Here is a 70873-nt window from a genome sequence, read left to right on the forward strand (position 1 = left end):
TGTGCATGGAACATGCTGGGGAACCTTGAAAATATGATTTTCATTGGAGTTCAATTTTTTATTTCCAAATTGATTTCCACTGTGGGAGGGAAAGTGTTTTCCTAACCCTTTCCCCACTCAGAAAACGGTTTTTCCCCACTTAAGTTCACTTCATAATTAACTTCATCCCCAAACTCTCTTTTTTTTTTTTTTTTTTAATATTTTCCTAGATGCAATCAAATGGATGAATTCACTTCTTCAATAAATTCATTTTTTTTCAAAGAATTCTGAAAATCAATTCCTCGCAATCATAGAAACCACTATTGTCCGAATTATTAACTCAAATCCTGACCTAAGTAAAATCAAGTAGAGAAAATTTTCAAAACGTGATCAACTTTTGATAAAATTCTGATTCCGACACACTATTCATTTCATTCTCTAAACGTGATTTTTTCAAGTGACTATTTCATAGATATAAAGTAGCTCGTTGGCTATAAAAGTGATGATCTCGCACGTTAACTAATTTTTAGCAAGACCATCACTTTTATACCTAACAGGATTGTCAACTTTTAAAAAAAAAATTTGATCTAACTACTTTATAGTTGTGAAACTTGAAAAACCTACGATATCAATGTTCACATCTTGAGAATTAAAATGAACAGTTAACAAGAATCAAAATTTCGTCATATTCAGTTCATGAAATGGTAATTTACCCAATCCAGTAAGTCCCGAATTGATTGGAAAACTATCGTCCAAATAAAAACAAGCCAACTTGCAATGAAAAAGGTGATTTATAGACTCCAATTACTTCATTCATGCAACATGGATTGATATGGACTAATTTATGCTAGATAAAATTGTCAATAGTGAAAAAGTTACTATAGATTCCTTCCCAAGCAGAGAAGATTACTTTAGAAATAGGGTGAGTTACTAAAACATGCGTAGAAGTCATCTTATTCACCCGGGACAATACACATTTCAAATTATTTACAAAATCAGTAAATAATCACTTTTGATAAATAAGTTTGTTTCATAAACGATTAAAGACTAAATACTGCAACTGCCTTGATATTAATTAGGTGAAAAACCAAATTTCCCCTGTTATCTTACCATTTAAAAAATAAATAATAATTACCATAACTGGAAAAAAAAAAGAGTGATATGTTAAATATTTTGGAATGTGTATTTACACCGATAAATTTGAGATCTCTCAAAGAATTGGGTAAAGTTTCCTTAGAAATAAGTGTAGATCCCCAAATAAAAATGGGTTTAAAAGCATTTAACCATGAATAAACTATTTATGTTCCATGTCCAAACCCATAGTCATGCTTCAAGGTAGAAATAGAAATATCAGGGCGACTGTTGAGCAGATTAGTTACATTTTACAATTATTTAGATTCCTTGTGAAGCGAAAATCGCAAGACTAGTCATCCCCATTTTGAATGAAATAATCATTCATCAATTGGTTCTTCTTATCCATCAAGAAGATAAAAAAAATAAAAAATAAAAAAAAAGTTAAAATTGAAAACTCGTCTTTGAGGACATTGTCACCACATTACTTAATCCTCCAAAATCAAACCCTATCTTCCATTGAGTAAAATAACAATGAACCTTCATAACACTTCTCCAAACATAGTAAGCGTAGATGTAAAACTTGTTTGATTCCTTCCTCTTGTTCTCTTGGGTGTGTATGCAATAACACTTCTCAGACACTCAAGTTAGAACTTTCATATAAAAAGTAGTGTCGAGTTTAGAAAAGGAGAATCACATACCTTTTAATGCCTCTATTCATGTATTTACGGGGTGAAACCTTAGAATCTTCATTGATTTCCTTCCTAAATTTCCTCCTTTATTATTTTAGTAGTTCCTTTTGATTAGGAAAGAACTTGCCCCTCATTTTGTGTTAGTATATCCCTTCTAGTTAGGGTTTCTCCTTTATCCTTTGAATTTATATTATTATCATTGTCGAATCCTTGATTCTCCAGGGATTTGATTGATTGGATCTTGCTTTGTTGTTCTCACCTTCCATCATCTGATTTTTAGAGTCACATCTATTTGTTGGTCATCAGTGTTACTAGTTAGATTATCCAAGTCTCCACGTATTCCGAATTTTTGTGGATTTAATGGGTAGGATCATGTTCATGCTCTCAGATGTTGGAAATCAGTATCTCTCTTTTATAATCCCAATGTGCCACGTGTCCCCGTCTAATGTATTACGAAAAATACCCTCTACAGCAACCATAAGTGCTACTAATATATATGTATCCCTCCTCTAAAAGCTAGCAGTATGGCTTTCAAATCTCCAAAGTCATTTATCTATTAAAAAAAAGGTCAAAAATCTTATATGAAAACTCTTTAGCAGAAAATATTTTTTCCCAAAATAGAATTTGGATTGATGAACTTTCTTTGAAAAGTATCCATTCCATTAAATTAAAGAACTTTATAAAACCTAAATTAGATTTATAAAAAAAAAAATCCATATATTTGTTTGAATTCAATTTATTTTTCTCATTTTGCAAGTTTCAACTTTACACTTGTCATTCTCGTGGACCCATCAGTCATAATATCAAAAAAAAAAAAATTTATGATAAATACAATTAAAAAAAAAATTATAATTGTATTTAATTTAATCCAGATACATGGCACTAATAGAATATGTGTATCTCGAGGGAGAGATTCAGATACACATCCATGTTGATTATCGAGAGTATAAGTAAGAGAAATTTGTTGCAAAGTTAGAGTAAAGAGTGTTGGTTTTAGGTAATTTTATATACAATCGTCCATGAAGTTTTTTTCAACACATAGACTGCCCAAGTGTACAAAGTGTTGCACTTGTCTGGTTGCCCAAGTCGGAAGAATTTTGAGCATGGAGGGCTTACATTTTTGGCTCCTTGCATGCCAATAATATTTGATGAGAACTAAAAGAGTACAGATTATGTTTGGTGTGAGAGAAAGTACACGAAGAGAGTGTTGAGAGTATTTGTAACCAACAAAATCAAACACATTCTAACTTCTTCAAGAATGGTTTGTGCCTATAAATTTTGCATCTTCTCCCTTTCCAAGTCAATATAATAAACAAGTAAGATATCAGTTTCTCCAAGCCATTTGTACATGAGAGATTTTATTAGTACACCAGCTAATACTTAACAAACCCCAAAGGGTTGGCTCAGTAGCAATTTCGAACCAATAACCGATGCAAGCCTATAAGTCATGAGTTTAATACCCAGTATGAGCATTAATTCCTTCAGGGGCCACCTGCGAGGGCGTACCCTCACTTATCTAGTGCATGTGATGTGTAGACGTTGCACATGCCCTAGGATTAGTCCTTGGACAAGACCATGGGAAAAGCCTAGATACAGGCCATGCCCGCTATCTACAAGGATACCCAGTTATCAAAAAAAAAACTTAACAAATGCTAATTAATTAATTAATTAAGAGGTTCAAATAAACACAAAAGCCATTTCCGAGGGAATTGAATAAATTTTAGCTTTAAAATACTTATAAGATACTCTAGATTTCAAGAACCCTCTATGTATATAGAGGTTCGAAATTGGGATCAAGGGACTACCAAAAAAATTTGGCAACCAACCATCTCTTTGGCGTTAAAAAGGGGTAGAAGAGAGAAAACAATAAAGTTGGAAGGGTTATTATTAAAACAAGGAGAGAAGAGGAAAGATAATAAAGTTGAAGGAGGTATAATTAAAAATAAGAGATAATTGAAGGGATTTTTTTAGCTAGAAGGTGAAGAGGAAAGACAATAAAATTAAGGGCATCTTTAGAAAAGAGAACACGAGAAAAAGGATAAAAGAATCCTTAAAATACATTTTTGTGTTGTATAAAAATAAAGACAAAAGAGTGGGATCCATTACTATGTTTTATGAAACAAATATAAATGAGATGAGGTTACATGGATTAAAGAACCATCTATTTGTATGAAGGGCATGTCCACGCGACACCCAAAAAACATGATCAGGTGTCACATGTTTATGGGACATACAATTCTAAGAACATTAAAACAAAAATAAAAAATTGATTTGTTTTCACTGTTGTATTTCAATTTAAATTTGGGAGTACAACAGTGTTCATTTCCAAAGTCTTGTTTCAAACTTAATCTAAACCCTAAATGTAGAGGGGTGTCATTAAAAATTGACCTGTGTGTCCGAGATTTAAAAATAGTTAATCTAGCTTCGGGTTTACGACAACATGACCGAGGAAAACCCTCTGGATCTGTGTTGGAGACAAACAAACCCTTACTACGTAAAAATTCGTGAACAAATGTTGTAGGATTCTAATCCTACTTCAGGAAGGATTCTAAGATGTAGTGGCGAACCAATAACCGTAGATTCTTTTCCTCGAGATACGAGTAAAAGCATCTACGGTTATATGAGCGCCACCCCATCATTTGTGTCAGCTTTTGTATCATTTCAGCATTTTCCTTTAGGATTCAAATCCTTCCTCAAGTCGGATTAGTATCCTTATGCGACTTGAAGAAGGAGAGATTCATATACACGTCCATGTGGACTATCGAGACTATAAGTAAGAGAACTTTGGTGCAAAGTTAAAGCGATCGAGAGAGAGAGAGAGAGAGAGAGAGAGAGAGATGATGAAGGGAAGTAGTGGTAATGGGTTTGTTAGGGCAGATAAGATAGATTTAAAGAAGTTGGATGATCAACTTGAAAAGTTTATGATACGAGCATGGACAATAGAGAAGAGTAAGGAAGAAAGGAAAGAGAGAGAGAGGGTCAATAAGAGAGAATGGGAAATTGATTCCACTAAGATTATTATTAAGGGTGTTATTGCTCGAGGCACCTTTGGCATTGTTCGTAGAGGTTTTTATGATGGCCTAGACGTCGCAGGTATATAAGACTAAGATACAGAAACCTCTGCTTTCAGAGTTCCCTTTCTTTATTTATGTTTTTCAAATTTTCTCCTACTTTTGGGTGGTTTACCTTAAAGATATTATGGGGTTTTTTTTTTTTTTTCAACCTTTATTGGCTTAGTTTTTAATTATTGTTGGATATCTTAGTATACCAATTAAATTTTTGAGTACCCATTTGGATTTTCTCAACATGTATGGATTAATTTAGGATACCCAATTGTGTTTTTTCCCCTATATTCATCTTTGATCTTATTGCTTGGTATGTCTACCATTATTTAAGGCCTTGTACTGTTTATATGGAATGGGTCAATGTTCTTGCCCTCTGCTTGAATTCTTATCTTTTCTTTGTACATTTTCTCCAAACAGTGTTCATTTTTCTGTTTTTATTAATTTTCATGAGTGGTTAATATATCTGGTCCTTAATGAATTTACTTTTTTGGAATCATGATTTACGACATTGGATCCGAGAACAAATTAATTGATGTTAGTACATGGTGTGAACTTGGTTAACTAACAATTATTATGTAGAGAATTAACAGTCTGTTATTTCAATTTTAAAGCGACATTTGTATTTTAGAGTTTGCTAACATCAAGTCTCCTTCCTTTTTATTTGGTTTTCAGTTAAACTGCTTGACTTGGGGGAAGAGGGCCAAAGGACAAATGCAAAAATTTCTTCACTTAGAACAGCTTTTTCTCAAGAAGTTTCTGTTTGGCATAAACTTGATCATCCTAATGTAGCTAAGGTAACTTTCTTATATTTTCTCGAATTTTTATTTCACCTTGAATGAATTCAAAAGGAATTTGAGCAGCATAAGTTCTTGGATGTAGCACTTTGTACAAGAAAACTGCTTAATCTTGACTTAATTGCATAGTATCTAGAGTATACAAATTTAGCGGGTTCTTCCTCCAACACTGCGCTGTTGTGGTAGTGTGCAGAGTTGAGGGAAGTGTCGAAAGAAATCACTTCAGTATTTTCCTTCACATGGTCAACTAGCATCAGATCCTCATCCCACCATCATTTGTTTCACTTTGTGAATTTGTACAATCTAGAACCTCTTCAGATGTTGCTTGAACACCGACTCTTAACATTTATGTTCTACCCCTTTTTTGCAGTTTATAGGGGCTACTATGGGCAATACAGAGCTGAGCATCCAAACCGAAAAGGGTCCCATCGGTATGCCAAGTAATGTTTGTTGTGTAGTCGTTGAATATCTTATTGGCGGTACCTTGAAATCCTACCTCATGAAGAATCGGCGAAAGAAGTTAGCTTTCAAAGTAGTTGTCCAACTGGCACTAGATCTCACACAAGGGTTAGACTCCTTTACGTTCCTCATTTGTTTTAGTCTGTCGTAATTTATCTTCTATAATGTGTCGATTTGGAATTTAAAAATGCAATTCTTCTGTATTTTTGTAGGTTGAGTTATCTTCACTCCAAAAAGATTGTCCACAGAGATGTCAAGACGGAGAACATGCTTCTTGATAAAACCTGCACTGTAAAAATTTCTGATTTCGGGGTTGCTCGTGTTGAGGCTCAAAACCCTAATGAGATGACAGGCGAGACTGGGACTCTTGGTTACATGGCTCCTGAGGTATATATGTATATTCAAATCTGTTTTCCTCCTCTTGAGTTTGCTTCACAACCAATAGCATTAGTATTGTTTTCTCTTAAAAGTTTTATGGTTGGCCCATTTCTTAAGAGAGCTGGTATTGGCAGCTCCTACTTTTACTTATTACACCCCAAATAAAAATAAATTGTGCACTAGAAATTGGTTTAGGATTTTATATGAGCCTAATCATAATCGTAAACAACTACTGAAATTGTTTGAGAGTGTTTTAACTTTTAATCTTTAATTGGGGTGATAAATAATTTAAGAAATCGGGGTGTAATAAGTAAAAGGTGGGATGCTAATAGCAGCTCTCTTTCTTAGGTGGTTGAGGCTTTTGGATTAAAGTATCTTCTTTTTCTCTTAAAACTCTAGCTTACTTGGGTGGTCGATTATGCAGGTCGTCAAGGGTAACCCATATAACAGGAAATGTGATGTGTACAGTTTTGGCATCTGTTTGTGGGAAATATATTGCTGTGATATGCCATATCCTGGTCTCAATGTCGCATATATGGCATCAGATGTCCGACAGGTACATTTTTTCATTGTCTCGTACTTTTTTTTTTTTTTTTGTTTACTACAAAACCAAGAGTGTATGTCAAAACTAAACTTTGGAAAAATTACAGAATTTGAGACCGGATATACCCCGATGTTGCCCGAGTTCTCTAGCAAATATAATGAAGCAATGTTGGGATGGAAACCCGGACAAGCGGCCAGAGATGGATGAGGTGGTGAGTATGTTGGAGGTCATCGACACGTCCAAGGGTGGTGGTATGATCCCTCTTGATCAGCGTCAGGGAGGTTGTTTTTGCTTCCGCAAGTGCCGAGGACCTTGAAAGAAGAATCATTCCTTCTTATAGAATAGGGGGAATGTGGATATGTATTTATGGGAATTGGGATTTTAGAGCAGCCAGATTTAGATATGATGGTGGATATAGATTTATAGGACCTTGGGAACATCTAATATCCTTTTTTTCTTTTTGTATGATGAAAAGGTTTCTTTTGTGTTTTTGTAAATTATTTTTTAAAGTTTCTTTGTTCACTTCTGAAGGCTAAATGCAAATAACATATTTTTTTATGGAAGACTTATAACATTTGTTCGACAATTATTCTATTCTTTTTTCTGATATCTAGGAAGAGTGAGAGAGCAAATCCATTTCTTCTCCAAATGCTCTGTAATGGATTTTCAAAGACTAACGGATGAATTTTTGGGAGAGTTTGGTTAGTAAGGGTCTGTTTGGCCGCAACACATGTTCAAAGGGTTTTCCTTGGCCATGTTGTCATAAACCCGAAGCTAGGTTAACTTTAATGCTAATTGGATAGATTTTCTTGAGTGACAAACAATGCCTAAACGATTTTGAAATCTCGGACTATATATACCTGTTTCGGCTATGTGGACGGTCGCACAGGTCTAAATGACACCCCTCTACAATTAAAGGTTTAGATTAAGTTTTGCCCAACACTAAAAGAATTGAAATCAAAAACTGAAGAAGCTAACAATTTAACATATACTCACAAGAGCTTCATGTTATAAAAAGGGAATACAATACCTTCCTTCCATCATATAATTTCTGGCTGCAATATAGATAACCCACGACGTCAAAATTCATTCAATATAAATATATAATTTATTTAAGTATAAAAACACTATAGACACCTTTACAGGCTGGAAGAACTCATCAATTACGTGTTGCGCTTTCGAATCTTCTGAAGTTATTCTAGACGAGACCTCAACTGTTGGATTTGAATGAGCATTTTCAAAACCACTAGTTGTTGTCAAAGCTTCCCGATTAGGCTGTCGCCTTCTTTGATGCCCCGTTGGCGTTCTCAATAATCTCCAAGTCAAAATTATCGCGCAATTGCAAGCCCCATAACAGTCCAAACAGAACGAGAATTCTGATACCATCGCATTTACTCAATTGTTAAGCAAGAATTTTACAAAATCTAAACTTTAAAAGGGTAGAAGATAATTCTTTTAGATCGAAATCAGAACAACATAGAACCAGACAATTCATAACCACCACAATGAATGTACTCTGATGACATAATAATGAAAAAAAAATTGTGTTCAGTCCAAAGTTGCTACTCTGCTCATCTGATCAGAATAAAATAGTTATTTAATCCCTTGTTTTTGTGTTGTTTTACATTTTCTTTCCCTTTCCTCATTACATGTTATTGTCTTCGAAAGGGGTAAGACAAACTCAGATGGCCTAACTCTACAATTACAACATAAATGCAAAGATTTCCATCAACCCAAGAGAAGTATAAAAAATAAATCAAGATCTCATAAATTTAAAATAAAAATTACAACATTACTTAACAACTTAAATTTTGTAATTATTCTTGAGAAATGTTTCGATTTTAAAAAGGTCATTATAAAAGTGCAATGATGTGTTGATGTTACATTATGATAGTGGGATCCATAATTCTTGTTACATAACATAAACAAACATGTTTTTTGAAAATTAAAAAATTGAAATGATATGGCTTTTAGATTTGATAGTTAAAATTTATATTTAAAAATGTTATTTTTTGGATGAGTAAATTTAAGATGATTATAGCAACAAATTGTTTTCAAATAAGTTTCTAAATAACATGGTTTTTAAATTCTAGTGCAGCTTTTTGAAAATGTTAGTGCGTCCATCAACGTGCAGATGTAATAGATTGAAAATTTTGACAAAAAAAATCACAAATATTAAGAGAGAAACAAAATCAACCAAAACGCCACAAATAGATCAAGCAAAACTAGATTTCTTCTTCTACGAATCAAAGCAACCAAAGCACACTTCAAATCGAACAACCTCAATCGAAATATCAGCAAAAGATCTAAAGTGATTATCTGACCAATCCAATTCAGAACAAAAACTTATAAAAATTCAAAGAAAAATAAATGTCGATTCTAAGATTTTTGTTTAAGATCTTACAGGTTTGCTAGACGAGTTCCTTATCGAAATCAAAGATGAATATGATTGAAATGAGCTTCACATTCTCCGAATAGAAGATGACGAGGGTTGAAACGAGCTTCACCATCTCATAATCGAATATGAATGGGGTTGAAATGAACTTCACCTTCTCAAAATCGAAGAAGAATAGGGCTGAAATCGATTTGAATTGAAAAAATCTTTGAAATCAATTCAAGAAATATAAGAGGGGAGAGATCGATGGGAGATATCATCGTTCCTGTTAGAATGAGAGCCCTGAGAGGTTTCTCTCAATTTTTTCCTAGATGTAGAGCAAATGAGAAGAAATTGATATAGAGAGAGAGAGAGAGAGAGAGAGAGAGAGAGAGTTTGTGTGTGTGTGTGTGTGTGTGTGTTTTTTTTCCACAAAATATGCAGATACAAGGAGATACAGGTTTTTAGCGAAATTTCGTTTTGTTTGGCGCAGGCAGCCGTGTCTATAGTGACGCTTATTTTGGCGGCCGCTAAAAATGTGTTGCTAAAAGCAATTATTTTTGTTGTGATGTCTTTGGAATTAAAATGAATAGTTAGCCAGAATCGAAATTTCATCATATTCAGCTCACGAAATGGTAATTTACCCAATCCAGTAAATCCCGAATCGATTGGAAAATTATCACCCAAATAAAAACAAGCCGGCTTGCAATGAAGAAGGTGATTTATGTTGAGGAAAATCTAGAGAACTTGACTCTAAATGCACAAATATTGAATATATACAAGTAAACAATTTACTTATATTATACCCTCAATAAAAGTATCACTCACAAGTTGAAGAAGAAAATAACACTCTATTAAGAAAAACACACTTTTACAAATACTCACACTTTTTACAACCTCTCAAGACCTCTTACTCACAACTTATTTCTCACAACTTGTTTTCTTACTACTTGATTACAAAATGAGAGGACTCACCCCTATTTATACTAGTGGCACCTCCTTAACTAATGGCTAGGATTGTGCCAACACATTCTTAATCTAGTGGTTACAATTTTGTCATCTAGAACTTTCTAAAAATATCTATTAGTCTAGAGTTTTCTACCAAAATATCTACAATTCTAGAATCTTCTATTTTTCTCTTATCTAAAAACATCTAGAGTTTTCTCTAAGAAGATTCTAGAAATTAGGCTCTAAATAGCCATTGGGCTTGGGCAATAAATGTGGGCTCTTCTCAATTTGGCCTGGTGTTGAATTTTAACACTCCCTCTCAACACCAGCTCTAACTCTTTGCACCATATTGAGTTGACGACGAAAGTTTTCAAACTTGCCAGTACTCAATCCTTTTGTGAGCAAGTCTGCAACTTGATCATCTGTTTTGATTTGTCTCATTTCTATATCTTCTTGAAGAACATTTTCTCTAACAAAATGATAATGCACTTCCACATGTTTAGTTCTTGCATGAAAAACTGGATTCTCTGCCAAACGAATTGCTGACTGGTTATCACAGTATAATGGAACCGCATAATTTATTAATTGATGTAGATCGTTCATCAGTTGTATCAGCCACATACTCTCTTGAGCTACTGTTGCTGTTGCTCGATATTCTGCTTCTGTTGTTGATAAAGACACAGTCGATTGTCTCTTGCTACACCAAGAAATCACTCCCGATCAAAAAGTAAACATATACCCAGTAGTTGATCGGCGAGTGTCGTGATCTCCTGCATAGTCAGCATCACAGTAGCCAACTAGCTTGCAATCTTCGCCTTTCTTGTACAAAAGACCATAATCAATTGTACCCTTCACGTATCTTAGTATTCGTCGGACTGCTTCCAAATGTGGCTTCTTTGGATTTTGCATATACCGACTCATCACACCAACTGCATAAGAAATGTCAGGTTGAGTCAAAGTCAAGTAGATAAGACTACCTACCAATTGTTGATACATCGTTGCATCTTTTCCTTCATGTGCACACATCTTAGCATTTGGTTCCATTGGTGTTAAGATTGGTTTGCTTTCGAGCATTCCGAACTTCTTCAATAAATCTCTAGAATATTTTTGCTGGCAGAGAAATATTCCTTCTTGTGTACGATCAACTTCTAAACCAAGGAAGTGCTTGAGTTGTCCAAGTTCTTTCATCTGGAAACGAACAGATATATTCTCCTTTGTTCGAAGGATTTCTGCCTCATCATCACCCGTTATGATTAAATCATCCACGTAAACAAGCACGATAGCTAACTTTCCTCCATTAGCTTTAACGAATAAACTGGAATCTGCAGGTGTTACTGAATAGCCACCTTGAGTAAGAAATTCAGAAATCTTACCGTACCACGCCCTTGGTGCTTGTTTTAATCCGTAGAGCGCCTTTCGCAGCTTACACACATACTCAGGATGATCTTGGTTTTGAAAACCTGTTGGCTGGATCATATAGATCTCTCGATCTAACTCCCCGTGTAAAAAGGCATTCTTCACATCCATCTGCCACAGGTTCCAATCTTTGGTGGCTGCAAGTGCTAATAGGACTCGTACAGTTGTAAGTTTCGCCACCGGACTAAACGTTTCATCATAGTCTAGCCCATATTGTTGAGAAAACCCTCGAGCCACCAGTCTAGCCTTATACCTCTCGATCGATCCATTTGGACGACGCTTTATCTTGTAAACCCATTTGCAAGATATGGGTTTCACATCTTTTGGCTTTGGTACTAGATCCCAGGTCTGATTTTGCTTTAACGCTGTGACTTCTTCTTCCATAGCTTTGATCCACTCAGAGTTTTGTGATGCTTCTTCAAATGTATCAGGTTCTTTAGCAGTTGCTTCTTCAGCTATGGCTGCATTAGCATATTTGGGATTTGGTTTGCGAATTCTGTTTGACCTTCTCAGTTGTGATTGTGGAGTTGATACTTCCGTTTCTTCATGATGATCTTCTTGTTGATACACACCAGTTTCCCAAGGATTCTGGGCCATCTCTTGATCTCCATCACTGTCATGTAGGTCTTCAGCTTCATCTGAACTTGGTTGAATGTTGACAGTGTGCTCCTCCATCTTTTGTTGTAGTTTGTCTTCGAATTCTCTTGAGTCTGGCAACACCTCTTTTCCTGAGAACCACCAAGAAGATGCTTCGTCGAATACCACATCTCGCGATGTATAACACCTTCCAGTTGTAGGATCACAGCATCTCCAACCCTTTCTCTGATTATCGTATCCAACAAAGATACATTTGACTGCTTTCTTATCGAACTTGCTACGTAAATGATCAGGAACAAATACATAGCATACACATCCGAATACTCGAAAGTAGCTAACTGTAGGCTTTATGTCCCACAGTTTCTCAAAGGGTGAAACAAACTCTAACCTTGGTTGAGGAAGTTTGTTAATCACATGGGCTGTTGTTCTCATAGCTTCGGCCCAAAATCTTCCCGGTACATTCTTTGCATGTAGCATACTCCGACAAGTTTCTGCAAGATGCCGATTCTTTCTTTCTGCTACACCATTCTGTTGTGGTGTATTGGCACATGTATATTGACGACGTATTTTGCATTCTCGTAGGTATAGAGAGAACTCGTCTGAGCTATATTCTCCTCCGTTGTCTGTGCGCAAGCAACGGATCTTCTTTCCTACTTCTCCTTCAACTATCTCTTTGAACTCTTTAAACTTTGAAAAAGTTTCAGATTTTTCTTTCATAAAGAAACCACACACATACCTAGAGAAGTCATCAATGAAGGTCACCATGTACCGCATTCCGCCGACTGATGGTTGCTTGACTGGCCCGAACACATCAGAGTGAACTAACTCTAATGGTTCCTTTGCTTTAAACTTTGATTTCTCGTATGGCAATTGATGTGCTTTACCATACTGGCATCCTGCACAGACCGTGTCTGTTCTCACGTCAAGCTGAGGAAGTCCCTTAAGCATCGACTTCTTTACCATCACACTTAACTTGGAATAGCTAACATGACTCAATCGCATGTGCCACAAATCTGCTGTCTCGTTCCTTCTTGTCTTGTCTACATATGCAGACTCTGCTGACATTACGTAAACTGACTCCAATCGTCGTCCCTCCATCGTTGGCTTTTCTGAGATTTTGAGGTCATGATATACCTTCACATCTTGGGGACCGAACAAGACACAGTAGCCTGATGATGTTAGTTGAGCTACGGATAACAAATTTTTCTTCATTCCTGGAACATGGTAGACATCTTGAAGTGGCACCTGGTTAGAATTATAACGAGGTGTGACTATCGTCTTACCGATGTGAGCTATCGGTAGCCTTGAGTTGTCAGCCGTCACCACCACACGACTTCCCTTGTACTCAGACAAGTTTTGCAACTTTTGTCTATCACCTGTCATGTGATTTGAGCACCCCGAGTCTACGATCCAGTCATTCTCGTAGTCAATCCGTTCAGATGTAGCTGTAAGAGCTACTTCTTCTTCTTCTTTACAAACGATGCTTCAACATCCCATTCATCTTCAATTTTCTCCTTAGAACTGGAAGTAGCAGCATTACTCTCAGCATGTTTTTTCTTAGACCAGCAGTCTTTCGCCATGTGGCCCTTCTTCCCGCAATTGTAGCAATCGCCTTCGAACCTTCTACTATTACCGTGATTCTTTGAAGCTCCCCCTGGACGAGAGTCTCCCTCTCTTTGATGACCTCTTATCTTGTCACCATTCATTTTAGATCCACCTCTGACGTACTGCTTGAAGCTTCCTTTACTTTTGCTTGTGTAGAGTGCTTCTTCCTTATCCTTCAACGAGACTCCTCCCATTTGCTTAGCCAAAGCTTCTTGACCAACAAGCAAATTTTCAAACTCAACAAGTGATGGTTGTGTCGACCATCCTTGTACTGCAACAACAGAGCCTCGATATTCGGGTCACAAACCATGGATAATTATTCTTTTTATCCTGGTTTCTCCAATAACAGCATTCGGATCTAACTCTGAAATTTCACGGCATATCGACTTCACCTTATGAAAGTATTGGGCGATCGTCATATCACGTTGCACCATTGATAGCAGCTCGTTCTCAAGAAGTTGTAGTTTTATATCGTTCTTCTTTGAAAAGAGTGTAACGAAAGTATCACATGCTTCTTTCGGTGTTTTGGCATCTCGAATGTGCTCTAACATTTCTTCTTCAATTGTGGTCTTTAAAGCAAACATCACCTTGCCTGCTTTAATCTTCCATTTCCTCAAGATGCCATTGGCATCTTCTGTTGTCGGTTGTGTAACTTCACTACCACCGACAATCTCCCAAAGGTCTTGACCTTGTAGGTAAGACTCCATGCATGTTGCCCACTTGTTGTAGTTTTGGTTGTTGAGCTTCTTGATTCCTCCAACTACTTGAAGGTCACCCATCGTACCGACAGAGCTTCGACTAAACGGAACAAACTTGACTAATGATCTTGTAGAGTAATAAACTCCTCACGACTCAAGATAACTCCACCAAAATCGATCCTTGGCAACCTCGCTCTGATACCAATTGTTGAGGAAAATCTAGAGAACTTGACTCTAAATGCACAAATATTGAATATAAACAAGTAAACAATTTACTTGTATTATACCCTCAATAAAAGTATCACTCACAAGTTGAAGAAGAAAATAACACTCTATTAAGAAAAACACACTTTTACAAATACTCACACTTTTTACAACCTCTCAAGACCTCTTACTCACAACTTATTTCTCACAACTTGTTTTCTTACTACTTGATTACAAAATGAGAGGACTCACCCCTATTTATACTAGTGGCACCTCCTTAACTAATGGCTAGGATTGTGCCAACACATTCTTAATCTAGTGGTTACAATTTTGTCATCTAGAACTTTCTAAAAATATCTATTAGTCTAGAGTTTTCTACCAAAATATCTACAATTCTAGAATCTTCTATTTTTCTCTTATCTAAAAACATCTAGAGTTTTCTCTAAGAAGATTCTAGAAATTAGGCTTTAAATAGCCATTGGGCTTGGGCAATAAATGTGGGCTCTTCTCAATTTGGCCTGGTGTTGAATTTTAACAATTTATAGACTCTAATTACTTCATTCATGCAACATGGATTAATAGTTATGCTAGATAAAATTGTCAATAGTGAAAAAGTTACCATAGATTCCTTCCCAAACAGAGTAGATCACTTTAGAAATAGGGTGAGTTACCAAAACATGCGTATAGAAGTCTTCTCATTCACCCGGGACAATACACATTTCAGATTATATACAAAATCAATAAATAAGCACTTTTGATAAATAAGTTTGTTTTGTAAACGATTAAAGACTAAATATTGCAAATGCCTTGATATTAATTTGGTGAAATGGCAAATTTCCCCTGTTATCTTACCATTTAATAAATAAATAAATAATTACCATAACTGAAGAAAAAGAAAAAGTGTGATTTGGTAAATATTTTGGAATGTGTATTTACACTCATAAATTTGAGATCTCTCGAAGTATTGGTAAAGTTTCCTTCCAAATAAGTGTAGATACCCAGATAAAATGGGTTTAAAAGGATTTAACCATGAATAAACTATTTCTGTTCCGTGTCCAAACTCATACACGCTTTAAGGTAGAAATGGAAATGTCACTGACAACTGTTGAAGAGATTAGTTATATAATTGATTTTACAATTATTTAAATTCCTTCTAAGGCCAAAATCACAAGACTAGTTATCCCCATTTTGAATGAAAGAATCATTCATCAATTGGTTCTTCTTATCCGTCAAGAAGATAAATAAATTAAAAATTAAAAATTAAAAATAAATTAAAATTGAAAACTCGTCTTTGAGGGCATTGTCGTCACATTACTTAATCCTCCAAAATCAAACCCTATCTTCCACTGAATATAATAACAATGAACCTTCATAACACTTCTCTAAACATAGCAACTGTAGATGCGAAACTTACACTACCCTCGAGATATTTATAGATTGTTTGATTCCCTCCTCTTGTTCTCCTGGGTGTGCTTGCAACAACACCTCTCTAACATTCAAGTCAGAACTTTAATACAAAAAGTAGTGTCGAGTTTAGAGAGGGAGAGTCACATACCTTTTAATGCCTCTATCTATGTATTTACAGGTGTGCACCTTAGAATCTTCCTTGATTTCCTTCCTAATTCCCTCCCTTAATATTTTAGTAGTTCCTTTTGATTAGGAATGTACTTACCCCTCATTTTGTGTTAGTACGTCCCTTCTGATTCTCTTTTATCCTTATGATTTATGTTATTATTACGGTCGAATCCTTGATTCTCCGGGGATTTGATTGATTGGATCATTTGTTATTCCAACCTTACATCATCTGATTTCTAAAGACACATCTATTTGTTGGTCCTCAGTGTTACCAATTAGATTATCCGAGTCTCCATGTATTTCGATTTTTCGTGGATTTAACGAGTAGGATAATGTTCATACTCTCGGATGTTGGAACTCGGTATCTTCCTTTTATAATCGCAATGTGCCACCTGTCCCCTTTTAATGTATTACGAAAAATACCCTCTACAACAACCATAAATGCTACTAATATATATGTATCCCTCTAAAAGCTAGTAGTTTCGCTTTCAAATCTCCCAAGTCATTTATCTAAAATGAATCAAAAGTCTAATGTGAAAACTCTTTAACAGAAAATATTTTTTCCCAAAATAGAATTTGGGTTGATGAGCATTCTTTGAAAAGTATCCATTCCATTAAATTAAAGAACTTTTTAAAACCAAAATTCGTTTTATAAAAAATTTCCATATATTTGTTTTAATTCAATTTATTTTTTCATTTTGCAAGTTTGACTTTACACTTGTCATTCTCGTGGACCCATCAGTCACAATATCTTTTTTTTTTTTTTATGATAAATACAATTAAAAAAATATTATAATAGTATTTTTGTAGGTATAAAATTTGTATTTAATTTAAGTCAGATACACGGCACTAATATAATATGTGTATCTCGATGTAGGATATTGTAATTGATCTAACAAAAATTCCAACCAAAAGTAGTGTGTATTTATTATTATATTAGATCAACTCATGTATTTCTTTTTCTTTTTCTTTTTCTTTTTCTTTTTTTTTTTTTTGATTTGTGTGCTTGTGTTGGTATGAGGTGAATCTGCGTTTTGTATGGTTGATTTCTTGTTCGTTCTCTTCAATTAATTTTGTTTCCCTCATAGTAGATTTTGTAGATTATGGATTGGAGATTTTTCCCACAAAAATTATCCTCTATTCTTTTGGAAAAAATTATGGTGGCTAGAGCTGTCTAATGGTTGGGTCGGACCAAATTACAAAATTTCTAAGTGCAAACTTGGTTTGGTGGTCTGGATATATTTAGACTTGTTTACGGCTAAGCCAAACCGCTAAGTTCATATATAAATATACTAGTGGATGCCCGTGCCTCCGACACATGTGTGACACGTGCACTTATTCCTTACCTGTTGAATATTCCTTACACATTAAAAATGTAATTAAATTAATAAAATATCAAATCAAATAATTAGCATTAAAAAACACAGCCCTCTAAATTCAATGGAAAAATAATAATATTTTGAAGAAAATAGACTTTAAAAAAAAAACTTTTTTATGGTCTTTAAGGAAGTTTAGGAGTTAGTTACCCTTTTCATTAATATTTCAAAACGGTGGCTGATGTTCAAAAAATTACCAGTTAAGATGGCCTAATGTTTACTTTTCAAAAAATAAAATAAAAATTTAACATATAATTATTAAATTCACATCTATGCTTAAGAAACAAATATCTCTGACAATTACAACAAAAAAAATGTAGATTTGAAAAAAAACACTGGTAATCACACTCACATATAAAAATCACGACCCCCTCTTCTCCAAATAAAAATAAAATGAAAGAGAGACCTTTCCTCCCTCCTCCATTTTTCATGTGGTCATTTTTTGAAAAAAAATAGTTTTGGATTTCAACAATGGAGAAGATGGTTCAAGAGAAATGGAGGTTAGGGTAAAAAAAATTTCTGCCCATAGACTGCCCAAGTGTACAAAGTGTTGCACTTTTGTGGTTGCCCAAGCCAGAAGAATTTTGAACATGGAGGGCATACATTTTTGACTCCTTGCATGCCGACAATATTTGAAGAAAACTAGAAGAGTACAAATTATGTTTGGTGTGATAGAAAAATACAAGAAGAGAGTATTGAGAGTATTTGTAACCAACAAAAGTAAACACATTCTATCTTCTTCAAGAATGGTTTGTGCCTATAAATTTTGCATCTTCTCTCTTTCCAAGTCAATCTAATAAACGAAAAAAATTATAGAGACAAGTACGATATCAATTTCTCAAAGTTGTTTGTACATGAGAGATTTTATTAGTACACCAACTAATGCTTAACAAACCCCAAAGGGTTGGCTCAGTAGTAATTTCGAACCAATAAGCAGTGAAAGTCTGTAGGACGTGAGTTTAATACTTAGTATGTGCATTACTCCCTCAGGGGCCACCTGTGAGGGTGCACCCTCACTTATTCGGTGTGTGTAATGTGTGGATGTTGCACGTGCCCCAAGACTAGTCCCTAGACAAGACCATGGTCTATAGATTGGGCAAAGCTCATATACGGGCCATGTTCGTTGTCTACAAGGATACCCGGTTGTCAAAAAAAAAAAAAATAATAACAAATGGTACTTAATTAATTATGAGATCCATATGGATACAAAAGCCATCTCTAAGGGAATTGAATAAATTTTACATTTAAAAGACTTATAAGAAACTCTAGATTTCAAGAACCCTTTATGTATATAGAGGTTCGGAATTGGGACCAAGAGTAAAAGGGGTAGAAGAGGGAAGACAGTAAAGTTAAGAGGGGTATTATTAAAATAAGGAGAGAAGAAGAAAAATAATAAAGTTGAAGGGACTATAATTAAAAACAAGGACTAGTTGAAGGGATTTTCTTGGATAAGGGGTGAAGAAGAAAGACAATAAAATTAGGGGCATCTTTAAAAAGGGGAACACTAGAAAAATGATAAAAGAATCCTCAAGATATATTTTTGTGTGTGGTGTAAAAATTAAGACAAAAGAGTGGGATCCATCATTATGTTTTATGAAACGGATATAAATGAGATAAATGGATGGCATGTCCACACGACACCCAAAAATAGGATCAGGTGTTATAAACATGTTTATAAAAGATACAATTCTAAGAACATTAAAAAAATATTAAAAATTGACTTGTTTTCACTGTTGTATTTCTAGTTAAATTTGGGAGTGCAGCACTGTTCATTTTCGAAGTCTTGTTTCAAACTTAATCTAAACCCTTAATTGTAGAGGGGTGTCATTTAAACCTGTGTGACCATCCACATGGCCGAAATAGGTATATATAGTCCGAGATTTAAAAATCGTTTAGGCATCGTTTGTCACTCAAGAAAATCTATCCAATTAGCATAAAAGTTTATCTAGCTTCAGGTTTACGACAACATGGCCAAGGAAAACCCTCCGGATATGTATTGCAAGCAAACAGACCCTTAATAAGGAAACTCTCTGAAAAATTCATGAACAAATGTTGTATGTCTTTCAGATAAAAATATGTTATTTGCATTTTGCCGTGAGAAACTAAACTGTGCTAGGTTTGTAATCTGATGGGTAAGGAAAGATAAATAATAATATCGAAAAAAAAAAAAAGATATTAGATGTTCCCAAGGTCCTACAAATCTATATCCACCATCATATCTAATCTGGCTGCTCTAAAATCCCAATTCCCATAAAACAAATCCACATTCCCCCCTATCGTCATCATCTACTCTATAAGAAGGAATGATTCTTTCAAGGTCCTCGGCACTTGCGGAAGGAAAAACAACCTCCCTGAGGCTGATCAAGAGGGATCATACCACCACCCTTGGACGTGTCAATGACCTCCAACATACTCACCACCTCATCCATCTCTGGCCGCTTGTCCGGGTTTCCATCCCAACATTGCTTCATTATATTTGCTAGAGAACTCGGGCAACATCGGGGTATATCCGGTCTCAGATTCTGTAATTTTTCCAAAGTTTAGTTTTGACACACACTCTTGGTCTTGTAGTAAAAGAATAAAAAAAACGTACGAGACAATGAAAAAATGTACCTGTCGGACATCTGATGCCATATATGCGACATTAAGACCAGGATACGGCATATCACAGCAATATATTTCCCACAAACAGATGCCAAAACTGTACACGTCACATTTCCTGTTATATGGGTTACCCTTGACAACCTGCATAATCGACCACCCAAGTAAACTAGAGTTTTAAGAGAAAAAGAAGATACTTTAATCCAAAAGCCTCAACCCATAAGGCTTCCTTAAGAAAGAGAGCTGCTATTAGCACCCCACCTTTTACTTATTACACCCCCATTTCTTAAATTATTTATCACCCCAATTAAAGATTAAAGTTAAAACACTCTCAAACAATTTCAGTAGTTGTTTACGATTATGATTAGGCTCATATAAAATCCTAAACAAAAACTAGAGAGCTTCTATTGGCACAACTTATTTTTATTTGGGGTGTAATAAGTAAAAGTTGGGGGTGCCAATACCAGCTCTCTTAAGAAATGGGCCAACTATAAAACTTTTAAGAGAAAACAATACTAATGCTATTGGTTGTGAAGCAAACTCAAGAGGAGGAAAACAGATTTGAATATATATATACCTCAGGAGCCATGTAACCAAGAGTCCCAGTCTCGCCTGTCATCTCATTAGGGTTTTGAGCCTCAACACGAGCAACCCCGAAATCAGAAATTTTTACAGTGCAGGTTTTATCGAGAAGCATGTTCTCCGTCTTGACATCTCTGTGGACAATCTTTTTGGAGTGAAGATAACTCAACCTACAAAAATACAGAAGAATTGCATTTTTAATTCCAAATCGACACATTATAGACGATAAATTACGACAGACAAACAAATGAGGAACGTAGAGGAGTCTAACCCTCGTGCAATATCTAGTGCCAGTTGGACAACTACTTTGAAAGCTAACTTCTTTCTCCGATTCTTTATGAGGTAGGATTTCAAGGTACCGCCAATAAGATATTCAATGACTACACAACAAACATTACTTGGCATACCGATGGGACCCTTTTCGGTTTGGATGCTCAGCTCTGTATTGCCCATAGTAGCCCCTATAAACTGCAAAAAAGGGGTTGAACATAAATGTTAAGAATCGGTGTTCAAGCAACATCTGAAGAGGTTCTAGATTATACAAATTCACAAAGTGAAACAAATGATGGTGGGATGAGGATCTGATGCTAGTTGACTATGTGAAGGAAAATACTGAAGTGACTTCCTTCGACACTTCCCTCAACTCTGCACACTACCAGAACAGCGCAGTGTCGGAGGAAGAACCCGCTAAATAAATTTGTACACTCTAGATACTATGCAATTAAGTCAAGATTAAGCAGTTTTCTTGTTCAATTAGATTACCGGAAAAGGAATAAATGCAAAAGAATCAAAGTGTATCATTAATAAATTATAACAAAGGAACACATTTTCTCTCACGACTCACGAGTGGCGAAGCTTTTTCCCTAGTTAGTGATTAAAGCTTCATGGAAACTTAGAAGCTTACCCCAAACAAAGACCCTCCAAAATAATTATCAAATATAGAGTAGAGGAAACCACAACTTGTTTCTCCTCTGGACATTGGATTTGTTGTTGACTTGCCCTAATATTTGTTAAAACGAACAACTACGCCTAACATAACTTTAAATATAACAAGAACCAATATTGTTCAAAGCTAGTCAATAAGCTCTGCGCTTGATCTAATATGCCTCTTCAGGGGATAAAAAGAAAATCCATAAATAAAAGTGCTACATCCAAGAACTTATGCTCCTCAAATTCCTTTTGAATTTCATTCAATGTGAAATAAAAATTTGAGAAAATATAAGAAAGTTACCTTAGTTACATTAGGATGATCAAGTTTATGCCAAACAGAAACTTCTTGAGAAAAAGCTGTTCTATGTGAATCAATTTTTGCATTTGTCCTTTGGCCCTCTTCCCCCAAGTCAAGCAGTTTAACTGAAAACCAAATAAAAAGGAAGGAGACTTGATGTTAGCATACTCTAAAATACGAATGTCGCTTTAAAATTGAAACAACAGATTTTTAATTCTCTATATAATAATTGTTAGTTAGCCAAGTTCACACCATGTACTAGCATCAATTAATTTGTTCTCGGATCCAATGTCGTAAATCATGATTCCATAAGAGTAAATTCATTAAGGACCAGATATATTAACCACTCCATGAAAATTAATAAAAACAGAAAAATAAAAGTTATTTGGAGAAAATGTACAAAGAAAAGATAAGAATTCAAACAAAGGGCAAGAACATTGACCCATTTCATATAAACAGTACAAACACCTTAAATAATGGTAGACATACCAAGCAATAAGATCAAAGATGAATACCTTTTTACAAACTCATACCAGATCATCATCTACTAAAAGACTAACTACCCGACTTGCAACCAAATCAACCGAGTACCCAAAATTAAATCATATATGTTGAGAAAATCCTAATGGGTACTAAAATATATAATTGGTATACTAAGATATCCAACGATAATTCAAAATTAAGAAATAAAGGTTGTAAAAAACAAAAAAACCATAAAAATATGGGTAATCTCTTAAACTAACCAAAAATAGAAAAAAAATATGGGAAAAAAGAAAAGAAAAGTGGATATCCAAAATAAAGTGCTGAATATAGGGGAAAAAACACAATTGGGTATCCTAAATTAATCCATACTAGTTGAGAAAATCGAAATGGGTACTCGAAAATTTAATTGGTATACTAAGATATCCAACAATAATTAAAAACTAAGCCAATAAAGGTTGAAAAAAAAACCCCATAAAAATGGGTAATATCTTTAAGGTAAACCACCCAAAAGTAGAAGAAAATATGAAAAACATAAATAAAGAAAGGGAACTCTGAAAGCAGAGGTTTCTGTATCTTAGTCTTATATACCTGCGACGTCTAGGCCATCATAAAAGCCTCTACGAACAATGCCAAAGGTTCCTCGAGCAATAACACCCTTAATAATAAGCTTAGTGGAATCAATTTCCCATTCTCTCTTATTGTCCCTCTCTCTCTCTTTCCTTTCTTCCTTACTCTTCTCTATTGTCCATGCTCGTATCATAAACTTTTCAAGTTGATCATCCAACTTCTTTAAATCTATCTTATCTGCCCTAACAAACCCATTACCACTACTTCCCTTCATCATCTCTCTCTCTCTCTCTCGATCGCTCTAACTTTGCACCAAAGTTCTCTTACTTATGGTCTCGATAGTCCACATGGACGTGTATATGAATCTCTCCCTCTTAAAGTCGCATAAGGATTCTAATCCAACTTGAGGAAGGATTTGAATCCTAAAGGAAAATTCTGAAATGATACAAAGCTGACCCAAATGATGGGGTGGCGCGCACATAACCGTAGATGTTTTTTACTCGTATCTCGAAGAAAAGAATCTACGGTTATGTGCACGCCACCACATTTAGAATCCTTCCTGAAGTAGGATTAGAATTCTACAACATTTGTTCACGAATTTTTCGGAGAGTTTACGTAGTAAGGGTTGTTTGGCTGCAACACATATCCAGAGGGTTTTCCTGGGCCATGTTGTCGTAAACCCGAAGTTACATTAACTTTTACGCTAATTGGATAGATTTTCTTGAGTGACAAACAATGCGTAAACGATTTTTAAATCTCGGACTATATATATACCTGTTTCGGCCATGTGGACGGTCACACAGGAACTGAACCAGAATCAACCCATTAACACCCCTACTCATAGTTATCTAAGAGGTTCACTTTACCCTTTCCATCAAATTGCTGTCAACCTAATAGTTAAATTTATTTTTATAAAGACTATTTTACCCTTTTTAAAACGCTATTTTTTTTAATAAACAAAAATATGATTGTGAAAAAATGAGTTTAATGAATGCTTTAACGGGAGCATTTTAATTTATTGTTTTGAAAGTTATTATTATTTTTAATAAAAATAATATAAGATAAGAGGGTAAAATAGTAAAATAACACATAATTTTAACGCAGTCAGTGAAATGGGAGATAAGTGCAATTATCAAAATGTTAGGGGATCAAACTGGAATTAAGCCAAATTATAGGGGGTCAAAGTGTAATTTACCCTTTTATTTATATTATATACTAATATAATTTTGGTTTAGATTCTCACCAAATTGGGCTAATCTGCAACCGATCCAAAAATCTATCGGATCATTGTATTTCAATCCAAATCCGATCCAGAGAACCAAATTCTCGATTCAAATTCGGTTTTTTATTTTTTATTTTTTCGGATCGAACATCGAATAAAATTTAGTTCATTAGAAACCCCCCCCCATCTACCATATTAGAGAGACTTATTAAAGAAAAATGTTGAACTGACTTTCTTGGACACTACATTCAACACTGTGCTGACGTGGAAGTGCATGGGGAACGGTTGATTTTTTACCATGTATCTCGGGGAAAAAATATGTGATTATCTATGCACTACCATGTCAGCACAGTGTTGAAGTTCATTAAAATATGATTAATGCTCGAGTATCCTATGTGGGGGACATCTTGATGTGGTGGCGCGCACATATCCATAGATGCGTTTTTTTTAGATACGAGTAAAACACATCTACGGACGTGTGCGTGTCACCTCATATCAAGTGTCCCTTCTGAGGTCACTCTGGCACGAGTCGTAAAATATTTCACACTAGCGTAGACTAGGGCTGTCAATGGGCTGAGCCGGGTTGGCGCCATGAAACAGGGCTACTTGCCTAAGTCAAGACCGACTGGGCCATGTCCTGGCCCGTGCATTTTACAATATGTTTTGCCTTTATATGTTAAAAAATCACTCATAAAGAGTTGAACACTGATCTACCTATTAGAAATTTCCTCAACAAAGTACTTTTTTACAATTAATTTTTGTATATATCTATTAAAAATATATATATTTTACATATTACTAGTAGGCTGCTCAATGGGCCTATTTCGCCTATCCATGACAGACCAGGTCTGCCTCGGATCAAAGCCCAATTTCTTGACAGCCCTATATAGACTAGTGGTGTAAATCACCCGGGCCCAAACAATATCTGATTGAAAGTTCTTAAGCCCAATCCATGTGGCTAAAGGGTATCGGGCTTTGGAGGGGTTCACACACTTTTTAATAAATTCTTTAAAAAAAAATCTTATAAATCTTAAAATTTTATTAAAAATAATATATTTCTTTTTCAAAAATGAGGACATCTAGGTCTTTTGGTGTGAGAGTTTATACATATTTTTACAAAGATAATCGTTGTTGAGTCAAATCTTTGACCAAATGAAACATTTTGCCACGTGGCATAATATTGAGCAAACTGATCAAAATTATATGGCCCACCCCAAGCAGTTCTTAGCCATTGGATTTTAGCAATTTTCCACGTAATCCGAGTCCAAGTCGTAGTGGATGATTGAAACCCTCTTCCCACATCTCAACACATGCCACGTAAGTCATAATCCAAGAAAATTTTAAAAAAGAGATTTTAGGCATCAATCCCTTGGATAATGGCTTACCTGGCATATGCTAAGATGTGGGAGGAGGGTTTCAATCCTCCACCTGAGTGCATAAGATCTGGATTCTAATTAATCCCAACAGATGAGACCAGATAGACACAATCGGAAGAAAACTCAAATATTAATTGTTTCGTTTAATCTTAAAAGATGATTGGGTGCATCACAATACACTTTAATACATTTATTCATAATTAATACCGTCAATCAAATAAATTTCAAATTAATCAAGAGAGTTGATATCTCTAATTAAAAATAAGTAAAAGTTACGCTTTGTCCAATTTATCTCGGGTCAAGCTGTTATGCCTTGGTATGCAAGGAAGATGATCAACTCTATCAAAGAGCTCTCAAAGTCATTTCAAGAGGTCAGATTCTCATTTATCTATAGAGAAACAAATAAGGCTGTAGATTTTTTGGCGTCGTGGTATAGATCCTTTCAAAGTTCAACTTTGTATCCTTCTGAATTTCCAACACAGCTTAAGTTCCATTGTAAATGAGGATGTCGTGGGCAAATCTATGTGAGATTGTAACTTTCTTTAGTCGGCTGGGGGTCCACTAAATACCCCCCATTACCTTCAAAAAAAAAAAATGTTGAGGTAATAACTTGAACTAAACTTTTGTAATGTCGATAAATAATTTAAGAAATTAGGTGTGATAAGTAAAAGTTGGGATGCCAATAGCAGCTCTTTTAATCAAATATTCTACTCCATTGTTAACTAGACTTTTTATAGGAAGTTTTACCAAAAACCATTAGAATTTTGCAAAAATTATTGAATCAATCTTGTTTTTTAATATATAATATTTTGTGTAGAACAAATATTATATATATATATTGAAAATTATTTTCAATTTCAAATATTTAAAAATGGTTTTAGAATAAAGTTTGGGAGTTTTAAAAATGTTGCTAAAAGCTGACCAACACAACAACAGTAACAATAATGGGTGGCTTTAAGTGTTGGTCAGCTTAGAAAAATCTATTTAAATAAAGGTAAAGGGCTTGTTTTAGGTTTCCATCCTCAAAGTTTGGTGTTGCATTTTTCGTTTTTATTTTATTTTTATTTTTATTTTATTTATTATTATTATTGTTTTGTGAAAGAATAATAGAAGATATTTTCTAAGGATTCCATGTAACCCTAGAAAAATTATATTGAGCTCTTTTATAATCAAACAATGTTTGAGGTTATTACAAATTAAAATGGCCCTTTTAGAAAAATGATAACATTTTTATCGATTAATGCTCAATATTATAAATAATTTTAAGTAATTAAAACATTATTTTAAAACTCGACTTGAATGTTCATCAAATTGATTAAAATTAAAATTTTAGCAAGTCGACTTATAAAATAAAATTATTTTGAATTTTTAAATAAATTTTAATAAATAAAGATATTTATTTTTTATATTTTCACAAAAGTATTAATAATCAAATAAATTGGGCAAGTTTTTTATTTGATTCGTATTTTTTAAGATTAAACCACTTTGTAGAGTTGATAAAAAGGAGTTTCGGGTATTTTTCTTAAAAAATCTTTATTAAGTGGAACTTAAATGGTCTGTATTCTGTTCTATGGGACTAAACGGTACATATTCTTAAAAAAGAGTCCTCCAGAGTCATTGTTCCAAAATTAAACAAGATATGGTGAGGAGAAAATACACAAACATGCGGGAGTGGTGGCATGTCAGTTGGAGGTTTGGTAGACCCAACTTAGGTATGAAAGAGGTCCAGAAAGTTCAGGCCCGACTATAAATATGAATCTGGCCTAGCCCAGACTGATGCCTAAACAAGCCTAATTTACCTCAATGACCTTGAGTTGAATGTGACATATATCTTCAAACTTTTGCCCCAAACCCTTGATTTTTTTTTTAAAACATATATTGTCTTCAACCTAAGGAATTGAAGAAGAGGTGACTCCAAAAACATGATGACTATTTGGGAAAGAAATCAGATTAAAAAATTTACACTAAAAGTTGATGTTGATTTATAGGGAAAAAATTAAGGTTTTAGCCAATAATTTGAAAATGAGGGTATTTAGGTCATTTTTATTATTCAAATAAATGGTTTTGAAAATGAATCAAGGCCGGGATGGCTTGCTAAGTCATCTAGTTATCGTTTGTGAACAAGAGGCGTGCATCATGTACCTCTTCTTCATTATGATTCATGGATTTGCTAAAATAAAACCAAACCATCTATCTCATTCATGGTTTTAAAACTTGTTTTGACGTCTCATCTCATCTCATCTGTGAATGAGACTAAGTCGTCTCAGACGAGTTTTTCGATACATTTGAGATGTCTCGTTTAACAATGAGAAAAATGAACATGGGTTTTAAATCTCGTTTGATGCATTGCCTTGTCGTCCGTCTTGTTGTTGGGTGATATCGAGACGACTCGGGCGATACGTCTTAATCTTGGACGAGTTTTGAAACCATGATCTCATTCAGGGGCAGAATTAGAATGCTACCCATGTGGGGGCAAAGTAAGAGTGGAAATTTTTTTGGAGGGCAACTAAGATTGTAATTTTTTTTTTTTTTTGTGGGGGCAACATAAGAGTGGAAACTTTTTTGTGGGGGCAACTAAGAGTGTAAAAGAATTTTGTGGGGGACAACTAAAAGTGTAAAAAAAAAAAATTACGAGGACAATAGCAAAAGATTTTTTTATCCGTTGCTATTATCTGTCACAATAGTTCATTACTCCCTAGTTGGTTTGAAAATTCTTAAGGGAGCAAATGCCCCCATTGCCCCCACTCTAAATCCGCCCCTGATCTCATCTGAGATGACTCGTTCATAAATGAGAAAAGAATCCCAAGATTCGAACCCGTGAAGTCCAATTTTTTTGTTTACAAAAAATTGTGCTAATATGATGAATTACTGGCATGATACCATGTGTGTATCAAAACTAATTGTAAAATCCAAATACTACATCGCTTAACCCATGCTCTCGATCAATTTAATCAATCACTCTAATTTTTCGATACATCTGACATCATGCCATTATTAATATGTTTAACACATTTTTTTTCCAAATATTAAATTTCTATTCAAATCAAAACCATGCCAAGGATGGCATGTTAATTGCCAAAAACGAAGGGAGCATAAACCGAAAGTCTGGGCTATTTCTCAAAAGAGTTGTGTTGGAGCCTTGTTAGCAATTTAAAATATAACAAAAATTTGATACGTGAAAAATTCAAGTTCTATTTGATTTTGGATTGCAAAAATCCAATTCGGTAAAAATTCAATAAATGGAAACTATGCTGCATATGCTTCATACGTATATCCGTCACATTTCAAAAATTCGATAATATGATGGTGATATTAATAGTGACGATGATGATGAAATTGGTGATGTTAATGGTAATTGTGAAGGTGATGATATGATGATAATAATGATTGTGGTGATAATGAAGGCATTGAGGTTATTATTCCATTGATTTATAAAAGAAGACCAAAGTCAAGAGACAAATCATCAATTTGAAAAATTAAGTTGTAATCTCAAATAAATGTAGAGAACTATGTCATTATATTTTAAAAGATAAAAGGGACATTTTTTCACCTGAAGAGTTGGATTCCTCCAAAATTTTGAAGCATGACCGCTTCAAAGTCGATTTGTATTACATGTCACAATTTACAAATTTACACTTTACAACATATAACAAGGTACAGTGGCATTTTTTTTTTTTTTTTGACAGAATTTTATAAAAAATCATAAAAAAGAAAAAGAAAAAAACACATGTTGCATCTATGGTTTCGTACATACAGCCATGTCAGCAATGTGTGAATCAATGTCAATTTTAATGTCTCTCTAACATTTTCCTACTCAAAATTGTTATAAAATAAAAAGAAAAGAAAAAGAAAAAGAAATGGGTAAGATTAGTGGGCCCCAAATAGTGTTAGGTCTTGGGTTCACTTGAGTATGGATCATAGGGCCCAAAATTGGGAAGTGAATTACACGTGGCTTCTTTAGGAGCGCTTGACATCAAGCCTTTTTTCAACAAAAGGTATTGATGGGAAGTGAGTGTTTTAGTGGTGGTGGGATTCATGTGACCGTCCCCCACTACAATACCCTTTTGGGAACAAAGACAACAAAATTATCATTTGCGCTGTGTTGTTGTCAACACGAGAATGATCTCTTCCCTAAATTTCTACCATTGATTTTCTTTGAGATTCACTTCAAGGACCATCCAACAGTGTTAAAGAACCTAGGGATATCATCCTCAGGATGACAGCATAATTTTCTTTTTTTAAAATATTTTCTATCATTTCTAAAGACGAGCAAAATATTGGTTTCTCTTATTTACTTTTCAACAGTAGTGATGATTCTAAATTTCCAACACCGAAGAAAGAAAAAGTGAGAAGAAATTAAGGAATAAAAAAAGAAAGCTAAGATTGTGATGGGAGTGAACCATGTGGCATGAGACATTGATCTTATCTTTCTTTTCTTTTATTTTCGGTTGGTTCTCTATTTTGTTAGTGATGAAAGATATTTTTTTTTTTTGTACAAAATCAGTGTTCTCTTTTTGGCTTTTGTTGTCAAATAAAGTTGAGAGGTTAATGTCCTCTCTCTCTCTTATACGTATGGTTTTTTAAACTTATTTGAGATCGAGACGTATTGCCTGAGTTAATTTGGTATTGGAGTTGAATGAGACCAACTCACGAAGTCATTTTTTAACTGAGATTTAGGACTCACGTTCATTTTTTTGATTTGTCTCACGAGACGTCTCAAACGTATCAAAAAACTCGTCCAAGGCGACTTGGTATTGAACCTGGACAAGATGAGACGCGAAACTGAGTTTTAAAACCATGCTTATACATGTTTGATAATTTTTTAATTTAAGTTCAAGGGATATTTAAGAAAAAATGATCGACTTTTGATGAATTTACGATTTTGGCTCACTGTTCATTTTAATTATCAAAACATGAACGATAACAAATTCGGAGGTTTTTAAAGTGACTATTTCACAGGTTTGAAGTGATACTTTAAACTTGCGAAATAGGCACTTTAAAACCGTCGAATTTGTTACCATTCTGAATTTTTTTTTAACGAAAATGTGATCATTCACGTTTTGGTATATTAAAATGAACAGTTAACCGAAATCGTAAATAACTCATTTTCAGCTCACGAATTGGTAATTCACTCTATTTGTTTTATCTCTTTTATTTTATTTTGCAAAAGGTAATTTTGAATAAAAAAGTTTAATAACCCACAATCTAAGCACACCCATTGTTTATTCCAGTTTGTAATTTTTACATTTAATTTTTTTTTTTAAATATTTATAATTTCCTTTATTTATCTAATAATTAAAATGAATGGACTCCATTGATCATCTGCTATGGGACAAGTTACATTATTTCATTTCTTTCTTTCTCAGACATACTGATTGTTTAGTTGACAATGGACCCTCAATGCATTAGAGGTAAAAAGTTCTCTCTTTTTCTTTTCTTTTTTTTCCTTTTTTTTCCACAAAAGATTTTTGTCACTTATGTTGCAATAATTGCTTCTGTTGGTTTCTAACATAATTTGATCCTTGAAACAATGTGTATCTTTCTATATGTTTATGAATGAGTGAGAGAAATTGATTAAGTCAAAATTATTGCCAGTCTACTTTGCTTATTCTTGTTACACTAATCATCAAAATTTCGCGGATAATTCTCTTATCAGCATTTAATTTCTATGTCTATATAAGTTTTGGGTTTTCGTTTCAACATGGTAATTTAATTATCAAAACAAGAAATTCCACGATCAATTAATATGATTTTTCATCGGTTCTTATCTTGAATAATGGTAGCTCTAGCAATACAAATATGTAAAATATCCTAATTTAATTCCTCATTTCATCCTTTATTGTTGTATTTTATATGGATTTAATCACATTGTTATATAATATGAATACCATTTAGAAATTAATTTAGATTTTACCCTCCAATACTACTTGTAGCAGTTTTTGGTGTTCAATTTTATATCATTCATGGCAGCTTTTCTTTTCTTTTTCATTTAGTGCGAGAACATGTAGGATTCTACCACCTTTTCTATGATAATAATCAAATGAACTTACAGCTCTTGCTTTTCCAAAATTTTAATATTGCAAACTAACTTTTTTTTAAATTAAATATCTTGGCAAGTAAGATTACAAACAAGTAAACATTAAAAGATGTACAATTAAGATTCCCAATTATTTTTTAGCTCGCGCTTCATGTCAACTTCCTACGTGCCTGTAAATTATAATTAGAAGTGTCTTTAAGTATTCATCATCTATAAATTTATCTCTAATATTGAGACATGAATCTTATTTTTCATTATAAGTATTGGTTTTGAGAAATTTGAGTGATGTGGGTTTGTTCTTTTCGTGGTAGTTACGCTATAGGAAAGAAAAGGGAGCAAACTCGCTCGTCTCTCTTAATAAGAACAGGTTTATCTTATTTAAATCTTTTGTTTCTTCTTTGAATCTTTATTCACTTTCTTGCCAACAATTGAATTGAGATCTTAAATTTCATAGAGCGCGAAGTATGTTATGATCTGTTTTTGTGCTACTTTTATATCACTTTTGAAGTAGATGACAGGGAAGCTCATGTTTATTTATGTTTTCTCTGTCAATGTCATTGTTGCATAAATCATTCTACTTTGTTGCTTTGTGAATGGGGTGTTCAGTATTCATTGTCTTTAGACCTATAAACCCATTATTGTTTACATGTGTTCTCAACTATCGTAAGTGCCCGTCCTTGATCTCATCATGTTCATTGTTCCTTCAATTGGTTTTAATGATTATAAATTGGGGGAAAAAGAAAATGAATCCATACTAGGCAAAGCTAGCATTTTAGGGGTGTTTCTCCATTGTTTAATCAATAGAGTTCATTTTGTCCAGCACCATTAGATTGACAAATTTGCTTCATTTTTTTTTTTTTTTCCATGTTGGTTTTCCAAATGAATCATATTGGGAAGTTTACTATTAATTTCAATTTTTTTGTTCCTAGTTAGAATCCATCCGTTTGGATTGGTTGAAGCCATACCCAATGTACCTCCAAGCAGCTTTAAAGCTATAAGTTCTCGACATTGTTCACGTTCAACACATTCCCTACATTGAGGCTTCTTTTAGCTTCGTACTTATGCCTCCGTAAACAATTCTGCCCCATCAAAGACGCGCTAACAATGATGAACGATTCCAACTCTGTAAGACCCAAACCATGGAGTTTCTATGCAATTGCCGCCAACCCAAGCCCATCTCAAACAGGAGGAGCAGATAACGAAGTTCCATGGATGAACTTCGGGACTTCTTTGAATGCTATCTCATTCGGTTTCGTTGCGACAGCAATTTTAATTTCCATGTTTCTTATCATGGCGATTTTTGAACATTTGTTAAGGCCAAGGCCTTCTTTCTCTCAAGATGCCAATGAAGGGTCTTTGGAATTGGGCACAATGCAGGATCAATTGCATATACTTGAGAAACTCGAAAATTCGCAATCTGTAAGTTTCCCCCTTGCCTTCATCCCTGTTAGTTTAATTTTAATTTTTTTTTTTTAATTTTTCCTTATTTTTTTTATTCTCAAAAAAATTGTAAATAAAATCCTTTTTTGGGTGGGATGACAGGTGTCGACATCGGATTTCTCGGGTTTGTCAGTCTTGATGCCAGGGCAGCATTATCCCACCTTCATTGCTCAACCTGCTCCTCTGCCCTGCACAAGAGAAGGGTTATATTATTGGCATTCAAATAATCTTGGTTTTGTTTATCCTTAGCCATCAATATATATTTACACAAAAATACCATTGTCAATTAAATGTGGTCTCTAATGGAAACTCAATTTCACTAGTTTTTTTTTTGTAATATTTTTTTTCTCTTTATTTAGCTAGATTTATAGAGATATATAAGTGCTTCTTTTTCCTACACCCCAATGATAGATAGCTATATGGTAGTCAACCAATAAACAATTAATCCTAATCTAGTTCGTCGTCAAGTGATCACTCTGCAATTGACAAGATAGCCTATTCGGGAAGTTTAGCACGAGTTCTATGAAATTCGACCTGTTTAATTACAAAATAAACAAAAGAATAAAGAATAAAATAGAGAAGAAGACGGCTGATTTGAAGGACTTGGGTCTTCTTTTTTTCTTTTTTTAATGGTTAGGCAAGTGAGATTAATAGTTAGTAATCAGTAGGTGAAGGCAGGTTTTGAACCCAAGTCATGGTATCAATACTCTCAAACTTTAACCAACTTTGGAAGGTAGTACCTTCTAATTACTCGTGCCATATAGACCAGGTCGAGGTGGTCCAACCCTTTAATCTAAAGAATTATATTAGTTTTTCTGATTGATTTTTGCAAATGATAGTACAAGATTATCTATAGATGAATCCTAAACAAACGCAATTCAAATCCAAATCGAATTCTTAATTTCTACATTGAGCAATTAATTCTACCATTATATAACCCAAGCTTTGATATTATTGTACTTCCTACTACTAATATTTAGGCATATAACAACTCATTTGAGCCTGTAAAACTAAGGAAGGAGATCCAAACCAATATAAAATAAGCCATGGAGACCCTTTGATGTATCATAATAAGTCCTTTCGTAGGGCTTATTTGTGAACAAAATGTTTTATAATTGATCTGTCTTTTTTTATTAAATTGAATTGGGCATTTTAGTTAGAAAATGGTGCTAAAAAAGGTGCCAACTTGCCAACTTTGGTTAAATCTTGTGCTTGTTGATATCACGACCTATGTTTAAAGCCCACCTTCACCTACTAATTCTTGATCATTAATTTTGCTTGTCTAGCAAAAACAAGTTCATGGTTATGTTTGATCTAAGAAGACAAGAAGCAGCTTCCAAACTTTTAAAACTATTTATGTCTCTTTTTCTACAACTATTTGGCATTTGTGGCGAGAAAGAAACAAACACATCTTTGAGGTGATACATCGAGAAATCCAAGGTGATATCGTGCTACTTTTCCATGAAGAACATTGATTTTGTTATCAATTGGTGCACTTCAATCTGTAAACTCCAACGTTCAATAAAATCATGCAAATGGACTATTCATCTACCAAATTTTGCCAAGGTTAATGTGATGGTGTTTAAGGGATGGTAAGGTTGAGTATGGTTGGATCATGAGGAAGTCTGAAGGAGATTTCCATCAAATCTTTTTGTTCTCAATGCTTTGCGAATGATATCATCGGGATTGAAATTAAAGCAATCCTCGAGACAGTTGAAACAACGATTGTCAATAATATTGACATGGGCATCTTTGCCAAGGTCGAACGTGCCAAGGTCGAACGAGCACTTGATTTGATTCCTATTGTATTTGACTTTTTATCAAAAAGGATTAGTGTTGTACATTTGAAAGATGCAATTGTGGGCATTATTTAAAGGATGAGGTCCTATAATCTGCCTCAATGCTTGACTTTATATTAAAAAGAGAGAGATAAATTTGCTGAATCCATGAATTAATTGATGACTTATCTATCAATTGCAAAATATTCAACCTCAAAATTTTATTTTCTGTAACATTTAAATCTCAAGAACAATATAGGATTTTTTAGGGGGTTGAAGATGATAGATTTTGGTAAGAAATCCAAAAACGTAGCATTGTATATGTCCCAAAAAAATTCTGATTTTTTCTGAAACTGTCATAAGTTATCCGAATTGAAGGCCCACCAAGTAATTATCAAATCCGAACTTTGTTACTATGGTTAAAATACATATATGTTGTTGATGCGAAAAGTTAAGTCCGTACTCTTTAGGATTGTAACAATTTGACTCGATTTGACCCAATCTGACTCTATAGGCAAGAGAAAATTCAATCACATTTTGAACCTCCTAGGTGTTAGTTCCATGATTTTTAAAATCGTTTGAGACCGATATAATTTCCCCGAGTCATCTTGGTATTGTCATGAGTGAACGAGATCTACTATGTGATTCTTGCTTTGCACCGACTCATCTAAGATACAACATGATTTGTCTAAGATTTTCAAAATCTTTGAGACGAAATAACCGAGTTAACTTGGTTAGACAAAAAATTCAAACAAGTTCTACGTACCTTGTTTTCTTTAAATTCAAATTTTTTCCCAACATTACAAGATCTTCAGCACTTCATGTAGTCAAAAGCAAATCCATCTATTTTACTGTGATTTGAGAATTTAAAATCCACCAAATGTTGCAAAATTTAACTTTCTATTGGAAATTATTTGACCATTTTTTTGTTAAAAAAAATTCTTATTTTTGATTAATTTCAATGCATGTTTGATTTATATATTGCAAATGTGAATCTATCAAATAGATTCTACTACTGTTAAATAAAGGGTTAGAATTCCGTTACTCCCAAGAATGACTCATGGAAAAAACACATGATCCCAACAATTTAAATACAAAATCCAATGGTTGAGATTTTTTTCTTGGGTTAAGTATCTTTGAGATATGTGTAATCAAGATACGCATAAATCTCAAGTGTTGGATTTTGTATCCATACGGATGGGATCATGTGTTTTCTTATGAGTCAATGGAATCCAATCCATCAATAAATGTTTTGTCCGATATTATCATTCTTCACAATTTTCAAAAATATCCTTAAAATAAATTTATTATTTTGTCTTTTGGTGCAAAAAGCAAGGATATTCATTATTTTTAATATTGTTAATTAAACAAAAATAATAATCTAAATAAAGAATTCACAATTCCTATTTATCATGAACTAATAGAGAATTGTCCATTTTGATCCAAATTTGTTAAGAGATGATTTCTAAGGATGTCAATTGAGTCTGGTTGCCCTTGCTAGCTCGACTTGTCCGACAAAAAAAAAGGTCAGGGCCTTGATATTGAGCTTGCGAAGGTAGGGTTCGGTTCTAAAATATTCAAACCGTCATTATAGTTTATAGATGTATTTATAATTTGTATTATTTTATGCAAATTCTATCTTGTCCATAACCATTTGCAGTTAAATAAGACCTCAAATTAATATTTAATTAGGTAATCTTCACACAAATATATATAGGGTAGTGTTAGAAAGTCAACATTGGGAATCAAAATTTGTCCTATAAGACTTAAAAGTCTTTTATTGAGATGATTTTTTTGTGAGAATGATCTTTATGATGAGGAGATTATCTTCACAAAAAAAAAATCAGCCAAATTTGAAAGTTCTAGCACCACCAAAGTGGTTTACAAATTAACTATAAAAAATTGACGATCCACAATTCTAAACCACTTTTGATGGGGTTAGATATTTACATATTGGGTTGATTTTTTGTGAGGATGATCTCCTCACCATAGAGATCATCTTCATATAAAATCAACCTGTTTCAAAACTTCTAACCCATGTGGGACAAAGGTGTTGGGTCCCTAACATTGAGAGCCAAAATTTATCTTATATAGGTTAAAAAAATTTAGATTGGGCTGTTTTTTGGGAGGATGATCTATATTGTGAGGAGATCATCCTCATAAAAAATCAGCCTATTTTGAAACTTTTAACCCCATCAAAAGTGACTCACAAATTAACAATAAAAATCAACGATCTGCGATTCTTCAACTTGTAAACCACTTTTGATGTTAGAAGTTTTAGATTGGGCTGATTTTTGGAAAGAATGTTCTCCTCACCTTGGAGATCATGCTCACAAAAAATCAGCCAAATCCAAAAAATTTAACCCATATGGGACAAATTTTAACCCCTAACATTGGTTGCTGAGCGGGACCCATATATATGTATATTAGAAAGTTATTTTTTTATTAGAAATGTTGTAGCTTGTATCCTAAAGTTGGATCTCGACATCTTCACCCGCCCCGAACTAGAACCTTGAAATGGGGTGGAAGTGCCTTGCTCTGAGTACTCTTATATTCGATTTTTAATTTTTCACAAAATAGAATACTTCTACCTACTTCTTTGTTGTTAAAGAGGTGTTCAACTCTGCTCACTAAACTATTGTTGAACAACCGACCTCTCTTTGATTGTTGCATACACACATTTCTTTGTTGTAGGGGATCCTGGGATTTGTATAAGCGATAACAATTATCTATCAAAAACTTAAAAAAAGGACTTCTTGTAACCCAAGCTCCTTTTCCAAGGGAGTTACCTAATATGATCAAAAAGAGTCACACACACACCTTATACATGTTTCTTAAGCTGAGGATATCTTCGAAGAATGGAGGATTTTGTCATATTTCTATTTGATTGTCTTGTGTTTCTCAAAAGTGGTTTAATTATTTTTATTCGACCTAGCCCTACCAAAGGTTGTTATGATTGGACTAAGGCTTAGTCAATTTAATCTGATAGGGGTTGTGGGGGGGAATTCTCAAACATGGACACGTGGCTCGAATGATGCTCGAAAGTATGGACACGAGAAGTATAGACTCCTCGAATGCACGGACACCCAGCTCGAACCTGCATCACCAATCCATCAAGTAGCACGGATGGCGTACTCTGTGGATACCAAGTGCCAGTGTAGGTCGGCAAGATGAGTCTGATAGATGTGCCATTGATTGACAGCTCTGACAACCCATACCATGTCATATCAGCTCTGATTATTCCAGGATTGACAGAGCAGTTGCAACTACTCCTGCAACTGACGTGTCAGAGAGTGACCTAACTACCTTGAGAGTAAGCTAACTGCCCTGAGTCACTTCAAATAATGGCACTGAAAACGATCAAGTTGGATGCTTATAAAAGGAAGAGGACCATGAGTAAAAAAGGGGTTCTTTTTCTTCTTCTCTCTGAGCTAGATTAAGATTTATAGACTTAACTTTCATAATGTCTAACTTGATCGTCGGAGTGGGCTAATTCGTAGGTCCGCCTGAGCAAAGATAGGAAGAAAAAATGTAGAGCAAAATCCAGCATCTACAGGGATATAGGACTGGTTTAAGATTGAGCCCATCTTTTTAGGATCACGTTTAGTTTTAGCGAAGCACAACTCGAACCTACCCATTGTCAACGCCAATAATAAATAATTATATCGAAGAATCTTCTATCCTTAGCATGGTTTTAAATCTCGTCCAAGACTAAGATGACTCGTCCTATACATCTTGGTATCATCCACGAACAAGATGGATGGACAAGTCAAACGTATCGGATGAGATTTACAACCACAGTTCATTTTTTCTCATTGTTAAATGAGACGACTCAGACATATCGAAAAACTCATCCAAGATGACTCTATCTAGTTCATGGACGATATGAGATGTCAAAACAAGTTTTAAAAAAACTCACAATTTTTGAACAAGTATTGTTTTCTCTTCCTCCATTCTTTTTACTTTCTAAAAACAGAAAATAGACAACACCAATAAGGTTAATTTCAATTCAACCCCTCCTATTAAAAAGCTCAAAACATGTGTATGTTTCGCCACCAAAATAATAATAATTGTTTGCATCTCGATAATTTTAAGCCCCTTCAATCAAAGCAACTTACCAAAGCATGTGGTCTTGAATGTATTTTTCTTAGAAATCTGTGAAACCTTCAAACATTTTCACTAGGTTGATGGAACTAGATTTAATTATTCCTTTCTTTTAAAAGGTTGGATGAAAGAAAAAAATAAATTAATAAAAAGATCAAATAAATTACTAAAAATAACAACAACAACAAAAAATGATGCTTAAGAATGTACAAAAATAATCAATTTATAATATACTCACATTGCTGTATTCAAAGGACCTTCCAATTTAACTTCAAAAGAGAGATCTCCATCAGATTGAAAACAAAAGTAAGAAAAAATACAAAACAAAATCTAGAGTTCATCAATAATTATTTTTGAGTTCAACGGTTTTATTTTGAAATCAACAATAATATTGATGGCATTGACAATAATAACAAAATGGTCATTCTGTGATGGTTTTCAATTGTGTCGAGCTTGACAATATTATCATCAAGCTTAGTAAATTATTGTCGAGGTTTACAATAATAATGAAATGGGGTATTTTTATTTTATTTTATGATTTTCAATAGTTTTGAGCTTGACAATATTATTAGAGAGTTACTATTGTCACACCAACTCTTACTAATGCCACACCAACTGTGTGCAATTCTTTAATTATTTAAGTGGGAATTGGTGTGGCATTAATAAATGTTGATGTGGCAATAGCAGCTCTATATTATTATTGTGCTAAGTAAACTATTGTCAACTTTGATGATTTTTTTTTTCTTATTGAAATTAGTGTGGAACTCAACAATAATTAAAAATTACATTCAATTATTGACATGTTCATTAATGAATTTGATATTGATAAGACTTAACGGTTTTCGTTTTTTGAGTAAAATGTATGCAAAAATCGTCTAAAAACTTGAGAAAACGAAATGTGTAGTTGATTTCAAACCAAATGATCCATCATTGATCGATTTTCATCTAAAAACGATCTCAAAATTTAAAATTTTAAGTTTCGCTCACCTCTTTAATATGTTTAAAAAAATCCTAGAAAATCAAGTCTTCTTCTTCCTCAACTCCTTTCCATTGGAATTGATGCTCAGAAACTTGATTGGGATGCTAGACTATAGGGTTTTTTTTTTTTTTGGGTTGAAAATGGTGAGTTCGGCGGTTTGGGCATTTTGGGTACTTCGATCCAGTGAAATGTGGGTGATGGGATTCAGGGACCATTAAGAAATAAAAAAGTTTACAAAATGGACTATTAAAAATATCCTCAAACCTTTAGGGACTATTTGAAAAGAAATCACTCCCCAAGGACTCTTTAACTAATTTTCTCGGGAGTCGGTTCCTTATTTTTTCTCTCTCTCAACTCTCAAGTCTCGAGTCTAGAGTCTCATTTCAGTATCCCTATTCGGACTAAACTCTCTCTCTCTGTGTCTCATTATCTTCTCATCAGCTAAATCAGAGAGTGTCCAAAGAAACTCAAAAACCCTAAAAGTAAGTTTCTGTATTTTTATTTCACCCATGATCCAACACCAACTCTATGTGAAAAACCCTAAACGTAACCTGAATTGCATTTCAAATGTTCGACGAAATGATTGATCGAAATTTTTTTGAATCATGAAAAGATTGCAGGACGAGGAATCTGGTCATCGAGATGTTTGTTAGAAGGGTTTTCAGTAGGGCACTCTTCTCTGCAGCTAGATCGGAATCTTCAACCGCTTCTGCTTCTGCTTCAACTAAAACAATGTACAATCCTTTGGAGGAGTTCTTCGAGGTGGAAAAAAGTGCAGACGATGACAAACCTGTCGCCTATGGTAAATTTATCGCTAAATTATTTATAGATTATAAACTTAGGATTATTTTTAATTCCAGTTACGGATGCGTTGTTGTTCGACAATATCATTATAATTGATGAATTAGTTAGTTAAGAACAATGTTGAAGTACCTATATTGGATTCGAATATATTTTTTGGCCTTTATCGTATATTATAAGTTCTACCCTTTGTGATTGAAATTCCTTTTTATAGCAAATATAATGTTTTTTCTTGTCAATGAGTTATACAATATATGTCTTAAGATATATTATCACACTATCTAGTATTATGTATTCCTATTTTTATAGATAAAAATTTGTTACTTTGTTCGAAATTATATTTGTCATAATGTCAAATCCATAAATTGTATTTATCTCGGTTTTCCATATTCAACATTGAATATCTGTATTGCATGCTGGTTTCTATAATCCCATCTATGCAACATTAGTGAAGAAAACATATCACTATCTATGGTTAAGTTTAACCCTCCCCCTCCACATGTTATGAAGATCTCTGATGACGTGAGTTTGGGTTTGGGATCTCAATTAGAAATGCCTTCTGTGCTTTGTGATCTCTTGAACTAGAAAAGACCTTTGTGGTGTGGATGCAACGAACAGAAATTCCTTGTCATCTATTCTTACTTTCTTGAACTTTAATTCAAATCCGTAAGTTTCCTTCCTATATAGCATCAGAAATATAGTTATGGCTGAAGAAAGCAGAATTCATGCATGTAGTCAAATGCTGTTGCCGTTGAGATCATTCATCAAACACCTTGCCTGCCATAGAGAAATGGGACTCGAGTTTTCTCAAAAATGTCAGACACCATTCCACTTAGTGCTCTTTATGTCTGATGTGTTTGCAAGGAAGACTTGTACTAATTGCAGTTGTCAATGCACTTCCTTAGGCTCGTCTCAAGAAAGTGCATTGGCAACTCCAATTATACTCCTATGTTGTGGGAAGGAATATATGATGTAGCAGCATTGTACCATACCAGTTTTGGTTGAAACAGTTGTTGCTCATGTTCCGAAAGTTCTATCTTTGACTTTGTGCAACAAATGGAAGGGTATTCACTACGGTTAGTTTATGTTTTTCTGTGCAAGTCTGGTGGGCAATTGGTAAATCACGTGCTTATCCATTGTTCTTTTCCCAATGAGATTTGTGTCCAGTTTCTTTCTTTATTCAAAATTTCATGGTGTCTTCTTCTCTCTATTCTTGGTCTCTTTGAGAGTTGGCAGGTCAAAACTCTCACTCCTTAAAAAAGAATCCTATGGTTCCTTACCCTTGTTCGCAGTTGCTGGGGAATTTGGTTGGAGTGGAATTTAGGGCATTTGAAGGGATGGAGCACTCCTTGCGGAAAGTGTTGTTCTCAATTCAGCGGCTCTTATTCTTTTAAAACAAGTTTTTTTTATTTTTTTTTATCAGTAAGCTGGACTTGAACCCACGACCTCAAAGTTGTTTTGCAATGTGTCAAACCAACTGAGCTATGGATCTAAGTCCCTTCTTTTAAAGCAAGTTGTTTATCAAGTTCAGAGGAAATTTCTTTGAGGACTTCTTCGTTAGTTGGGATTTATTATGCTCATCGTGACCTTTTTTTTTTTTTTCTTCCCCATTCTTCGGATAAGCTCTTGTATATATTTTGTTGTTTTTGTTCAGTGGCTTTCTCTCTTTTCTTTTCTCTGGATTAATATAATATTTTTTTTGCTTTGACTATCAAAATCGTCCTCTGAATGTGCAATAAGGACACATATCACTTTGTTCCAGGAATACATTGTTCTAATGAATTTTGAACCTATAAATGCATTTGGACTATCGGCATTGTCGTTTCTTTTCAGTCACATTCTGCTTCAGATTTGATTGTACTCCAAAGATGGAATTGTGATCTTTATGATTTTTTTACAGCAACTTATCGTTGTCCTGAAATCATCTTCTTGCTGTACTTAATTACAATAATTTAACTGCCTCATGGATGAACTAGGTTTGCACCATGGTTTGTAGGCTTGTCTGTAACTTGAATGTTGCTCGCTACTTAGGTTGGTGTTGGGGTTGATTATCAACCCCAACTCCTACAAAACTGATGTCAATTTGAGGTTGTCTAACTTGGAAGGCAAGACTTTACAGAACATTAATTCTGGACTTTGTGTGTTATCTTTTTTGTTTGGGGGCTAATTTTCTAATAATGTACCGGCCATATAGGCATCTATTTATGTGAATGGTCAGTAAGCTCAACCACATTATATTGTCATTAGGTTGAAGTCATGGACCAAAAAAATCTCCCCTTACCATGCCAGGTGAGCCATTCCTTCTTTGTCCGGCCCCACATATCGCCACATGGGTAAGAGTAGTGGTTGCCGCCCTCCTTTGGTGGGAAGTTTGTTTATAAGCTTTTTGTGTGACTGTCTGTCCAGAGCAGTTTTCAACCCTAATATCTCATATATGATAGCTTTTATTATTGGTCTATGGGACCTTTTTGTCCCCCCCTACAGGAAGGAAATGTATTATTTAGTGACTGTCTACCAAGGTTGGCATGCCATGTTGTATTATCTCCTGCAACATTTTTCCATGTATTTGGATAATGTTAGGGTATATAGAAGTTTCTGTAACTTAAAATCTAAGTTATACAAGGTGTTGAATGTTAGTGTAAAGTAGAGGAATGTGGTTGCAAAGAAATTTTCTTTTGAGTATTGAGGATTTTATTTGTCAGGTCTACTCCCATGCTTTTCCCCCCTTTAGAAGAAGAACAGAGATGTTGGGCTTGAATTTGCAATGGATGTTTTTCAGTCAATATTTTCTACAATTCCATAGTCCTTTCCTCACCCTCTGTTTTCTCAGCATCTTTTATTTGGCGGCCATAAGGTTCATTCCATTTTTTACTTTTTTTAATTTGGTCTGCAGCCTTGAAATAAGATTCTAACCTCCAATGATATAACTTGTAGTGGTGAATGAGTAAACCATTTACTCTTGCATTGTAATTTTGTTGGTGAAATTAGGGTGCAGTTCTTATCCTTATTCCATGCTCCATGGTGTCGTCCCAAATCAGTTTCATCTTTCTTTTTTTTCTTTTTTTTCTTTTTTTTCTTTTTTTTCGAATTTGGCAGATTGGAACTCTTTCTTCTAAAGAAAGAATCCTCTAGAGTTTGGTCCCCTTTGCCATTTGTTAGGGCATGTGGTAAGAAATAAACAACAGAATGTTTACTAAAAGTATTGTAGGCATTTTTTTCTCGTGTAGTTTTCAAAGAGTTGAAATGTTTTTTTTGAAGATCTTTTGTTTTGATGGGGGGCAAGTTGGTGCTAGTGAGCGGACACATGATTCTTTTGTAGGTTGAGGCAGGTTTTCTTGACCTCTTCTCTTTATTTTAGCCATAAAATTTCACTTGTCATAAAAAGAGAGAATATTCCTAGAGAAATTGTTTAGTTTAAATTGTCTTGAATTATTTGTAATGCCGTGTCTTGTTCAGGTCGAGGTTGGAAGGCTTCTGAACTGCGTCTTAAGTCTTGGGATGATCTTCACAAGCTGTGGTATGTGCTCTTGAAAGAGAAAAACATGCTTATGACCCAACGCCAAATGCTTAATGCACAGAATCTACGATTTCCTAACCCCGAACGTCTCCCCAAGGTATGTTGTACCTTATTTGGGATAAGACTTTGTTGTTATTGATGTTGTTGGTTCACTTTTACTTATGCCTTATTTGAATCTGCTTGAAGAATTTTAACCTTAAGAATGGTATTTGTGTTGCAAACATAACTGGTCCTTTCATTCATGTGATACATGCAATGAATTGATAATGGTTTTTTGAGTGAGATCTGATCAATCCTAAGATGAAATTAGGAGGTTTCAGAATTTTATGTTTGACTTTGACTTCTCAAATCATTGGTGTAAGATAAGTAATGAAATGACCCATTGTTGCTAGTTGCTACTCATATTTCTATTAAATCCTATGAAGAAGTTTTTTTTTAGATCGATAACGAAATTTATGGATAAAGTGATCGAGATGACCAATTAAAACTACAGGGACAGAATTAAGGAAAAGAAATGCTACAAACTGAATCCCATCTAGTCTCAAAATCATTAAAAAAACACTCCTCTAAACTCATGAAACACCCTACACCAGAAAAAGAGACGAGAGAGCACCATCATAGCCACATCTGAGGCCTCCACAATCTTGGTCCTCAAAACACCTGCTAGTCCTCTCCAACCAAATGCTCCGACAAATTGCAAACAGAGCCAATCTCCAAAGCACTTTCTTGGTGTCAAAGAAAGCACTACCCACTCCTGCCAATACTGGAAAAGAGATAAAACCGTAACAGGTAAGGGGCATCCCTCCAGTCCAAACCTAACAAAGAAGAAGCACCGGATTTTCCTCGAATCACAATGGAGGAGCAAATGATCAATGTATTCCTCACTCTCTTAAGCACAACAAACAAATATTAGGCCCTTGCACTCCACGTCTCATCAACTGACCCATGGTCAGAGTTTTTCTCAACGTAGCTCACCAGATGAAAAATGCCATCCTAGGAAGAAGTCAATATGAACAAATCTCTAGTCACCCACTTGATTGTGTATGCAAACTGGTATGTCTTGAAGCTTCTGCTACGCTACGGTTACTGGCTTTGATGAACTCTTGTTTAATATTCATGGTTTAGCTGTTGTGAGCTTTATCTGTCCTAGAATCATAGCCTTGAGCAAACAAACTCCATCAATGGTGTCAACTCATGGTCAAACCTGCGAAAGATGAATTTGTTTGTACTGAGTTTCTCTAATAGGATTCCGTAAGGCCTAAAGGATTAACATTTGTCAATGAATTATTTAACAACTTCAAAGGAAATAGTGTTAAAAAATGAATTCTATGCAAAGTTCATAAAATTTCATAAATAATCTATCAAGTATGTTGGTGGCTAGTTTGATTGATAGATGGTCTCCTCCTATTAATAACCAAGAGAGGTAGTAACATAAAGCCTCTGCAAATAGCAGTGATTCGCTTGATAGAAAGAGAATGCATTAGTATCTGTATTTGATCCAAGCTGCATAAATTAATAGTTGGATAATAGCTCATCTGTTCTTAAAAGCATTTCTAACTACTACAACAAGGTTGAATAGATCTTAATCAATTTTCCTAAAAATAAATAAATGCTCCTTGTTTTTGTTCATGAAGTTTTCTGAATTCTAATGTGAGTGCACAAAGTTACTAATCAAGCATTCATAGTTGCTACCCTTGGATCTTCTTATAGGTGGAATGTGACATATAGTCTATTTTCATCTCCTTAATGCACATTTTTGTAACAGTTAAAATGTTGAAATTTAGCCCTCGAGTGACAGCTAACAGCTTTCATATGTTGGGTAATAGCTACAAATTTTCTTCCTTGATTTAATTGGATTTTTTTACTCAAAATGCAGGTAAGGAAGTCAATGTGTCGAATCAAGCATGTATTAACAGAGAGAGCAATCGAAGAGCCTGATTCCAGGAGGAGCGCTGAGATGAAGAAGATGATAAACGCTTTATGATTACTTCCAACTTTTCCAACTGTTCTGACATGCATCATCTTGCGTAATGGTTCTCATTAAGTTGAACTCTTGAGATGACAATCCTGTTTTTTATTTAATCCCTCTACAACTATCATTACTGGTATAGAGAGGAACACTTTATTTAATAGTTTTCTTCCTGGATTGCTCCACTAATTAGATTTAGATTGTTATGAACCCAGGTTACGTGGCAGCAACTAGAAGAGATCTTCACAGTAGGATTGTTGAGATTTATTAGGGAGTCATTTAAGTTTTTGAGCAAAACGACTGTTAGTAGTAAGGAAAATGTTTCTCAAATTTTTATAAGAGTCGTGAGGACTGAGGTTATTGAAATGAGTCCAACTAGTCTTACTAGCATGGTAAGATTTTAGCTCTTACTAAGGGTGTTGAGCTCACTTTGTGGCATCCAAAACATGATCCGATGGGATAGGGTTGTAGAGGACAAAATTCTATGAATTTTGAAAAAAAAATATTTACTCTTTACCGTTAAATTTTATTTAAATTTGGTGGTTTTGTGGAAGTTTGGCAACCGTTTTCAAAAGCTTGGATCAAGCCCCCCAAAAAATTGGTGGTTTTGCTTTGTGTGTGTGTGTGTGTGTGTGTGTTTTTTTTCTTTTTAAGACTAAAGTGCTGTTTGTTAAACTGAAAAAAATAAGTGCTGAATAGCATTAAGCGCTGAAACTTATTAGCGCTGAATTTAAGTGCTGAAAAAGTTGTTTGTTTAGATGCTGAATCATATTTGTTACACATTATTGAAATTGATAAATTGTCTTTGTTACCCTTACAATCATATTATACATTGTTTACATGTTTCAAATACTTATTTATTATCAAACACAATAAAATATATTATTTCTTATAAAATTAAAATACAATTTATTTTTAAATAATAAATAATACTCAAATCTTTAATTTATAAATAATAATTTCTATTTATAAAAACCCACAAATTTCAAATTAAAAATAATAATGTCATACAAGTTACCAAAATTTGAAATCAACTTTAAAAGAACTTAATTTTGGATGAATAATTTTCAATGGAAATGAAGGATATGTAATTATAAGCACCCTATGAATTAATAAGGGCAACCCGCACTATAGCCATTTTTTATTTTATTTTATATTGGTTAAAGTTTTTGGAATGAGCCAATTTTTAGTGAGGATAATCTATATGGTCTAGAGATCATCCTCACCAAAAATCAGTCTATTTTGAAACTTCTAACTCATTAAAAATAGTTTTCAAAAAAAAAAAAAATGGACAATTTACGGTTCTTGAACTTGTTTTGATAGGGTTAGAAGTTGCAAGATGTGCTGATTTTTTGTGAGGATGATCTCCTCATTGTAGAGATCATCCTCACCAAAAATCAACTCATTCCAAAACTTTTAACCCATATAAGATAAAATAATTTAACTATGGTGTGGGTTTATTAATTTGTGGGGTGTTTATATACTTATCCATGGGATATAAGAGGTAATATCCTTTTAAGAATAAGGGCATACTTGTCCGTGTTGAAAAAAGCGAAGTGCTTACCGCTTCAGCACTTTTTTTCAGCATCAAAATAGTGCTGAATTTTTTTCACTTATTTTCAGCAATAAGCACGAGTAAACAAACGCGCTATTTTGACAAAAGTGCTAAATTTAATTTTTTTCAGCAATAAGCACTGAAAAATAGCGCAAACAAACACAGCCTAAGTTTTCTATGAATTCTACATGACTGGGGTGTTGGATTGCAAATTTGCTAAATTATTTGAGCTCAAGGACTTTGGTAAGACATTAAAATCTTACTAAGTTAGTGAGAGAGATGTTTTTCTATTGAGATTTCTTTGTGTATGCCTATTTTCTTTCTCCATGAATCTCTTGTTCTTCACACCAACTCTCATGTGTTTGAATAAGCATTCTGTCAAACAAAACGCATCACTAAAATGGTTTTGGAATGTCATCAAATGCTACATCTCTGCTCAATACCCATCTTCATCTCTTGCCTATCAAAAAATAAAACAAACAAACAAACTTAATAAATTAAATACTTTTGTCATTAGTACTATCAAACAAATTAATTTATGTCGTTAAAAAACACTATTACTAATGCACGTGTTTCTTACTTATAATATTCCTAAATATTTAATATAAATATTTGTCAGTCCAATCATATTTCTTTTTTTAACAGATTTATAAAAAAAGAAGGGCATGATCAGATTTATAAAGTTTACTAGAATTTCAACAACAAAAAAGGGATTTATAAAGCATTTAATGTAACAGTGCGCACAGAATCATAGATGCTTTTCGCTTATTTCTCGAAGAAAAATATCAGGCCAGGAAAGTAAGAAATGAGTCAATCTTTGAGGCCACTTCACCATTATTCATTGGTACGTGGTCAGATTTGACTTTTGAAAGTGTAGAGCTGTCCAAAGTGGTTCACCGCACCATCCAATATCACAACTAATCATATTCAAAGTGGTCGGTTGCCTTAATCTACATTTTTTTTTTTCACATTATTGAGCCATACACATAGATTGAAGATCCCAATGATTGAGAATTTCTGAACCTTGACTAAGTTATGTCTAGATAGCCTTGTATTAATTCAGGTTGAGCTCGTGCACGGGACTTGATTCAAGTTTATTTGGACCAGGGCCTGGTGTGACATCAGGATCGTGGGGAGTTTTTACTATCCGTAATTACATATGATGAAGAATGCTATTGTCTTTGTTGGACATTAGCATTCTCCACAACTTCATTTTATTTTTATTTTTTTTAAAACATCCTTGAAATAATTTATTATTTTATCTTTCGATGCAAAATCACATGACACTATTTGTTTTTAATATTATCAATTAAGTTAAAAAAAATATAATATAAGTAGAGATTTCACTATTCAATTTCTTGTGAACTGATAGGATTGTCCATTTGGATCCAAAATTGATAAGTGATACCTTCAATCGAGTCTCTTGGCCCGTTAACCTGACTCATCCAAAAAAATAGGAGTTGGGGCCTTGATATTTGTAATTGTAAAGGTTGGGTTAGGGCTTAATAATGCTTAGCCTTACCCATTAATATATATCATAGATGTATTTGTAATTTGTATAGGTAGATACATGTTTTGTGATTAGACCTTTATAAAAAAAATAAAATAAATTGTATTATTACAATTTTACTCTTATTTATAATCATTAATGCTTAAATTAAACATCAATTTCATAATTAATTCGATAATCTTCCCTAACGAGAACAAAAAAATATTGTGTAAAGTTATTGTTTTTTTTATATAAAAACTGTTGAAGGTTGTATCCTAAAGTTAGATCTCAAATTTTCACCCAATCGAAACTAAAACCTTTAATTGAGGTGGAAGAGATGTCATCGAGGCACACCTAGTTGGTTTGTGTTTTTCAAAAGTGGTTTAATTATTTTATTCAATCCAGCCCAAACTGAACTTGTTAGGACCGGGTTAAGAAAGCTTGGTCAACTTAGGGCCGATAGGAGTATAGGATTGTTCTACGACACAACCCATCCATTTAGGATCAGGTTAGGTTCAACCAAACCCGACTCGAATCGCCCATTGACAGCCCTAATGCATTCTAATTAGTCACGTATAATTAGATTATGTTATGCCAATCATTGGGTCGTTTTTTTTTTGTTCACAATCCTCACAACTCCTCAATGCTTGCCACGACAAGCATACAAGGATGATTTGTAACTAATAAGGGTACTTTTGTAAATAAGAAATGCCATTCAATACGTGAGTATGAAAATTGTGGGGGGAAATTCACGGATGTAGACACGTGACGCAAACGATTCTCGAACTCGTGGACTCGTAGCTCGGATAGTGGGCTTAATGAGTATAGTCGTCGGAATTTCTCGGGCGCACGGGTGCTTAGCTCGAGCGTACACCACCAACCCATCAAGTAGCTCAGGTAAAATGTTCCATAGATATCGAAGGTTAGTGTAGGTCGGTAAGACGGATCTGATAAATGTGCCATCGATTGACAGCTCTGACAACCCATACCATGTCAGATCAATTCTGATTACTCCAGGGTTGGCAGAGTAGTTGCAACTACCCCTGCAACTGACATGCTAGAGAGTAAGCAAACTGCCCTGAGTCACCTCAAAGAATGACACAGAAAACGATCATAATAGACGCTTATAAAAGGAAAGGACCATGGATAAAAAGGGGGTTCTCTTTCTTCTTCTCTCTGAAAATAGATTAAGATTTACAGATTAAATTATCTCAGTTTCTAACTTGATCGTCGGAGTGGGCTAATTCATAGGTCCACCTGAGCAAAGAAATGAAGGAAAATCGTAGAGCGAAATTCAGCATCTACAATTTGGCACCATCTGTAGGGAACTTACAAGGAGAAAACGACCAAAATGGGAAGAGCCATAGGAAAAACGCTTGGAGAGCCATTAAACCCCTTACCAGCAGACTTACCTCCAAATGTACAAGACCCTATGCTTGCAATGGACAACTTACTTACGGAGATGAGAGAGGAAATGCGCAGGGGGTTGGAGAAACAGAATGATGAAATAACGAATATAAGGAGGGAGAATGAGGAACTCCGGCAAAAGCTGGGAAAGGGCGCAGGAACTGAAGAAGGTCCGGGTGGAGAACAAAGCCGGGGCCATTCCGTCCGAACCGCAAGGACAGAGGTGGATTGGACCAAGGATTCGACGACAATAAAGACATAGCAGGGAAGCTCAGAAGTTAAGGACTTAATGACGAGAAAGAAAGTGGAGGAAATGTTAAGACGGAGGGACGAAGAAATTGCACGTGGAAATGACCCTGGACAGAAGGTGCGCAATGCAATTCGGGAACTCAAGGGAATGTCGTTCTCACCGATGATAATGAGCTCAGAACCCCCAAGAGCGTTCCATGCACCGAAGTTTGAAAGTTATGACTGAACAAGGGATCCTATGGACCACATCCTTCACTACAGGAGCCAGATGGTGTTATACCAGAATGACGACCCCTTACTCTGCAAACTATTTCCGTCAACTCTGAGGCACGGAGCCATGACGTGGTTCTAGGCGTTGCCAGCTGGATCAATCATGAACTTTTTCGAGCTAGAGGAAACGTTCGTCGGCCAGTTCGTGCATCTGCGGAAGAAGAGGGTTGGAGTCAACACCCTGTTCAAACTACGACAGGAGGTTGGGGAGAGTATCCGATCCTTTGTTACTCGATTTCGGACAAAGGTATTAGATGTAGAAGGCATAGACGAGGCAACTACTTGTGCGGCCTATATTGCGGCAGTCATTCCAGGGACACGGTTGCATGAATCAATAAGTCCGACCCAACCTGTTTGGAGGACTTGTATTCAAATGTAGAAAAATACATCCTCTTGGAAGAATCTGTGAAGGGCAGAAGGCGGAGCACTCAAACAGTGGCCAACAGCGAGGGTGGCCATGAAGCACCAAAAACACCAGCCCAACTCGGGGAGGAAGGAAATAAGAAAAGGCGACGATAATCGAAGGACCAGTCGAGATGGAAGAGGGGCCGGGTATATACACCACTTAACGAAAAGTTGTCAGTAATACTTAGGTATATAAAGAGCGACCCCGATTTCGTTCAGCCACCTCAGGATTATTGGGGGAAACCCGAAAAATCATACTGCGAATATCACGGAGCTGAGGATCACCCAACCGAGGACTACTATAGATTACGCCATATCATTCAAGATATGGTCGAAGCGGGGAAGCTTAAGAAGTATGTCTCGTCTGGGAGAGAGAGAGAATGAGGGAGACCCCTGTGGAGAGCGGACGAAAGCCCCAACCTAGGTGGCCAAAAGAAGGGGGACACCGCGAGCCGGAGGAGCGCAGGATAGTGCATACCATCACAGGAGTGTTGAGGTCTAGAAGGCCGTCTAATCAAGTAATCCGGGAGAGAGTAAAGAGAATCCGACATGAAGTTGGTGTCAATCAGGTAGCATCGGGAGTACGGGTAACTGGGATGTCCGGCAACAAAGCAGATGCACGGACAATAACTTTTACAGAGGATGACCTGAGGGGAACAACAGTGCCCCATCAGGACGCCTTCGTGATAACACTCCCAGTTGGAAACGTTGAGCTTCGAAGAATACTGGTGGATCCTGGGAGCGCAGTGGATATTCTTTTCTTGAGCGCAGCCAGAAAGATGGGGGTTTCGGACAGTTTGGAGCCAACCCAGACCCTGGTGTACGAGTTAACAGAGCTCCCAGCAGTTCGGTGGGAGAAATCACCCTCCCAATCACAACGGGATCGAAAGTGGTAATGACGAGGTTTGTAGTGATTGAAGCGGACTCAGCCTATAATGCAATCCTTAGGCGGAAATGGATACACGAAATGAGGGCAGTCCCTTCAACTTATCACCAGGTAATTCGTTTCCCGAGCGAAGAAGGAGTGATGGAGATCAGAGGCAATCAGGAGATGATGCAGCGGTGTTTTCACCTGACCTTGAAGTAAGGACGGAACACCGAGGCCACTCCTCAGAAGAAGAGAAAAGAGTCACCCGTTGAAGGAGAAACGTTATAGCAGTTACAGAAGGAGCCACACCAGGAACGGATGGCAACAGTAGAGGAAGTGGAGACGGTAGATCTCGGCACTAGTGGAGATCGGCTGGCTAGTGTCGGCACCACAATGTTGAAGGAGGAGAGAACGGCATTGGTCCAGCTACTTAGGGTAAACAAGGACGTGTTCGCATGGTCTTTCGAGGATATGCCGGGATTAGACCCTTTGGTCACATGCCACAGATTGAATATCGACGGGGCCTTCTGACCTGTTCGATAGAAGCCGAGGAGAATATCTGAAAGCGCCCTCGATCCGTGGGATGCGCGGATCCGCTTTTGACTCTTGAGGTTTGGGAGTCGCCACCTAGTTGTTAAGGTCTAGGAACCAAATTGACTCTAAAAAAGGTAAACTAATCTACGAAAGAGAAAAAGAGTCTGGGGATCACGTTACGGGGTTGGAAGGTGTTAGGAACCAACCCCGCCCGGCCAAAGCCGGTCTCTACTAACTTTCCAAGTAAATCACATTGCTAAAAACCTAGATAGAAATAAAAATAATAAAAAAATTGATACCTTTCCGATAGCAAGGATTTAGTTCCCTCAGATCTGACAAAAAGAGCTCCTTGTACTGTACTCCCTTGCTTCGTTATGTTTCTGGATTTGACTTCGGATCTTCTAGATCAAGGTATCTCCTTGTTTTTGAATCTGAACTCTTCAAGTTTGTTGCGGATTTGGGAGTGTTTTTTGGAGGGATTTTAGGTGTTTTCTAGACTAAAATTGAATGAGGGATGTTAGGTAAGGAGTTGGGGCTCAAAAACTAGGGTTTATGGGGGGCTAGGGGAGCTTCTAGACCTACTTCTCTTAGGGTTTATCATTTGATACGAAAATAGGGTGTGAGCACCTCTATTTATAGATGTTTTTTTAGGGTTGATTTGGATAGAGTTAGTGTTTAATTAGAGATCTTTTAATTAGAGTTGTGTTTTAGTTAAAATTGTTTTAGGTAGAATTGTGTTTTAATTAGAATTGTTTTAGGTAGAATTGTTTTTAAGTTAGAACTCTATTAGATAGAGTTATTATTTAATTAGAATTCTATTATGACTTTTGGTCTTATTTGATTGACTTTTAATGTTTTGACTTTAGTCTTAATTGATTGACTTTTAATATCTTGACTTCAGTCTTGCTTAATTGACTTTAATTTTGACTTCAGTCTCACTTAATTGACTTTACTACCTTGACTTCAGTCTTGCTTGATTTACTTTTAATTTTTGGAGAACCCCCTTCCATTATTTCTTTAATTCTTTGGACCCCCAAATGGAGGGGTCCTTAAAGAAATATCTCACGAACCCTCAACAATTTTGCCTGAGAGTCCGATTAATCGATTTTTTAGGTTCAAAATTTTAAATTAATTTCATTAATGTTTCACTTTAATTATTTAATTTTTTATTTATTAATTTCGAATTTTTTAATTATGAAAATTGTGAAATTACCATTTTGCCCCTAGAGAGGACTTTTCACGTTTTAAGTCGGTTTTTAATGTTCTAGGATGTTTTAGAATCGATTTTTCGTAAGGAATTCAATGGAAATATTATTTTGTGTTATTTATGAAATTTTTTGTGTGAAATGGTTGTGAACTTTATGAGGGGCATTTTCGTAATTTTATCGAATTCTGTGAAAATTGGCGAAATGATTTATTTGGTTTCGATTTGTTGTTTTATGTGTTTGAATGAGTTTTTTTAAGCGTAACGTAGGCTCTAGGGTTGTTTTGAGGTTAGGGGTATGTTGGTAATTTGATAGTTTTTAGTGATTTTTATCGTGAAGCTTCTTTTTGGTCTGCAAGATGATGATTTCTATGTTTCTGGGGTCGTATTTTCCTAGCGTAGCATGGTTTCTAAGGTTTTGTCAGTTCGAGATACCTCATCCGGATTTTTGAAACACATCTGGTAACAAAATAAAGCAATAGAATACACATCCATCATTGAGAATCATTGCGATCGGGTTGACGAGTTGATTAATCAAGCGGATGCAAAAATGGGGTGTCTACACTATCACCCTGCCTAAGGTAGGGGGTAAATGAGGAAATCGAGAAGCTACTGAGGTCGGGGTTCATCAGATAAGTAGACTACCCCGAATGGATAGCCAACATAGTTGCAATGCCAAATAAGGACAGAAAGGTGAAGGTATGCATTGACTTCACAAACCTCAATAGAGCATGCCCGAAGGATAGCTTCCCGTTGCCAAGGATAGATAGACTGGTCGATGCTACGGTCGGGCATAAGAGAATGTCGTTCATGGACGGATACTCGAGTTATAATCAAATCCCTTTAGCAGCAGAGGATCAGGAGAGAACGTCGTTCATAACCGTGCAAGGACTGTTCTACTTTAAGGTCATGCTATTCGGCTTGAGGAACGCTGGGGCCACTTATCAGAGGCTTGTGACAAGAATGTTTGATGGGTTGATCGGGAAAACTATGGAGGTATACATCGACGACTTGTTAGTAAAGAGTAGGAAAGCAGGAGAACATTTGGTAGATCTCAAGGAGGCGTTCGACCATTTGAGAAGCTTTCAAATGAAGCTGAATTCGAAAAAGTGCGTGTTTGCAGTTTCTTCTGGGAAATTCCTCAGACACATCATCACCAGGAGGGACATTGAAGCCAACCCAGATCAGATCTGAGCTTTGATGGAGATGCCGAGCCCAAATAATCAAAAGCAGGTACAGAAACTTGCAGGAAAAATAGCAGCTCTGAATAGATTTATTTCTCGGGTGTTCGACAGATGCCGCCCACTATTCAAATTACTGCAAAAAGGGAAGAGCTTCACCTGGAACGAAGAATGTGAAGTGGCATTTAACGACCTAAAGAAGTACCTAGGGCAATCACCTATCCTCAACGCTCCAGAGTAAGAGGAGGAGCTAGGAATTTATTTAGCAACCAGCTCATCATCGGTAAGCTCGGTTCTTTTCAAAATCGACTTGGGACGGGAATACCCTATCTACTACGTCAGTAAAACATTGGGTCCATCAGAGATGAGGTACACGAAGACAAAAAAAGTGGGATTGTCGCTTGTTTACTCAGCACACAAGCTCAGGCCTTATTTTCTCTCACACCGTGTTCGAGTTGTGACTGATAGCCCTTTGAAAGAAATGATGTAAAGGTCAGAGAAATCTTGAAGAATAGCAAGGTGGGCAGTGATTCTCGGAGAATACGATTTACAGTTTGAGTCACGAACGGCTCTAAAAGGGCAAGTGTTAGTTGACTTCCTCGCGGATTTCCCGATCGAGGATCCATACTGGGAAGAGCTGGAAGAAGAAGATGAGATAGTGGAAGAGACAAAATTATGGGACAAGCACGCAGGTTAGAAGATGTTTGTCGATGGCTCGTAAAATTATTCCGGTTCAGGCGTTGGCATAGTACTAATAACGCCGAACAATGACAGAATAGAGAAGGTTATCAAGCTTGGATACGGGACGTCGAATAATGAGGCTGAATACGAGGCAGTTATCAATGGGTTGAAAATGGCAAATGAACTGAAAGTCGACCGAATTACATTATGCACCGATTCGCAGTTCATAGCAAATCAGTGCAATGTTAAGTACGAAGCAAGGGACGAACGAATGACAAGATACCTGTCCGTTGTAAATCGAGAGATTGGAAGATTCAACTAAGTGAAGATATGTCGTATTCCGAGGGACGAAAACAGGCATGCAGATTCGTTGGCATACATCGCTTCAATGCTAGGGGAGTCAGAAAGTCGGGCTTTACCGATAGAGTACCTGCCCAAAGCAAGCATCGATTACAACGAAGGAGAGCGCGCACAGGTAGAACGAGTTTTGGGGTGAATGGAAGTATATATGGAGTACCTACAGTCTAAGGCGCTACCACGGGATAAGAAAGAGGCAAGGAAGATACTACGCCAAGTCGGGAAGTATACGATCGTTGGAGGCGAACTTTATAGGATGTCATTTGGGGGTCCACTTCTGAAGTGCCTTAATGAAGTGGAATTCGAGCTCATAATGGCGTAAATCCACAAGGGGATCTACGGCAACCATTCAGGGGGAACGATCACTCGCTAATAAGGTAATCAATCAGGACTATTTTTGGCTAAGAATGCAGGAGGATTGCAAGAGGTACGTCAGGACGTGTGATAAATGCCAAAAATATGCCCCCATGCACCTCCAACCGGCCAGTGAACTCCACCCTATGAAATCACCCTGGCCATTCTCTGTGTGGGGAATGGATATTGTCGGACATCTACCTCGGGGAAAAGGGGGTAAACTCTTCATTTTGGTAGCTACGGATTACTTTACTAAGTGGGTCGAAGCTATTCCACTTACTCGAATTAGGGAGGAAGAAGTCATAACACGTTTCGGAATTCCCTATGCACTGATATCTGACAACAGGACACAATTCAAGGGTAACCCTGTGCAATCGTACTTCAAGGAGTACGGGATCCGATCACTCCAGTCATCCTCGAGGTATCCACAAGGCAATGGACAGGCAGAAGCATCCAACAAGACAATCCTCGGAAACTTGAAGAAGAAATTAGTTGAGCATAAAGGAAGATTGGTGGACGAGTTGCATAGCGTTCTATGGGCATACCGGACCACAACCAGGAGAGCTCACTCTATTCGCATTAGCTTATGGGACCGAGACCGTCATCCCGACCGAGATTCAAGTCCCTATTACCAAAACATAAGTGGTCGAGATTAAACTAAATGACGAGATGATAGCTCGAAACTTGGATTGGTTAGACGAGACACGAGAGAGGATCATAGAAAATTTGGCACAGTACCAGCATGTGCTAAAAAGGTCTTATGATCGGAAGGTATGTCACAGGGAATTGAAAGTTAATGACTTGGTACTACGTAAAGTGTTCCCCAACACGAAGGAAATTAACAGTGGGAAACTCGGGACGAATTGAGAAGGACCCTACATCGTAAGCAAAATAGGATAGGCTGGCACATATTACTTAGAAACACCAATGGGGGATGTAATTCCGTCACCATGGAATGTATTCAACCTTAAAATATTTTATCAATAAAAGAGAAGTTATCTGTTCATGTGCTTGACCGTTCTAAGTTAAAGCTTTGGCCCTTCACAGGTGCCAAGCCCAACTAGGGAGTTGGTCTAAGGGAAAGCATCAGCACCTCAATAGGAGCCGAGCCTAACTGAGGAGTTGGTTCAAGTTAAAGTTTTGACCCTTCAAAGGTACCGAGCCCAATTAAGGAATTGGTTTAAGGGAAAACATCGGCACCTCAATAGGAGCCGAGCCCAACTAAGGAGTTGGTTCAAGTTAAAGCCTTGGCCTTTCACAGGTGTCAAGCCCAACTGGGGAGTTGGTTTAAGGGAAAGCATCGGCATCTCAATAAGAGTCGAGCCTAACTAAGGAGTTAGTTTAAGGGAAAGCCTCAGCACCTCAACAGGAGCCGAGCCCAACTGAGGAGTTGGTTCAAGTTAAAGTCTTGGCCCTTTACAGGTGCCAAACCCAACTGGGGAGTTGGTTTAAGGGAAAGCCTCGGCACCTCAATATGAGCCGAGCCCAACTAAGGAGTTGGTTTAAGGGAAAGCCTCGACACCTCAACAGGAGCCGAGCGCAACTAAGGAGTTGGTTCAAGTCAAAACCTTGGCCCTTCACAGGTACCAAGCCCAACTGGGGAGTTGGTTTAAGGGAAAATCTCGGCACCTCAACAGGAGCCGAGCCCAACTGAGGAGTTGATTCAAGTTAAAGCCTTGTCCCTTCACAGGTGCCAAACCCAACTGGAGAGTTGGTTTAAGGGAAAGCCTCGGCACCTCAATAAGAGCCGAGCCCAACTAAGGAGTTGATTTAAGGGAAAGCCTCGGCACCTCAATAGGAATCAAGCCCAACTGAGGAGTTGGTTCAAGTTAAAGCCTTGGCCCTTCACAAGTGCCAAGCCCAACTGGGAAGTTGGTTTAAGGGAAAGCCTCGGCCCTTCACGAGTGCCGAGCTTATCTAAGGAGTTGGTTCAAATAAAAGCAGGGTTAATCATTTTTTGGGATTGTTAATAGTAGACCTAAACAGCAAAGCAAAACAAGATAAAGTAAAAGGACACAAGCGTTTCAAAAAAGTGCTTATCTTTCATTAACATGAAAAGTAAAATTGCATTTAGAAGTTACATGTAAAATTACAAAAATTGTATTACAAAAAAGAAGGAGAAGAATCAGGTTTCTGCTTCAACTTTGACCTCGACATCATTGGGGGCTTAATCCTGGGTAAGTGCAGTAAGAGCTTCAAGAGTAAACTCGGGAGTAACATTAGGAGTTGCTTCTGGCATAGCTTTTGGCTTCTTTGCCGCAGCCTCAGCTTGTTGTAAGCTTTCTCCCAAGCTTCCTCTGAAGAATCCAGCTGGGCTTGGAGGGAGTTGAGTTGATCTTGAAGAGCTATCTCTTGCTCCGCCTCCTTCGCCTTCACCAGTTCTTCTAGGGAAAAGATCTTCCCCTCCGCAAAGGCCAAGCGATCTTTATTCTGCTTCAGTTCTGATGGTGTGCTATCCAAACTTGATCGGAGTTTTGAGGAATTGGCCGTAGCCGTATCCCTTTCAGCCTGAAGTTGCAGTATGCGACCTTCCGCGACATGAAGGTCATGCACAAAAGTGTCGTGAGCTTGTCCGAGCTTGGCCACGGCATGTTGCGCCTGATAAGTAAGAAGAAAAGGCGTTAGAGAATTGCAGGCATGAAAATGACAGATATCAGATAAGAAGAAAAAGAAAAGAGGCTTACCGCGGCCAGGGCTCGGAACACATCGTTGGAGAATTTTGCCGAGTCACCGGCAAAACTACGACGAGTTTTCTCAACGCCCCGCGGCAGCGCAGCGTTTTGAAAACCGCCCTAGCTACCACCGGATCGGACATGACTGAGTCCCGGTCCGTTATCAACCTTCCCCCGACCATGGGTTTCGCCACCCAGGGGGAAGGAGGGGGCAGATTTCCCCTCAGCTCCGAACCAGCCGAGGAAGTTTGGGATGGCTCGGTTGGTTGGCTGGCCCCCTTAAGAGCTAGAGGGGGAGGTAGCTGGAGCACCGGCACGGGGGAGCAAGGCCCCCTCCTCAACCTCTTGAGAAGATGTTGGTGGTCTTCTTCTTCGACGGCCGCATTCCCCACCCCAGGAATCCCTTCTGGAGCACCTGCAGACAGGGTGGGGGGACCTCCGCAACATCCTTCTCGGAGTCCGAGCCCAAGATATGAGGCGACCGTTTGAATTGCAAGGCCATGCTTGGAGGCCGGAGAGATGGAGGCAAAAAGGCGGTGATGTAGTTGAAAAGCTCAGGGTTTGATAACGAATGGGTTATCACCACCGACTTTTCGGAGAACTTGTCCTTGCTCGGACTTGTAAAATATTTAAACGATGAGTACCGAATTCGAAGAAACAAGGAAATGAAGGTTTTAGAGGAAAAGGTGGAAAGTATAGAATAAAACTCACCATGGGGGTTGAAGGAGGAGTATGCCAGAAGGGGAAGCTCGTCCCCAGGAGCGCTTTGCCACTGACCAGACAACTGGATCGGAAATAAGAACCATTCCTTGTCCTAGTCAGGGAGCTTGATCAAGGACGGCTTCCCTCTCCTCTTAGAAAGGTAAAAGAAACCCGACCTGTTAGGACATTTTTTAAGGGCGAACTGGGCCCTAATGTCCAGGAGACCGAGCTGTAGACCTTCTTCCAGTCTGCTATTCATTTGCTCAAAAGCCTGAATAAGATGGAGGAAGTTCCCGCTCAGTTGGCCGGGAGCCCTCCTATAGAAGTTCAGTACTTCTCGAGTTAACCTACTTAAAGGTACTCAGAGTCCTGCTTTCAACTGACCCCAATGTACCACTGTGCTACCTGGGGGACAGTCGCGTAAGGGTAGGGTCTCATCCACATAGGACAGACCTACACTGTTGGGGATACCGAATGCATCCCGGACAGTGCCCAATAGAGGGCGAACGGGGGAATGAGACTTCCCCCTGGCCATTTAAAGGGAAAAAATAGGGTAGGAAGAGAAGGGGTAGAGGAGAAGGGAGGGACCTTGACCTGGTTACCTTTTCCTTGTCTCTTCTCTCCAAAAATCTGGGAACTTCAAGTTGCAGGCAAACTGGAAACGCGAAGGCACAGCAAAGGCAGAAAAGACACAGGGGAGAGAGCAGAAGGGCAGAATAACGGCAAGGAAGATGAAAATAGAAATGAAAATGAGAAATGGAAATGGTATATATAGACTTGAGAAGCCTCGAGATATGTGTTGAGAATCAACGATTAGGATCTCATCAGCAGATAATGATGAGGCATTAAATGCTGGGAGATCCGATATGACCGTTCGACCCTTACATGTGAATTGAGCAATTCACAGAGCGCCACGTGTACACTATACATAATTGCACCGTAAAAACCAACAGGCAGGTCATGCCTTACGAGAACAGCCCCACCGACTGCCGCCCTCAAAAAACGAACGGGCTAAAAAATGATTCGTCACAGTAAAATCACTAATCCAAGCAAATTTCCGTTAAAAACTTGCCACGTGTCTGTTTTACATGTTTTAAAGATATTTTCTCGAGTTCCCGAGCAGTTTGCCCGAACCCTCGAGAGGGGGTATTGTGGGGGGGAAATTCTCGGATGTAGACATGTGGCTCAAACGATTCTCGGACTCGTGGATTCGTAGCTAGGATAGTGGGCTTAATGAGTATAGTCGTCGGAATTTCTCGGGCGCACAGGTGCTTAGCTCGAGCGTACACCACCAACCCATCAAGTAGCTCGGGTAAAATGTTCCATAGATATCAAAGGTTAGTGTAGGTCGGTAAGATGTATCTGACAGATGTGCCATCGATTGATAGCTCTGACAACCCATACCATGTCAGATCAGTTCTGATTACTCCAGGGTTGACAGAGCAGTTGCAACTAGGGGTGCAACTTAATTCGGTTCAAACCGAGAACCGAACCAAACCGCAGAATTTGGATTGGTTTGGTTTGGTTTAGAATTATATCGGTTCGGTTTCGGGTCTTAAAAATGAAGAACTGATGAATTCGGTTCGATTCTCGGTTCGGACAGTATAAAAAACCGAACCAACCCGAAAATCGAATAAATATTTATTTAAAAATAAATTTTTTATTTGATTTTTTATTTATACAAAACCTAAACCCCTTCGTTCATTCGGTTCCCTTCCCCCGTCTACTCTCTCTGTCTCGCCTCTTGCAGCGAGCGTGTGGCTACGAGCTCAACTCCGATGGTCGTCGTCAACGGCAGTGGTAGCGGCCATCCCTCCCTCTCTCTCTCTCTCTCTTGCAATCGTGTGAGACAGCGCGACTGTGCGAGCATGTGGCTTTGAGATGCATCTCAACTCCGGCGACCAGAGTCATCTCCCTCTCTCTTTCTCTCTCTCTCTCTCTATCTTTTATTGTATTTTGCAGATAGGGTTAACTTGTATGGCGTGCGGCTGCTGGTGTGCAACTGCGGCTGTGACCTGCGGCCTGCATTTCAAATCTGGTGGCTGGGGTTAGGGAGTCGTAATTTTTTTATGGGTTTTTATGTTAATGTGACATGGGTTAGGGTTTGGAAGAATGCATTTTGATTAATATATTTATGTGAATATTTCTGTGAATAATTTTGCATTTTGAAATTCTTTGTTAGTCATTTGAGGGTTTCAAAGGAAAGTTAATTATTATAATTCTCTGATAATTGTTATGGTTAGATTTTGAGTTTTTTTTTTCCAACCCATGGAACCGAACCGAACCAACCCGAATTAAGGTCGGTTTGGGTTGGTTCGGTTTTAGATTACTTCGGTTCGGTTCTTATATAATGGAACCGACCTTGGTCGGTTTGGTTCTAATTTTGCTCTAAATCGAACCAACCCGAACCAAGTTGCAACTACCCCTGCAACTGACATGCCAGAGAGTAAGCATACTACCCTGAGTCACCTCAAAGAATGGCACATAAAACGATCATAATAGACGCTTATAAAGGGAGAGGACCATGGATAAAAATGGGGTTCTCTTTCTTCTTCTCTCTGAAAATAGATTAAGATTTACAGATTAAATTATCTCAGTCTCTAACTTGATCGTCGGAGTGGGCCAATTCGTAGGTCCACCCGAGCAAAGAAAGGAAGGAAAATCGTAGAGCGAAATTCAGCATCTAAAAAAACTAAACAAAAAAAAGAGTCGTGTTGGGGTGACACAAGGGTGACAAAAACTCGTGGTGTTGTACATATTATCGTGGATGTTTTTCCACAAGATACAAGTAAAAAGCATCTACAGTCATGTGTGTGCGCCACCACAAATTCGCGATAAGTTTTTTGTGATCATAAATGTGTTTGATTTTCAAACGAAACTTTTTCTACCCGAAAGACGGGCGACACAAAAGAGTAGGAATTTGCTGTTAGCTAAATTTTGAACTAAGCAGATGGACGAATGGCATAACGTGTATTAAAAGAAGTCTAAATATCTAATCTCTCCACCAACCGATCACGTTTGCATTTTTCAATTTAATACACGTGGTACATGCCATTGGTTGAAAGCTTAGCTCAGTAATTCCTTAACAGCAAACTACTACTCGACAAAAAAGTGTGGGACCTCACAAGTAAATGGCCACTTGAAGATCTTCTTCTTCTCTCTGAATCACAAAAGGCTATAAATTTGCATTATGTGGTGAGAGCTTTTTCTAGAGAAATAATTTTCCCTTTTTTTTTTCTTCTTCTTTCATTTAGAGAAAGAGAGAGAGAGAGAGAGAGAGGTCATGGGAGAAGAGGTAAGTAGCAAGATACTTGTGATTGGGGCAACTGGGAATCTTGGGAAACACATGGTGAAGTCTAGTGTTTTGATGGGTCATCATACGTATGTGTATACGCGACCGAGTACAAGCTCATCCAAGCTACAGATTCTAAAAGAGTTTGAATCCATGGGGGTGATCATCTTTCAAGTAAAATCTCCCACTCTTTTTTAAAATAATTTTCCATAATAATATTTTCTAAGAAAATATTGAAAACAAAAATGCATTGTATATAAATAGGGAGAATTGGATGAGCATGAGAAACTTGTATGGGTGCTTCATCAAGTAGACATCGTGATTTCAACGCTAGCGATTCCTCAACATCTTGAACAGCTCAAAATCATCAATGCCATCAAAGAAGCTGCCAACGTTAAGGTACTGACTTCGTTTAAACGAAGCAAAAGCATTTTTTAGCTGATTTTGTACATAGTTAGTTTTGAATGCATACACTGTCCTGATAATTAAGATGATTCCATTTGTATGTTATGGTAACTCACCCTTCTAATTAAAACTAATTAAGTATTTATCAAACCTATGCATATATATTGTCAATCTTCAGAGGTTTGTACCCTCAGATTTCGGTGTAGAAGAGGATAAGGTGAGCGTGCTCCCACCGTTCCAACCAGTAGTTGATGGAAAGAAGAAAATAAGAAGGGCAACTGAAGCATCTGGGATCCCATACACCTTTGTCACTGCAAACAGCTTTCCTGCCTTCTTGATTGATGCCCTACTCCATCCAAATGAACAAAAAGACCTAGTTACCATCTATGGCACTGGTGAACCCAAGGGTACCAACCAACTATACACTCTCTCTCTCTCTCTCTCTCTCTCTCTCTCTCTCTCTCTCTCTCTCTCTCTCTCTCTCTCTATATGTATATATATATATATAACGTTTTTGTCTTATATGCTTAAAAGGATTCGGAATAGGCTGATTTTTTGTGAGGATGATCTCTATGGTGAGGGGATCATCCTTGCTAAAAATCATCCCATTCCAAAACTTCTAACACCATAAAAAATGATTTGCAAAAATTGGACGGTCTAAAATTTTTCAACTTATAAACATGGGGCTAGAAGTTTCATAATAGGCAGATTTTTTGCAAAGATGATCTCCTCACCATAAAGATCATCCTCATAAAAAATCAGCCCATTCCACATTTTTTTTCCATATAAGACAAAACACGTTGGACCTTTATGAGTAACTTTATGTGTATACGGATCCTAATCCATATATATATGTTTTATGTGTATACGGATCCTAATCCATATATAGGGGCGGTTCATGAGACATATGTAAAAACAATGATTTTTCAAAATATGGGTTAGAGGTTTTGGATTGAGCTGATTTTTGCGAGGATGGTCATTATGATGAAAAGATCATCCACACAAAAAATCAGCTCAATCTGAAGCTTCTAAATCAATCAAAGGTGATTTACAAATTATTGGCAAAAATTAGCAAAAGATCGACGGTCCACATTCTAAATCACTTTTAATAGGGTTAGAAGTTTCAAATTGGACTGATTTTTTTTTCCTGATGATCTTCTCATCACAGAGATCATCCTCACAAAAAAACAGTTCAATCCGAAACTTCTAACCCATATTTTGAAAATTTATTAATATTACATTGTTTTTACATATGTTCCTTGATCCATTCCCATATATATATGAGAAGCATTCGAAAGCCCTAAAGATAGCCAAACATTTTTTTCAAAATAGAGGTTAGAAGTTTCGGGATAGGGCCTCCGAACGCCTATATATATATATATATATATATATATATATATATATATATAGGGAGCGGTTCGGCAGCCCTAAAGTTTGCCAAGTTTGGTGCCAAACATTTTTTGTAAATCACTTTTGATGGGGTTAGAAGTTTTGGAATAGGCTGATTTTTGGTGAGGATGATCTCTACAGTGAAGAGATCATCCTCACAAAAAATCAGCTCATTTTGAAACTTCTAACCCTAGTTTACAAGTTGAAGAATCGTGGACCGTCCAATTTTTGTAAATCACTTTTGATTGGGTTAGAAGTTTTGGAATAGGCTGATTTTTGGTGAGGATGATCTCCTCATCATAGAGATCATCCACACAAAAAATCAGCTCATTCCAAAGCTTCTAACCCATATTTTGAAAAATGTTTGGCACCAAACTTGGCAAACTTTAGGGCTGCTGAACCGTCCCCATATATATATATAAAGTGAACATGCACTTGCCCAAATAAGATTCTTGATCTTCAAGAAACAAGATTGAGAATCTTATTTGGACTAGTGTCCCGATCCACCCATCCAAACACATCTATCTACTTTTAAGTACCATTTGAGTAAAATTATGGTTTTATGTGTGTAGTTGTACTCAATTGTGAACAAGATGTGGCAGCATATACAATCAAAGCCGCTTCTGATCCAAGGGCGTGTAATCGCGTCATCCACTGTAGACCGCCTCAAAACATTGTATCTCAAATAGATTTGATCTCATCTTGGGAAAAGAAAACTGGAAGGAATTTGAGGAAGATTCATGTCTCAGAGGAAGAAGTAGTGACGCTCACAAAGAGTAAGCCCATTATAACTTACCATCAGTATATTTATCTTAGATCCTCATCTTCATTTGATAAATAATGTGAGATTAATCAATATGTCTTTTTACATTTACTGTCTCAATCCACGTCCTTTTAAAATCTTTTCTTCTTTTCAGAGTTTTTGACTTATACAAAAACGAGCTCCTCATGACTGATTCCATTATTTCTAACCATTATATTTATTTATTTTTTTACTTTCTCGATCCATGTCATTTTTGAAATGTATTTCCTCTTTAACACTTAGTTTGATGTTGTTGCAGCTCTAAAGCCTCCAGAAAATATACTCATGTCTATCCTTCACAATATACTTATAAAGGGTGATCTGACAAGCTTTGATCTAAAAGAGGATGATTTGGAGGCCTTCAAGTTATATCCAGAGTATGAGTACATTTCAGTAGATCGTCTTCTCGATATTTATATGGTTGATCCCCCAAAGTTTGAGCTTACACCTTTGGTTTGACTACTCTTTCTTCTGTTTTTTATTGACAAAATAAACTTAACTATATATGTAATCCGTTCTTAGTATGTTTCTTAAACTATTTCTTTCTCCAAAATAATTTGAGAATTTTTTTTATCAAATTATTATGATATTTGAAATAAGATTCAGGTTGATTAATTTGAGACAGTTGAAATGGAGCCTTTAGCTGAAAGGGTATTTTGGATAATTTCCTGTTTCTTTTGTGTGGAGTGGGGGGACACATTTTCTTTGTATTATAGAAGAACTCTTCTTCCTCTCTTTTTTCCCCTTCTTGCAGTGTTATTATTGTCCTTTTGAAAGAAGAATTCATTGCTACTGTAATGTAACAGTGGGAAAATTACTTAATAGACCAGTGGGCCGGGCTTCTTTCTAAATAATCCCTAACTTTTGGGTTGTAACTTTATAGTACATTTAGTAAATTCCCGAGGAAAAAGATCTATGGTTCGGTGCCCTTGTCACATCAGCCACATACCAAAATCACGTGCATTTGTCATTATTCTTTAGTTAACTTTGTTTTTCATTTTCTTTATTTATTTTTTATATTTATGGGTAAGTTAGATTTGTACTCAAGACCTCAAAGTTGCTTTGCAATGTGTCAAGCCAGCTGAGCTATGGGTCTGAGCCCAAACTTTTTGTTTCTTAACAATCTTATTTATCATTATAATATTTTTGAAATACCCAAACTACAATTTTTCTCAACTTCTTCGCATACTTAAAATTTTCAACGTTGTTTTTACCGTGAATAATGAATGGAGAAAAATATACTCATAATTTTGAATTTTTAGATGTATTTGTCAATGATTTATATCAAAAAATGAGAAGCAAAGTTGGGATTATTAAATTTTTGAAAATTTTCTTGTAACTTTTGATTCTAGATATTCATTTTGCAACTATAACATATGCATTTTATGTATTTTGAAAAGATTTATACAGTTTCAAAGTTGAAAAAATAAAAAGAAAAAAATCTAGATCATGTTTATAATGTCGAGTTCACAACTTTTTATCTGCAAGCTCAACATTTTTAGTGAAAAATTTAGCATTTTTTTTATTGTTGAGTTTGGCAAAATTTAAAAATTGTCTTTTTGAAATTTGACAAATTCAACTATAAAATCTATAGTGGCGGACATATCAACTATAACGACAGATACATCCGTCATTATAGTATTGAATTCAACAATTTTTAAAAGTTATCGAACTGGACAAGAAGATGTTGAACTCAATAATAAAAGTGGTAAACTCAACATTGTAGATGTGATCTTCTAGATTTTTTTCGTTTTCTTGACTTTGATACTGGATAGATTTTCTCAAAATACCCAGAAGGCATATATCATAGTTGCAAAATAAACACTCGAATCAAAAGTTACAAGGAATCTTCAAAAAAATTAGATATCAACTTTATTCATCGACAAATACATCTAAATATTCAAAATTAGGAGTATTTCATTCTTCATTCATCATTCATGGTAAAAAAGATTGCAATAGCCATTGGGAAACCTAAGCAAGTGAAGAAGATCAGAAAAACGGTAGTTTAGGTACTCTAAAAACATTATAACGAGAGACGAGGTTAAGGGATCGTTAAGAAAGAAAAAGTTTACTAAATAGATTATCAAGCTACCATCCAAAAGTTAGGGACTATTTAGAAAGAAACCCCTCCCACAAGGTTTAGCACGTAATTTTCCCATAAAAATAAGGTTAAAAGAATCAATTGGTTACAAAGTTTTATATGTGGTCAGATCAGTTCAATCACCTATTTTCAAAGGGTAGGGCTTTCCAAAGTGGTAAACCGCAGTCATCCCATTCAACATACTCTCACTCTTTTTCACATTATTGAACCCATACAATCATTAAAAATCTACATGATTAAGGATTTCTGAACCTTGACTAGCTGGGCTTGAATTAATTTAGGTTGAGCTCGTGCCAGGCTCCGTTCGAGCTTTATTTAGATTGGGCTTCAAGTCAAGCTTTATAGGGCAAGGTCTGGTGTGACATTGGGCTCGTGGGCATTTTTTGGCATCCCTAATAACATATGATGGGGAATGATAATGTCCAAATGCTTTGTCTGACGTTGGAATTCACCACAACTTCAGTTTTTCAAAAGAGTCGTCATACACTGCCTTCGTTCGACACTGCATTCAACACTACACTGGCCTGGCAATGCACATATAACCATAGATTTATTTTCTTGAGATACAAGTTAGAAAATCAACGGTTCTCTATGCATTGGCACGTCAATGCAGGGTTGAACAAACTGTCTAATGGAGGCAGTCAAGCATTTTCCTTTTTAAAAAACACTAGGGTCAGGATCTTGATATGGAGCTTGGGGAGGGAAGGCCAAGGGTGGAGTTAGTATGGAGACTTTGGGGGGCATCACTTGCCCCCATAGAACTTTGAAATACCCATTCTTTTCAACTAATTACATGTCTTATTCTCACACACCCCCTCATTTCCCTCCCCATTTTCCTCTACCCTCTCATCTCCCTCCAACTCCCACCTCCACCCATTTTTTGAAGAGGAAATTGCCTCTTGATTGGAGCTCCTCTCATAAACTAATTGGAAATGACCTAAATATCATTTTCTTGATCTTCCAACAAAAAAAAACCTCTGAATTTCTCCCCCAAAAGTATTCATCTTCAAGCTCTTCAAGTATACCATTCACTGTGGTTTGCCCCCACTACAAAAAAATCCTAGCTCTACCCTGGGGAGGGCCAAGCTCTTCAAAATTCAACACATCAATTTAGGTTGGTTAGGACTTAATAATGCTTAGCCTGACCTGGTACTATATTTAATAAATATGGTCGTGATTCATATAATCACATACCTACTTTTGTTTTGGTACTTAATAAAAAATAAAAGTTCATAGAATTATAATTTTACTCTTATTTATAACCATGAACTGTTAAATAAGACATTAATTTCATATTTAATGATATAATCTTCACCCCCACAAAAACACTTTTAAAAGTAATTTTTTATAATAATAATAAAAAATGTTGCAGCTTGTATCCTAAAGTCGATCTTGACATCTTCACCCACCCTGAACTAGAACCTTGAACTCCGGTGGAAGAGATTGTCATCGAGGAACTTCTATGCTCCAAGTACTCTTATATCCATCTAAAATTTGACTTTTATTTTTTCACAAAGAGGAGTACTTCTGCTTGTTCCTTTGTCGTTAGAGGGATGCTCGATTCTACTCACCATACCATACCATTAATGGAGAACCAACCTCTCTTCGATTGTCACACACGCACATTTCTTCTGGCCAGTTCAATCCAATGGACTAAATCTTTTATGATTGGTCGTATTGGAATCAGATATTTCGCAAGTAATTGTGTTAAGGGATGAGCCAATCAAAAATCATATCGAAATGACTTAGCATATTTTGTTAATGAACATTCAAAGTTTTTTGTTTGAAATTTTTGTAAAAGATGAAAATCTAGTGTAATTATCCTCGATCTCAAAAAATCTTCAAGATGATCCTAACAAAGAATAATTGACTTCAAGTCCAAGGGAAGGGCAAAAGAAGAAGGAACAGAAAAGGAGGCTAGATCAAGTGGATAATATTTCAGTTCGAGTCAAAGGGTGTATGTAATATAAAGGGTATACCCTTCTTTTCTGGTCTTCAATTTAACAATTCAACAATTCTCTTGTAAATGCCAGGTCATTTCAAATTAATAAAATTCAACTAATTGGTACGACCCTTAATCATGGCTCAAAAGTTTTCAAAATGATTCTCAGCCTATCAAATAAATTATCTTCATCTAATATTTCTTTATCGATATATTTTATCAATTAGTGACTCTGAATCTAAAGGGGTTAACTTATCAATACTATCAAGAATTACCTTTTTTGGAATCGTAAGCAATAATCCACCTTTGATAGGTTTTCAGGTTATCATTACGCCTAAATTTAAGCGTCTGTCATCTAATTGGGGTTGTGAGTCTGCTCAGTTACAACAAACACCAGCATCGAGTCAATAGTCATGAATAGCCTCATAATCTAAACTTGCAAATATCCGCAAGATCATGGCAGTCTTTGCCATGGACTGATCAACAACATAAAAAGTAAGGTCAAGGTGTTAGAACATGCCTCTAAATCAATGGAAACTCCCTTTGATGAATTGA

The 70873-nt window shown here is 36.1% G+C and overlaps 5 protein-coding genes and 1 long non-coding RNA gene across 7 annotated transcripts; 4 read left to right on the plus strand and 2 right to left on the minus strand.

Moving 5' to 3' along the window:
- Positions 1-2854: 2854 nt before the first annotated feature.
- LOC147406513 (serine/threonine-protein kinase 52-like) lies at positions 2855-7754 on the plus strand. The gene is made up of 6 exons (XM_086434590.1): positions 2855-4835; positions 5480-5601; positions 5972-6168; positions 6273-6447; positions 6863-6994; positions 7089-7754. The coding sequence occupies exons 1-6, from the start codon at positions 4580-4582 to the stop codon at positions 7296-7298; spliced, it is 1092 nt and encodes a 363-aa protein (XP_086290716.1). The 5' UTR covers positions 2855-4579; the 3' UTR covers positions 7299-7754.
- A 135-nt stretch (positions 7755-7889) lies between these two features.
- On the minus strand, positions 7890-9764 carry LOC147406514 (uncharacterized). Of its 2 annotated transcripts, XR_015176489.1 has the most exons (3): positions 9387-9764; positions 8120-8358; positions 7890-8037 (listed from the first exon to the last, which is right to left on the minus strand). It is a non-coding gene; the product is annotated as an uncharacterized LOC147406514 (long non-coding RNA). The 2 variants fall into 2 exon arrangements; XR_015176488.1 differs by lacking the exon at positions 7890-8037 and having other exon boundaries at positions 8050-8358.
- Positions 9765-19977: 10213 nt separating this feature from the next.
- LOC147406515 (serine/threonine-protein kinase 52-like) lies at positions 19978-23600 on the minus strand. Its single transcript, XM_086432789.1, has 6 exons — positions 23258-23600; positions 22190-22311; positions 21230-21426; positions 20954-21128; positions 20389-20520; positions 19978-20297 (listed from the first exon to the last, which is right to left on the minus strand). The coding sequence occupies exons 1-6, from the start codon at positions 23511-23513 to the stop codon at positions 20088-20090; spliced, it is 1092 nt and encodes a 363-aa protein (XP_086288915.1). The 5' UTR covers positions 23514-23600; the 3' UTR covers positions 19978-20087.
- An 8018-nt stretch (positions 23601-31618) lies between these two features.
- LOC147406516 (uncharacterized) lies at positions 31619-33646 on the plus strand. Its single transcript, XM_086432790.1, has 3 exons — positions 31619-32238; positions 32801-33290; positions 33414-33646. Exons 2-3 carry the CDS (start codon positions 32976-32978, stop codon positions 33558-33560), a joined length of 462 nt encoding a protein of 153 aa, XP_086288916.1. The 5' UTR covers positions 31619-32238; positions 32801-32975; the 3' UTR covers positions 33561-33646.
- A 6853-nt stretch (positions 33647-40499) lies between these two features.
- LOC147406517 (ribosomal protein L29 family protein) lies at positions 40500-46632 on the plus strand. Its single transcript, XM_086434592.1, has 4 exons — positions 40500-40654; positions 40786-40974; positions 44430-44587; positions 46367-46632. The coding sequence occupies exons 2-4, from the start codon at positions 40815-40817 to the stop codon at positions 46472-46474; spliced, it is 426 nt and encodes a 141-aa protein (XP_086290718.1). The 5' UTR covers positions 40500-40654; positions 40786-40814; the 3' UTR covers positions 46475-46632.
- Positions 46633-63601: 16969 nt separating this feature from the next.
- LOC147406518 (isoeugenol synthase 1-like) lies at positions 63602-66853 on the plus strand. The gene is made up of 5 exons (XM_086434593.1): positions 63602-63853; positions 63944-64078; positions 64263-64491; positions 66046-66249; positions 66535-66853. The coding sequence occupies exons 1-5, from the start codon at positions 63671-63673 to the stop codon at positions 66732-66734; spliced, it is 951 nt and encodes a 316-aa protein (XP_086290719.1). The 5' UTR covers positions 63602-63670; the 3' UTR covers positions 66735-66853.
- Positions 66854-70873: the final 4020 nt, after the last annotated feature.

Source organism: Akebia trifoliata, chromosome 3, assembly GCF_017979445.1.
Source record: "Akebia trifoliata isolate Shusen 1 chromosome 3, ASM1797944v1, whole genome shotgun sequence".
Classification (NCBI taxonomy): Eukaryota; Viridiplantae; Streptophyta; class Magnoliopsida; order Ranunculales; family Lardizabalaceae; genus Akebia; species Akebia trifoliata.

Coding starts and splice junctions, on each gene's coding strand:
- LOC147406513 (XM_086434590.1), top strand. CDS start 4,580: ATGATGAAGGGAAGTAGTGGTAATGGGTTTGTTAGGGCAGATAAGATA. Junction 4,836..5,479: donor TGATGGCCTAGACGTCGCAG/GTATATAAGACT, acceptor TTTGGTTTTCAG/TTAAACTGCTTGACTTGGGG. Junction 6,448..6,862: donor TTGGTTACATGGCTCCTGAG/GTATATATGTAT, acceptor TCGATTATGCAG/GTCGTCAAGGGTAACCCATA.
- LOC147406515 (XM_086432789.1), bottom strand. CDS start 23,513: ATGATGAAGGGAAGTAGTGGTAATGGGTTTGTTAGGGCAGATAAGATA. Junction 22,312..23,257: donor TGATGGCCTAGACGTCGCAG/GTATATAAGACT, acceptor TTTGGTTTTCAG/TTAAACTGCTTGACTTGGGG. Junction 21,427..22,189: donor ATCATCCTAATGTAACTAAG/GTAACTTTCTTA, acceptor CCTTTTTTGCAG/TTTATAGGGGCTACTATGGG.
- LOC147406516 (XM_086432790.1), top strand. CDS start 32,976: ATGATGAACGATTCCAACTCTGTAAGACCCAAACCATGGAGTTTCTAT. Junction 33,291..33,413: donor AACTCGAAAATTCGCAATCT/GTAAGTTTCCCC, acceptor GTGGGATGACAG/GTGTCGACATCGGATTTCTC.
- LOC147406517 (XM_086434592.1), top strand. CDS start 40,815: ATGTTTGTTAGAAGGGTTTTCAGTAGGGCACTCTTCTCTGCAGCTAGA. Junction 40,975..44,429: donor TGACAAACCTGTCGCCTATG/GTAAATTTATCG, acceptor TGTCTTGTTCAG/GTCGAGGTTGGAAGGCTTCT. Junction 44,588..46,366: donor ACCCCGAACGTCTCCCCAAG/GTATGTTGTACC, acceptor CTCAAAATGCAG/GTAAGGAAGTCAATGTGTCG.
- LOC147406518 (XM_086434593.1), top strand. CDS start 63,671: ATGGGAGAAGAGGTAAGTAGCAAGATACTTGTGATTGGGGCAACTGGG. Junction 63,854..63,943: donor TGGGGGTGATCATCTTTCAA/GTAAAATCTCCC, acceptor GTATATAAATAG/GGAGAATTGGATGAGCATGA. Junction 66,250..66,534: donor AGTAGTGACGCTCACAAAGA/GTAAGCCCATTA, acceptor ATGTTGTTGCAG/CTCTAAAGCCTCCAGAAAAT.